At 39.1% G+C, this 72,089-nt stretch overlaps 2 protein-coding genes and 1 pseudogene across 2 annotated transcripts; 2 read left to right on the forward strand and 1 right to left on the reverse strand.

Annotated features, from left to right (window-relative positions):
• The first annotated feature begins 2,986 nt into the window (after positions 1–2,986).
• On the forward strand, positions 2,987–41,826 carry LOC129671946 (zinc finger protein 120-like). The gene is made up of 4 exons (XM_055601122.1): positions 2,987–3,086; positions 39,059–39,185; positions 39,381–39,441; positions 40,553–41,826. The coding sequence occupies exons 1-4, from the start codon at positions 3,084–3,086 to the stop codon at positions 41,328–41,330; spliced, it is 969 nt and encodes a 322-aa protein (XP_055457097.1). The 5' UTR covers positions 2,987–3,083; the 3' UTR covers positions 41,331–41,826.
• LOC129671947 (60S ribosomal protein L28-like) lies at positions 28,724–29,228 on the reverse strand (annotated as a pseudogene).
• Positions 41,827–47,354: 5,528 nt separating the features above from the next.
• On the forward strand, positions 47,355–49,740 carry LOC129671920 (translationally-controlled tumor protein-like). The gene has a single exon (XM_055601089.1). It carries the CDS (start codon positions 49,144–49,146, stop codon positions 49,576–49,578), a length of 435 nt encoding a protein of 144 aa, XP_055457064.1. The 5' UTR covers positions 47,355–49,143; the 3' UTR covers positions 49,579–49,740.
• The last annotated feature ends 22,349 nt before the right edge of the window (positions 49,741–72,089 follow it).

Consider the following 72,089-nt stretch of genomic DNA (forward strand, 5'->3'; position numbering starts at 1 on the left):
ATTCTAGGACAGAGGTACATCCAGCCTTTCAGAAAATTTTTTCTGAGAGAAGTTCTCTTGTGTTGACTCAGGCAGTCTTGATTCCACCCTGTTGCTCCCTAGGGCAATGACATTGTTGTCCTCTTGATTAAACCAACTAAATTCCTAAGGTAAAGGTCTGTGCCACCCCTGCGTTTCGAAATTACTCGTTTGAATCATGTAGTCAACTATTCATTGTAGTAAGGTGTAAAAGATTTGCATGAAGAGCATAGTTTCTGCCTTCAGACCAGAAGAGGGGGAATAGTTTATTGTGTACCTGGCTGGCAGAAACAGGGTAGGCAATCAGCTTCTGCAGTCGCCAGTATGAAAAAGACCCTGATTACTGGAGAGGATGGTGATTTTGTAATTTTGCAACATGTATTAATTAATATCATGTGAATGAAGACAGACCAAATTGTTGTGTGTATAATTTGGGGAGGTTAGCTTTAGCCAATAAATACTAAATTTACAATTGGGACACTTTCTTATGAAGATATATGCAATTCTCATTGACATAATTAAGTCAGCTCACTAAGTTAAGACAATGGCTTTTGATTGTAACTTTGTGTCAGGTTACAGATCTCAGCAGCTGACATTGCATATTAAGGCAAGGTCAAACAGTATCTTATTAATGCCCTATCTTCTTCCAGGGAATGGCTTGCTCTTTTTCAAAGTCAGCATAACTATGTACTTTTATAATTACATTTATCTTTTTTAAAAGTCAGTTATTAGCTTCATTTCTTTAACTTTAATTTTCTTTAAATGCATCACTGCTCTCATCTTTCTTTTTTTCATCATTTAATTTTTTTTTCACAGTTTATTCATTATCCCTATTGCAGCCCTCTCCCTCAACTCCTTCCTATCCTACCCTCCCTCCTTCTTCCCTCTTCTTCCTTACCCCCAGTCCACTGAAAGGGGGAGTTCTCCACTATTGCCATCTGCCCATAGCTTGTTAAGTCTCATCAGGACTGCCTGGATTCTCTTCCTCCGTGGCCTGGAAAGGCTGCATCAAAAGGGGTGAGTGATCAAAGAGCAGTCAACTGAGTTCATGATGGAGGCAGCCCCTGCTCTCTTCACTCAGAGATCCATAAGGAGACTGAGCTGCCAGTTTGCCACATCTGAGCAGGGGTTCTAGGTCCTCTCCATGCATGGTCCTGTTGGTGTATCAGTCTGCAGGACCCCCTGGGCTGCTTTCATCTCTTATCTGTTTCTATTCTTCAATGTTTCCCAGGGATTAAGGATTTCTTTCCATTTTCACAAGTGCTGTTGATCATTTATTTGTCTTTAGAACAATGTCTCCAGAAGCCCAGGCTTGCCTCATGCTGTTTAATTGGGAATTGTTTTGAACACCCAATCCTGCCTCTGCTACACGGTGCCAGGCAGACAGTCCTGCAACACCATCCAGGCTGGGCCTTGATTGGTCAGGGAAAAGGAAAAAAGACCAGTGAATGAGTGCCTTCTAACCTCTCTAGCTTTTATTGGAGACTTATAACTGAAGAGGGACCTGTGTAAGAATTGAGTTCACTGGCCAACATTAAAGCAGGTGTCATCACTGCACTAACGGGAGCAGTAAGAAAGAGGGTGAAAGTATTCTGCTTTGGCTATAGTTGAAGTTAGCAGTGAGTAATGAGGTCACCAATATTAGATGATTCATAATTGCCTGGACTGGCCATTTCTAAGGTCCACAGACCAGGCAAACAAGAATCTGAATAAAGAACTGAATTTATTGTGAAACCAAATCACTGGAGTTACATTAATTCAACTAACTAAAACCCAAATAGTTGGGTCTTGTGTGGGATTTTTCTTTTCATTTGTTGTTGTGTGTGTGTGTGATTTTTCTTAATTATAGGTTTTGAAGTGGAAAAACCCTTCTTTAAACTGGATCTTTCGAGGTGATAAGATCCATCTTTATGCCATAGCTTCTGGTGGCAGCCTACATATATAAAGGGCATTGAAGATGGTAGTTCTTTCTCTTTTCCTGCTTGCCCTACTTTGGCTAGCAAGATCATACCCCCTCCTCCACTTTCCGCCACATCCCCTCTACTGCACCTCACCCGGGCATTAGAGCCTCCTTCATCAGAATTCTGCTATATACGGAAGAGCAGCTGAGAAGCTACATGGACTAAACCTATCTTGTAGTCTTCAACTTTGTATTGATAGATAGCCATTGTATGACTAGTTGGACCACAGCCTTTGGATACAGCCTTCTAATACATCCACTTTCTACATTCATGCTACCAGTTCTGTTCATCTAGAGAACCTTTACTAATAAAGCTGTTCGGTTTGTTTGTTTGTTTGCTTGCTTGCTTTTTCACCTTCCGACTGAGAAAGATGTGCTAGCTAACAACAGTGCTCCACAGTGTTTTTCATCTCTTTCCTGCTTTTCTCTCAGGGCTATCTGGAGTCTCATAAGTACCAGGTGAAAAGTATCTCCAGTTTATCTGACCCCAGCATGAAGTCACAGAACAAAAATCTTACTTTGTTTCCTAAAATCTCTCTTTAATTGTTAATATTCGTGACACCCTTTACACCTGTGGCACAGATTGTTCACTCCGCTGCAAGCTGCTTAATAATCTGTGCAAGCTATCCTCCTTGGTTCCAGGAGTTAGAAGGGAATTGTCTAATAAGTGCTGTGATAGGAGTTGTGGGAAGCTCTGGAGTCGGTGGCTGAGCAGCGGGAGCTGGAGTTGTCTATCTTCCCAGGGGCAGAATGTTGAAACAGAAAAGTCTGCTTTTAGCGGTCAGACACAGAGCTACAGAAATGTAAATCCCTGCTGATACGGAAAAGGTTTGGCTCTGGACTAGAAGGCTGGGCCAGGAACAACTAAGCTGAGTCCCTTCGGCACACCCTACCCCAAAGGGAGGTGCTCATGTCACTCAAGGCTCACTGTCCAATCAGGACCTCCACGCGGCCAGTCCCGTCAGAAGTGGAGGAGGGTTCTTCCGGGTTCGCTGCTGCAGTTTCAGCCCGGTGGCTCAGCAGGCTGGTGAGGTTGCTGTGCTGTGCTCTGAGCTCCGCCTCTGGGTGTTGTGAGGGGAGCTCACATGAGCTCCGAAGTCGCGATATGGTGAGTTTGTGATCATTGCCCCTAAGGGGGAGAAGCAGGCTTTTCAGAGCCAGTTACAGCCTGGAGCCCAGGCCTTAGGAGCTTTCTCTAAAGCCTTGACGTATAAATTAGAAAATACAGAGTTCCTTCTGTAAAACCAGAATATGCTTGGGAGAGCTGGTAATGGTCTGGGGCCCGGGGCCATTGGGGAGGGCTGGCTTCACATTCTGAGAACTCAGCTCTTCCTACCACATGGGGCTGTGGGTTATCAGTCCCAGGCCACTGTGGGCTTGGTCAGTGATGCCCTTAGAATACTCTGGGTTCCTCTTGTGCAGCGTTGTTTTGTTAGACTCCTCCTGAGTTTGTCCCATTGTAGGATAGTTTCTGCTAACTTCTTAGAAGTCTCCCTTGTTCTTTCATTTCTCCCCTGTAAGTAGTGGACAAGCTGCTGTTCTTAAGAAGCCTACCTGGCATAAAACAGAGCTTGTTGTAACCCCTCCCCAGCCCAGCCTTTATATTTCCAAACGTCTACTTTTCCTGTCTTTTTTGTCCTCTGGGACCTTCCACTTAGGACCCTGAAACTGAAGAATGGCCTGCTCTTTCAGGGCATTGGTGTACTTAAGAATTAATTCTGGGAAAATCTTTGCTGTGTAAATGTCCCATCTGCCCAAGTGGCTAAGTTGCAGTCTTCAGTCGGTATTAAATTGTTCAAAATATAACCTGGGGCATGAACATAAAAGAAACCTAAGGATGACAGCATATATGGAATGCAAAATCTTCTTTAGGCTGGTTCTTACTTTAGCATTAACCTGAGCTAGATGCACGCTATTTGTACAGAGATTTTTCTTAATTAATCTTTTAATTGTGTGTGGAGTGATTTATCCCAGGGAAGGCACATTAATTCTAGAACAGCTGCAACTTCAGCCTTTTACAAAAATATTTCTGAGAGAAGCTATGCTGACTTAGGTGGCTTCGGTCCTAGTTTGTTGCTCCCCTGGGGAATGGCCTTACTTTCTTTTTGATCAAACTCTCTAAATTTTAAGTTGAAGGCTGGCTGTACCACAATAGAATTTTAAAATTACCCAATTCTGTCAGGTAATGAATGTCCATTGCAGTAGCAGGAAAAGGATTTGCATGTGGAGCATGGCTTCTGCCCTCAGAGTAGAACAGGAGGAGCAGTTTACTGTGAACAGTGCAGGGTGAAACAGGGTAAGCAATAGCTAGACCACAGACTAACTTGTAAGACAGTCAGCTTGCAGGGTTCACCATTATGAAAAAGGACCTGATTGAGGCAACATGAGTGATTTTGTAATTTCCCAGCATGTATTCATGCATGTGAATGAAAACAGATTTTATTGGTGGATTTACAGTTTCGGGCAGTTAGCTAGAGCCAATGATTATTGAAGTTCCGTTAGGGGAGAGTCCTATGGAGAGATGTGCAATTCTCTTTGACATAGTTAAGTCAGCTCATAAATTTTAGACACAGGCCATTGGCTGTAGCCTTTTGCTTCAGGTTACAGGTCTGAACAGCTGACATTATGCATAGGGCAAGGTCAAACAGTATCTGCTTTTTCAAAGTCAGCATAGTGATACATTTTTTTCTTATTATATTTATCTTTTCAAAAGTCAATTCTTGATTTTACTTTTTAAATTTTATTTTCTGTAATGTATCACCTCTTGAATGTCTTCTTTCTATTCTCCAATGTTTCCTGGTCATTAAGAATTTCATTTCTTTTTCTCAAGTGCTTTGATTCTGTGTTTCTGTTTAGAGCAATATCTCCTTGTAGCTCAGGCTTGTCTTATCCTATGTAATTGAGAATTGCCCAATCGTGCCTCAGCTACCCAGTGCTGGGAAGACAGTCCTGCAACTCTTCCAGGCTAGGCCCTGACTGGTAAGTGAGAAGGAAAAAAGACCAGTGAATGAGTGTCCGTTGGCCTTCCTGACTTTTGGGGGGAAATTACAAATAAAGAGGGACCTGTACAAATTTGAGTTTACTGACCAGCTTTGAAGCTGGTGTAGTCACAACACATGGGAAGGGGAGGAGGGAAGGTAAGAACTTTTCTGATTTGAAAGTATTTGGCATTAGCAGCAAGTAGTCAGGTAATCAATTTTAGATATTGGCCACGTTGCGGAGGGGGGGGGGCGCGTTTCAAAGACCAGGGCAATCAAGAATCTGGATAAGGAACTGAACTTATTTCTACAAACCAAATTTTTATAGTTATACTAATTTAACCAACACAGAAGATCTTGACAAACTGGTGTCGCTATACTTAAAAGGATTGTTATTTTAACTCTGAAAATGTACAAGCTGAGAGAAAAAGGAACGAGTAACACTTGGTGTGCTCTTGGAGAATACTGGGCCCGAAAGCCTGTTTGAGCTTTTTAAAGTAACCTTTGAGATTAGAATAAAATCATTTCAATCTTCTCTTCATTACTTCTACTGTTACGTCTCAAACCCTGGAACAAAGGACAGAAATGCCTGTTTAACAAATCAAAGCAGACCTGGCTGCCAGGTTCTCCCAGCATCCCTTAGTTCCTATCTGTTAGAGGGTATGCCTAGTATACACCACCCTCTAGTCCAAGGATTGGCTAGCCCTTCTCCCAGCTGCTCTTCCACCTGCAATCAACCATTTTGGTTACTTGGTCTTTGTCATCTATCCTTTAGCCTTCTGTCCTATTGATCTGAAGTTTGGCTGCAGAACTTCCCAATGTTAGGTTGGATGGCTGTTTTGTGTGTAATGAAATGTGCACACAAAGGACCCTGTGACTTGGAAGATGAACAGGGGCTCTAGGCTTCTACTAACATACAAATTAACCAGACTAGGGCTCTGTCTGATCCTAGGGTGGAAGGGCAAAGCTGGGAAGGCCTGTGCTGTTTGAGTCATTTGCTCTCTAATCCTCCAGCAGGAGAGCTGCTACTGTCTAGAGACCCAGCTGGCTGCTCAGAGCTAATGAGAGACTCTGGGAAGGCCTGGAACTCACAAGCACCAGCAGGAGATAGCTTGCAGATCCTTTACAGGATTCTCCTCTGAATCAGCAGTAAGGAGGAGTAAGGAAGACCATAAGTCATACCATGATTGAGTGTGGGGTCTACAGACCCCAGACCAGGAAGAACAGGTTGGATAAGCTATCAGAGTCCAATCTGCTGGGATGGACTGTGAGCTGGACTTTTCTGTTGGTACATGTGGTTACATGGGCAGAAGCCCTTGGCCTCTGAGCCTCTCTGAGTGTGGATTCCTTGGGAAGAGGGAGGCTCTGTAGCTCTGGCCATAGTAAGCTGTGGTGCTCATAATATCACTATACAGTACACACACTTAGCATTGCTTTTGGTGTACAGTGGGAAGACAGTTCAGAAAAGTTAAGGTCTGGGGTCTAGAAGCCCTGAATGCTACATTCCACATTCAGTTTTGTGTGATAAAATGATCCTTCAGTAATACTTGATTAGAATCCTTTTAATTTTCTGCTACCACCAGTCACAATGGCGTGATTCAGGGAAATTCAGTGCCAGCATACAAAAGCATTGTCTAGGCTGCAGAGTTCTTTCATGTGTACATGGCATTGTGCAGGTGAATAATGCTCTTCTACATCTTGTGATATAATCCATGTGGCAGGAAGTGGATATGCAATTATCCTTCAATATTGTTTCCTATGTGGACATCAGAGGGGTTCCCTTTGCCTGAGACCACAGTGGGCTTGAGGGGCTACAGAGCCATACCCCACCTTTCTGATCACCTCTATTTCCAGAGAGAGCGCTAGAGCATAGGGGCCTCTCGGTTTGGAAAAGAGATCAGAAGTAGCTGGAGGGTCAGAAATGTAACAGCTTAGGGGTCCCATCGTGTTGTTTTTGTGGGAGTTGTGAAGTCTGTGTTTATTTAGTTTTTAAACACATACAATCAAAGGTAACACTGGTGAAGTTCACTTTTTTTTGTTTTGTTTTCTGGCTGAGTTTCCTTAGGTCTTTTGATGAAAACATGAATATATTTTGGGGCTTATGTTTTTGGCTTTTTCTCTGCATCTCCTATACTTATACAAATATTGTACACATTCTTGATTTTTGTAGTTATGTGATACAGAAGTCATATCGTGCCAAGTACATACTGTTTCTTCATAATCTCATTGAGAATTCTGAGATTTATCACATGGCACATAGCTTTGGAATCAGCTTTCCTATTAGATATTGTAAAAAAAATTCTTTGGATTGTGTTGAATTTATGCTGCAAATTGAACATAACCAACATCTTCCTCTTTTTTTTTTAATAATTTATTTAATTTTATTTTATGTGCATTAGTGTGAAAGTGTCAGATCCCTTGAACTGGAGTTACAGACAGTTGTGAGCTGCCATATGGGTGCTGGGAATTGAACCTAGGTCCTTTGGAAGAGCAAACAGTGCTCTTAATCACTGAGCCATCTCTCCAGCCCCCTTTTTTTTGAATCATCATTTAATGATGTTGTTTACAGTTGTATAAAAGCATGAAAGGTATCATTCTACATAAGCATTTAGTAGACTTTCATAAGCACATGAAACTGAAACTGTTATGAAATAATATACAAAGTCATAGAAAGAGGACATCACTATAGAGTTAGTGACACAGAATACATTTTTATGACCACATAAAAACTCTCTCACTAAGTATGCTTTAGTTAAGAAAACCAAAAGTATGAAAGTAAAACATACTCCAGAATTGACAGTAAATCTGAATGTGACATGGGTTGTGTATTAGCATGCTAAAAGAACTCTGAGAACAGTGGGATTTTTTCACAGATATAAACTAAAATTAGCTAAAACTATGTTGTGTTGTTATAGTTGATGTAAAATTGCACATATTTAGTGTATGAATTCTAATGCATTTGGACATATTACCTACACCCAACAACCCCATTACCACAAACAACACAGTAGACCTTCTTCTCCACACGGCCTCATTCTATCCACGTATATATGTGTCTACACTATACAGAGTTCTCATTAAGTGACAGGATTGCTGTGGATCCCAGCAATCTTCTCAGTATATTTCCCATGCACTTAACATTAGCTTTAGAAGTATTAGAATTCTCATTGTAGTTATATTCACAGTGGCTTAAATTTAAAAATACCCTCAGTACTCATTTGTTTAGGACAAGCTGAGTGCCTCAGGAGGATATTGTGCTAAATGAATGAAGGTAATAGCAATGGTTAAAGGATTATACACTTATAAGGATTCCCACAGTCAGTGCTGTGTTGGTCATCGAACAGCATGTAATTACAGCTTGGGCAATGCTAACACGCTTTTATCTCCTACCTGATTTTAATCTTTAATGAACTCTCATTTGCCAGATGGGTGGGAAAGCTTTAGCCATCTTGTCAAGCTACAGGTAACAATAGAAAATGAAGGGCAAAAAGAACACAGAATCTAGCTGAAACAATCACCTTCAAAGGGTTTTTCTAATGTTCTTTTAGTTGGTATGTGGAGAAGAAAAATTAAATATCAGTATTTTTGTAGCAAGAGTTGTTAAGGAGATGATAAGCAAACATGCTATTATAGCATGCTGTAAAAATGCAGGAAGTCACTTTATTTGTAGAGCTTTTTTCCAGTGAGGCATACTGCATGGAAAACTAATAATGGAGTTAAGAAACATACTGACTTGTTTTGTTTACATTTAAATAGTGACAATAAATTATAGTTTAACAAAAAAGTAATAGTATTAGACAAGTGATGCATTTCTTTGTATTCTTCTGATCAAATAACCTGCCTTAATTTTGCTTTGGAGACTATGTTTAAACCTTTAAAATTTTAATGTATCAATTTGTATTTGTTTAATTTATTATATAATTAATGTAACATTACTGTCTAACATTACATATAATTTCTGTTATTTGAGTAGTTATTCAAACATTAGTTTTCTTAAAGAGAACAAGAGTATTTTTTTGGAACTAAATGAGCAGGTACCTCCATAATTCCATAATCTTAACTAGTGAAAGACAACCCAAGAGAATAGCCCACATTTGTTTCCTGCATGATAACATTTAACAGTGCTGAGAGCAAAACTTCTCTTTTCACAGAACTAGACAGGGCTCAAGAAAGAGCTTCTTACAAACTCCTGTTTGATGCTCACTCTCTAGGCATGCAGAATTAGAACTGTATCTGTGAAAATTATGATTTTTCTGTCATAACTATTTCACTTCTGTTGTTCTTTATTGCTTCCCTTCTTTGCATTTTCTTTTATGAAAAATATGAATTAATGTTTTTACTTGAAAACAGAATCTTCTCCCATACAATATATACTGATGACTGTTTTCCCTCCTCCATTTCTCCCAGTTTCCCCCACCTCTCCTTTCCTCCTCTCTCCCAGATCCACTCCCTCTCCTCTGTTTTCTTTTCAGAAAAGAGCAGGTCTCCAAGAGAGGACAGCCAAACAGGACAAAACAAGATGAAAAAACAAAACAAAACAAAAAACAAGTCGAAATACCTCATATTGAGGCTGGACAATAACAGGGAAAGAGTCTCAAGGGCAGGTGAGAGTCAGAGCTACAACCACTCCCACTGCTAGGAATCCCACAAAAACACCAAGGTAACAGCCATAAGATAAAAGCAAAGGAACAGGTGTAGACCCATGTAGGCTCCATGCCTGTTATGTAAGTTGCTGTTAGGTTCCTGGCCATGCAGGTACTATAAAGCCTGTGTTCTCTCTCATATCCCTGGACTCAAGTTAAACCAAACATTGTTTGGCTACTCAAACAAGTTCGGTGCCACCATACACCTGCACATTTGCAGGATGGATAGATTATAGCTGGCTTGGTGTCCAGGTTTCTCTTTCTGTAGCCTGTAAAGTATGTTTTTACACCGAAGAGAATAGAACAGAGGATTAAAGGCTCCAAGCCTGCATCTGCTAGGCCTGTCTGCATTCAGTGAGCTTTGTGGAAATTGTCCTCAGCAACCGGGCCCTGTTGTCAGCTTTCAAAGAATAAAATTCTGTCCTAGCATCCTCATGGGTTGTTTAGGGATATCTGTGTGACTTCTTTGGCCAACAACTCAATGTAATGTAACCCACTGAAGCCCTGCTTGGCTACAAAGGATGGCTAGTTCAGACTTCTTATCCTCTATTACTATGAGTCCCCACTAGGGTTACCCTAGTGGATCCCAGAAAGTTATTTGTGCATAGGGTTTTTACACTGACCCTCAAATGTGCCCTAATCCCAGCTGTTTCTCCCTTCACTAAAATCTTTTCCTCCATTCCTGCCCCAACTGATTCCTCCTACTCCTGTCCACATTCACCCTAAGGGCACCTTCAGAATCTGTTCTTTTTCCCCTTTCCAAGGAGATCCATGCTTCCTCCTTTACTTTCTCTTTATCTAACCTCTCTGGGTTTCTTGACTGTAGCTTGACTGTCATTTACCTAATAGATAATATCAACTTATAAGTGAACTTCTTACCATATTTGTCATTCTGTGTCTGGGTTACCTCACTTAGGGCGATTTTTCTAGTTCCAACCATTCACCTATTATGTCATTTTTAACAGCTGAGCAATACTTCATTGTGTAAAAATATCACATTTTTTAAAATTCATTCTTCAGTTGAGGGTCATCTAGGTTGCTACCAGTTTCAGACTAGTATAAATAAAATCACTATGAACATAGATAAGCAAGTGTTGTTATGGAAGGATGGAGCACCTTTTGGATATTAGCCCAAGAGTAGTATTGCTGGGTCTTGATGTAGATGGAGTCCCAGTTTTCTGAGGAAATGCAATATTGATTTCCATAATGGTTCAATTAGTTTGTACTTCCATGTGCAATGGAGGAGCATTCCACTTGTTCCACATCCTTGCCAGCATAAGCTGACTTTTGTATTATTATTATTATTATTAATTATTATTAACTTTACATCCTGATCAAAGCCCACACTGTCTCCCTGTTTTCCATATCTCCCCACTCCTACTCTTCAGAGAAGGGGAGCCCCCTGACCCACTCACCCAAGCATATCAAGTCATATCAGGACTGAGCACATATTCTTCCCTAGTGGCCCGCCTAGGTAGCCCTGCTAGGAGAAAGTGATCCAAAAGCAGGCAACAGAGTTCATGTCAGAATTAGCCCCCTTTCTCCTTTCTAGGGAACCCATATAAAGACTGAGCTGCCCGTCGGTTACATCTGTGTAGAGGGTCTAGATCCAGTGCATGCATGGTCCTTGGTTGAAGGCTCAGTCTTCACAGTACCCTGCCCCCTCCTCCCCACAGCCCCTGGTTAGTTGGCTGTGTTGGTCCTATTCCCTCTTAGTCTTTCTATCCTTCCACCACTCTTCCACAAAACTCCCTGTGTTCCACCCAATGTTTGGCTGTTAGTCTCTGCATCTGTTTCTGACAGCTATACTAGGCTCCCACCTGCAAGCATAGCAGAGTATTGTTAATAGTGTGAGGAGTTACCTGTCTCCCATAGGGGGAATTTAAGGTTGGGCCAGGGATTGTTTGAATGTTTCCTCCGCTTTGCTTTATTTTTGTCCCTGCACATTTTGTAGGCATGGTCAGTTTTAGATTGAAGTTTTTGTATGTGGGTTGGTGTTCCCATCCTTCCACTTGGAGTCCTGTCTAGTTAGAGGGTGGCCACTTCAGTCTCCATTACCCCTCCTACTAGGAGTCTCAGCTAGAGTCACCACCATATCTTCTCAGGAGCCTAACATGCCATATCTCCAGATTGTCAAAGAGAACCCCCCTGCCCAAGATTTCTCTTCTCTCTGCAAGCCCTCTGTCCTCCCTCCCCTACTTCTCCATGTCTAATATCAACCCTCACTTCTCTCCTGCTCATTCTCTTATCCTGTTCCCTCTCTTTAACCACTTCTCTGTCTATTCTATTGCTACTTCCGAATGAGATTTAAGCAACTTCCCTTGGGACATCCTTGTTATTTATTTTCTTTGGGTCTGTGAATTGGTTTTTCTGTAGTATATGGCTAAAATTCACTTACAAATGAGTACATACCATGTGTGTCTTTCTGGGTCTGGGTTTCCTTTCTCAGGATGACTTTTTCTAGTTTTATCCATTTGCCTACAAATTGCATTATTTCCTTGTTTTTAATAACTTAGTAATATTCCATTGTGTAAATGTATCACAGGTTTTTTACCCATTCTTCAGGCGAGGGACATCCAGGTTGTTTCCAGTTGCTGGCTGCTATGAATAAAGCTGCTATGAACATAGTTGAGCATATGTCTTTGTATAGTAAAGCATCCTCTGGGTATATGCGCATGGGGAGGTATAGCTGGGTCTTGAGGTAGAACTATTCCCAGTTTCCTGAGAAGGCACCAGATTGATTTTCAGATTGATTGTAAAAGTTTGCACTCACACCAATAATGGAGGAATGTTCCCGTTTCTCAACAGTTTCACCAGCATGTTCTGTCACTTGAGTTTTTGATTATAGCTATTTTGATGGGTGTAAGATGACATCTCAATAATTTTGATTTGCATTTCCCTAATGACTAAGGACATTAGGCATTTTTTTTCTGACATTAAGCATTTTTAAAGTGCTTCTCAGCCGTTAGATACTCCTCTGTTGAGTATTCTCTGTTTTCCTTCGTACCCCCCTTTTTAATTGATCATTTGGTTTGTTGGTGTTTAGTTTCTTGAGTTCTTTATATATTGTAGATATTAGCCCTTTGTCAAATGTAGGGTTGGTGGAGATCCTTTCCCACTCTGTAGGCTGCTGTTTGGTTCTATTGATAGTGTCCTTTGCCTTATAGAAACTGTTCACTTTCATGAGGTGCCATTTATTAATTGTTGATTATAGAGCCTGTGCTGTTGGTGTTCTGTTCAGAAAGTTGTCTCCTGTGCCAATGAAGTCAAGGCTATTCCCCACTTTTTCTTCTAACAGATTTAGTGTGCCTGGTTTTATGTTTTGGTCTTTGATCCACTTGGACTTGAGTTTAGTGAAGGGTGATAGATATGGATCTATTTGTATTTTTGTACATGTAGACATCCAGTTAAAGCAGCACCATTTGTTGAGAATACTTTTCCATTGTATGGTTTTGGCTTCCTTGTCAAAAATCAAGTGTCTTAGGTTTCTAGGTTTATTTATAGATTTTCTTTTTTTCTTTTTTTGATAATTAATTTTTTATTAATTACAATTTATTCATTTTGTATTCCAGCTGTAGCCCCCTCCCTCCACCTCTTGTAATCTCACCGTTTCTCCTTCTTCTCCTCTCATTTTGTACATAAATCCTGTTAGGGAGCCCAAAGGAATGTGCGTAAAATGGTTAATTAAGCAAGATCAACATTTGTTGTCCAATCTTTGAATGTTGAGAAATTTCAGAGTTAATAGAAGTCCTGTTTGGAACAGTTTAAAATGCTGGACCAATTGAAATTAGTAGTTTTCTTCAAAGCTCTCTTGGGAGGAGGCTTTGATGACAAATAGCAACTGAAGCAGTTGAGGCAGGAACAAGCAGAATGCTGGAACATGGAATATGCTGAAACAAATGTGTCAATGTCTAAGCATGCTGGAAAGATGAATTCTGTCAGGTTTGATGCAAAAGGACTGGTGTCCAGTCCTTTTGTTCTGCAAACATATAATTTTTCCCAAGCATTATACAGTCCTAAAATTATAAATGTATAAGATGTGCAGGATGAAACCAACCTGTAAACCAATTTTATATATGCCATTTAAAAGAATGACCTAATAAAATTTGAGGATATAGTAGTCAAGGATTTATTGGCCATCTATTGTTGAAGTTCTGGGTAGAGACATTTTTATGTCTCAGTTTCAGAGTTGCTCACATGTGAAGGGATCAGCACTTTATGTTACCTGTTTTGTTTGGTATTCTTGGTTTCTCTCTCCTTGTGTGTGGACAAGATCTTCAGGTGGGCTTCTGTCATATTTGTTTTTTTATTAATTTTGATGGAACCCATCATTTTTCTTCTGTTTGTACATATATAAAACCTCTTCCCCATCGTAACGTATTCCCTATTCTCTTATTTGGAATCAGCATCTTTATATTCTTCTCTAATTCAGCAGTCCTTTCTAAACTTCATTGTGTCTTTGCAGGTGTGCTACTTATCACATTTAAACATTTTAAAATTGATAAGTCATTATTTAATCTGTTTTGGGGAGATGTTTTATTTCTCTTTTGTTTCATAACTGTAGTTTTTAAAATCACTTTTGATATTTTCATAATTGTTTGACCTGTAGGATTATAACTTAAATCTGTAACAGGTTTCATGTTATAATGTCTAAAATATTGTTGAATTCCAGTACATATACATTCAAAGCACCATCAGCCCCAATTTGTAAGGACATCTCCAAAATATTCACCATCTCTAACAAATGTATAACCTTAGGATCATGCTCTCCAGAATTTAAGGGAAAAGGCTGTTAGAATTCTGAATATGAATCTATGGCATGGTGCATGTATTTTGGTTCTCCAAACTCCATAAAATGGAGCACACCAGCTGTTATATGACCTTGTTCCAAGACAACATTGAACAGGATCTGCATTTCTACTTTAGCATATAAACCTTCATTTAGTAATTGAATCTTAACAATACACCCATAATATTCAATGTGACCATCTTAGCCTGTATCTGAAGACTTTCATTCCAGCATCTCAGTATGCTGCCACTTTGTTATATCTTAAAACCTCTGTGTACTTTTCTCATCTGGAACCACCTCTTTTGGTGTTATTTTGAGTACCAGATTGGATTACCCTGAGAGCTCTCTATTTTGATTCAAATATTTCTCCAACCTCTGTTCTATGGCCTTTAATTTATCATCTGTTTTCTCAGTCTTTTCTTTCTCCAAGAAAGTCTTATCCTGATCTTTCCCAAAGAGGATATACAAAACCGGAATCTTCAGTTAAAAAAATTAGTTCTATGCAAAGAGAAACAAACTCAAATGGTATTCAGAAGCCCTTTGTCATTGTGTCTTCCTCCATTTTCAACATACAAAAATTATCGTTTTTAATCTCAAAATCTTTTCCTAAGGACTTTACTTTCTTAGACCCAGCTTCCCTTCTAGACCTTACTAGTTCAGATGTTTTTTAGGCTTCTCAGTCTGTCTTTGGCTCCTGCTTCCAGGGAGAGGTATTTTTTTCTGCCCCCCTCACTGGATCCTGACCCCTTCTCCCCTCTGGGAAGTTACTGGGTCCACGAATGTTTTCTCCTCATACCAGTAAGAACCCCTTTCAAAGGGATTTTTCTTTATGCCTTGGCTAGCAAACTCTGGCTTTGAGAAGCTTCCTTTTTAAAGAGCCCCCCCCCCTTTTTAACCTATATCAATTTTTGTTTTTCTACAGCCTACTGGAGGCCTTGCTGTGCTGCAGGGGTCTGTCTAATCAGGAAATTGTGAGCTCCGAGTTTATGAAGTGACTTTGCTTTGATTTTAAGGAGCAGAACTAAAAAAACTGCTCTAAGTTTTACTTTCTATGTAAATTCTTGCTAGATTATTGTAAATTCTGCCCCATGTTGGTATGCCATTTGTTGTTGATTATTAATATTTAATATTGATTTGTGTTTTAGTTAAACAGCAGTTACTTCTAAACCAGCTATATACCCAAATCACCACACAGAGTCTAGGATATATTTAGTTAACCTAGAGCACAATTCTGGGCAATAATTACTCCATCCTAAACTTGCAAGCCTGCATAGTTTCCTCCCATTCAGATTTCTTCCACTATACTTTCTTTTTGTCATATCTTAGGTCCAGTTCATCTCTCTTGGTGGTTCCAAGTCCTCTCCTCCAAATCTCTCCTCTTAGATTTCCTCCCACTTGCTTCTTTCTCCTCCCCTCTGGACCAGGATGTCCCACCCTAGTCTCTCCATTGCTCAGTACTGGCTGGATGTTTAATTGACAATATAGAGAACAAATGGTGGCACATTTACACAAACTTGAGACAGCTGATGCTTAGAATAAGCATCACAGTGCAAAGTCCAGATTGAAAAAAAAACAGTGGAGTAGAGAAATCAGCATTTGAATGTATAAGGGTAAAGTGTATACATTCCACAAGAACATTATACCACCAAAAATAATTTCTGTACCTTGGAGCCTGGAATCTTCTTTTTTTGTCCATTCCTGTTATTCTTTGATTTCATCTTTTCATGGCATCCTTGATTTCTTGGATGTTTTGTATTTGGGACTTTTCTGACTTTACTTTTTCTTTGAGAGAAGTATCAATTTCTGCAATTGTGTCTTCAGCACCTCATATTCTCTCTTCCATCTCTTGCATTCTGTTGTTGATGCTTACCTTTGTTGTTCCTAAGTTTTCTCTTAAGTTTTCCAGCTCCAGCGTTTTCTCTGTTTGTGTTTTTCTGATTGATTCTAATTCTGTTTTCATGTCTTACACCATTTTCTTCATCTGTTTGAATGTGGATTTCTGTCTTTCCATGATGGCTTCTATTTTTTTTTTTTTTTTTGTTGTTGTTGTTCATTTCTTCTCTATATGCCACTACTTGTGCCTCTACTTGTACCTATATTTGTTTTGGTGTATTTGCCTGTATTTGTTTGAGGGCTTTGTTTGTTTCCTCTTTATGTGCCTCTAATAAGTGGATAAGCGTAGATTTAAGAATATTTTCCTGTGTTTCTGATAAATTAGCATATCCCTTGAATTTTGGGGGTTGCTGGTGAAGCCATGATATCTTGATTTTTGTTGTATGTGTTCTTATGCCAACCTCTAGCCATCTGCTTATCCTTAACCTTTTCTTTTTGTTCCTGGAGTCTGTACTTTATACGGGGGTCCCTCTGTCTCTGGTGTCTGCAGTAGTCTTCAGGCAGATGAGAGAGGTCCATCGGTTTTTAGAGTAGGTGTTTGACTTTCAGCTGTAGCTAAGGGAGGAAGGTTGCCAGTTAATGTGTGCAAGCACAGGCATGTTTGTAGAGGTGTGCCTGAAGGACAGGGTGCTAGAGCATGTAGATGCCTGGAAGGGTGGAGCTTAAGTGCAGGAGGGGCTGCTAGCACTGTTCACTGGCACAATGTACATGCAGAGGTGCCTTGAATACCTCAGTATCCTACAGGCCTCTTCTACTGTCCTCCTGCTATTCAGATCTCTCTGGGCTCCAGGAATTTTTTACCTGGAATCCACTGGTAGACCCACAGAACAGGGACTTCAATGTTGATATCACTGTCCCAAGGATCCCTATGTTGCCCACAGTGGTGGTGTGGTTGGGAGGGATCCAATGTCTAGCTGCTAGAATAGAGGGACCTTGGATCTGGAGCTCTGCACGCACTCACTTGAAGGTGTACTCACTTGTTTGCAGGCCCAATTGGAAAACACAGGGGTTCCCTCTGTTCTCTACTCTCAGATATGGGCCCGGAGGGGCAAATGAAAGTAGAGGAAATTCATCAGCTCAGTAGTGTCCACTATTTGTCTGCCAGTTGGGAGAGCCTGACTTGGGATAGCCATCTCTGCTGTCTCAGTCACTAAATGTGGAGGCTCATGCTTGGGGCAACATTGCCGCCGAGCAGGGAGGCCTTTGCTTGGGCCAATGGCCACTGCAGGCTGCCTCAGCCAAGCTTGGAGGCCTGTGCTTGGGGCTAGGGGAAGTGCAGGGGGATCGAATATTTGCCACTCTCAGTCCCCAGAGATGTCCACGGGTGACCTGGATCCAAACTGTCCTAGCTCATGGGTTGTTCGCTCTCGCCCAGGAAGCCTCAATGACGATGTTCTGGCTTCAGCTGCCCCTCCACTCACCAATTTTAGAGTTTTGGATACTGTGCCCCTCTGATACAGTGTGCGCTAGTTGCCGCCATCTTCTACTCAATTTGGATTCTCTGAGTTGGAGTTTTCCTTCTAATATCTTCTATAGGGCTGGATTTGTGGACAGATATTTAACTTTGTTTCTCTCATGGAATATCTTGTTTCCTCCATCTATGGTAATTAAACGGTTTGTTGGGAACAGTAGTTGGGGCTGCTATCTGTGATCTTGTAGTGTTTTTGTAAGATATCTGCCCCAGGCCCTTCTGGCTTTTAGAGTTTGGTTGAGAAGTCAGATGTGATTCTGATTTGTCTGCCTTTATATGTGACTTGGCCTTTTTCCTTGCAGCTTTTAATATTCTTTCTTTGTTCTGTACATTTAGTGTATGATTATTATGTGATGGGAATACTTTCTTTTTTGGTCCAATCTATTTAGTGTTCTGTAAGCTTCTTCTGTGTTTATAGGCATATTTCTTTATAGGTTAGGGAGGTTTTCTTCTCTTATTTGTTGAAAATACTTTCTGGGCTTTCGAGCTGGGAGTCTTCTCCTTCTATTTCTATTATTCTTAGGTTTGGTCTTTTTATACTGTCCTAGATTTCTTGGATGTTTTACGTCAGGAACTTTTTAGATATAACATTTTCTATGTCTGATGTATCAATTTCTTCAATCATATCAACTACACCTGAGAATCTGTTTTCCATCTTTTGTATTCTGTTGGTGATGCTTGTGCCTGTAGTGCCTTTTCTCTTCCCTAAATTTTCTATTTCCAAGTTTGCCTCTTTATTGCTTTTATTTATTTTCATTTTCAGGTCTTGAAGTGTTTTATTCATTCCCTTCACCTATTTGACTGTATTTTTCTGTATTTCTTTGAAGAATTTATTTTCCTCTTTCAAGGCCTCTATCTTTGTCATACCATCCCTCAGATTTAAGATCTTTTTTTTTTCTTCAGGTATGTTAGGTATTTAGGGCTTGCTGAAGTAGGATTGATGGGTTGTGGATGTGTCATAATGTCCCGGATTTTGTTGCTTTTGTTCTTATGCTGACCTCTAGCCATCTGGTTCACCCTGGTGTTAAAGTCTGGTAGTGCCTGATGGCCGTAGGTCTCTAAGATTGTAGGTAGAGCTGGTGGTCCTAGATGTTAACAATCTTCTGGTTTTCCCGGGTGGTAGCAGGTTTGAGGAGATACAGGGAGAACACATAGTCTCTGATGGGTACCAGTCTCAAGGATTGCAAGTAGAAATGGGGTCCAGGAGATGAGGCATGCTGGGAGCTGTTGCTTTCTGAGGTTTGTAAGTCTCTGTGGCTCCCTGATGGCTTCTGGTCTCTGGGATTGCAGGTGGATATGGGGCCCAGGAAATGGTGTGCTTCCTGAAGGTGGAGCTGGGAAGATGGAGCTGTGGGGGGTCCTTCCCTTTACAGGTGGGCTCTAGTAGTCTAGGATTCAGGGGAGGGTTCTTACCCTGATAGTTGCCTGTTTCCTGGATTACAGAGAGAGATGGATGGAGCTCAGCAAATGGAGCTTGTCGGGGAGATGGAGAGTGGAGCATGCTGGTGGGGGTGGGGGGTGGGGGGAGTGAGGAATGATGTTGTGTGGATGGCCCAGGGCAGACTGTGTCTTTGCTGTCAGGCTGCGCTCTTCCCTGATGGCTGCCAGTCTCTGGGATTGCAGGTGGGGATTCTGCCCCAAAAGATGTAATGTGCCTGGGAGTTAGAGTGTGGGGCACACTGTGGGGATGGAACTCAGAGGTCCCAGGGCAGACCTTGCCTCTGCAGCTTTGCTCTAGCAGGCCAGGAGTTAGGGGAGGGGTCTCACCTATTGTTTCCCTGTGGTTGCCTAGACTACAGATGGAAACTGGACTCAGGAAATGGAGAATGCCTGCGAGATGGAGAGTAAAGCACGTTGTTGTTCCCTGATGGTTGCCTGTCTCTGGCACTGCAGATGGAGATGGAGCTCAGGAAATGAAGCTTGCCCAGGAGATCTTGCATTATTGATCATAGCCATTTTGATATTCTTTAAAAGCTAGAATCTCAAAGTAGTTTTGATTTGTATTTCCATTATGGCAAAGGATGTTGAACTTTTCTTTAAGGGTCTTTCAGCCATATTGGATTTTTTGTTGTTGCTGAACAATTTCTGTTTGGTTCTGTACCCCATTTTTAAATTGAATTTAATGTTTTCTGAACATCTACTTTCTAGGTATATATTATGTATATTCAACCTCTATCAGTTATGGAGTCGATAAAAGTCTTTTCGCATTCCTTAGGCTGTCTCTTTTTCCAATTGACTGTGTTTCTTGCTTTACAGAGGGATTTCAGTTTCATGAGGTCCCATTTATTAACTGTTAGTGTCTGCACTATTGGCATTTTGTTCAGAAGGTTGTCTTCTGTGCCAGTGCATTCAGGGCTGTTTCCCACTTTCTCTTCTGTCAGTTTCAGTGTGTCTGAAACTGGTTTTATTTTGAGGATTTTAATGCAGTTGGACTTGAGTTTTGTGCAGTCTGATGAATATGGATCTATTTGCATTCTTCTATAGGCAGGGATACAGTTTAACCAGCACCATTTGTTGAAGGTTGTGTCTTTTTTCCATTGTGTTTTTCTGGATACCTTATTAAAAATCAGGTGTGCCTGTATAGTTGGAATTGTCTGAGTCTTCAATTAGATTCCATTTATCAGTTTGTCTGTTTTATGCCAATACCAAGCAGTTCTTTTGTTATTCAGTTTTAGGTATCGTAGGTTTTTTTTTTATTCTATATTGAGCTGGGAATTGTCCTTTCAAAATCTGTAAACTTGTCTTTTTGGAATTTTGATGGGAATTGTGTGTGCTTTTGGTAGGATGGCCATTTTTACCATGTTAATCCTACTGATCCATGAATATGAGAGATCTTTCCTTCTTCTGATATATTCTTCAATTACTTTCTTTAAAGACTTCTAGTTTTAATCATACAAGTCATTCACTTCCTCTTTTCGAGTTACTCTAACATTTTATATTATTTGAGGCTACTGGTAAGGGTGTTGTTTCTAGGATTTCTTTCTCAGTCTGTCATTTTTATATAGCCGATATATAAGAGAGCTACTGATTTTGTTTTAGTTAATCCTGCCACTTTCTTGAAAGTTTTTATCAGGTGTATGTAGGAGTTTGTTAGTAGAATTTTGGCGGTCACTCATATATACTCTTATATATCTGCCATTTAGGATACTTTGACTTCTTTTCTATGTTATATCCCCTTGATCTCCTTCAGTTGTTTTATTGCTCTAGCTAGAACTTGAAGTACTATATTGGCTATGAGTCTCAGTTTCTTTGATATCCTGATGGGTGGAGACTTTCAGTGGAGAGAGTGGACAGCCTTGTCTTGTTCCTGATTGTAGTGGAATTTCTTGGAGTTTTTCTGCATTTAATTTGTTGTTTGGTTTAGAACTGCTGTTAATTTCCTTTATTTATGTTTATATATTTTGTATCTCTAACCTCTCCAAGATTTTTATTGTGATCTTGGATTTTGATGAAGGCATATTTAGTGTCTAATGAGATGATGCTGTGGCTTTCTGTCTATTTATATGGTGGAGTACATTTACTTATTTTAGTATGTTGAACCATCCATGCATCTCTGGGATGAAGCCCGTTTGATCCTTGAGGGTGATCTTTTTGATGTTTTCTTTCTCAGTTTGCAATAATATTGGGTAGTTTGGCATCTGTCTTCATGAAGGAAATTGATCTTTGTTAAGCTTTGGGATTCAGAGTAACTGTTGCTTCCTAAAGTGAATTGGGTAATGTTCCTTCTGTTTCTGTTTTGTGGAATACTTGGAGTAGTATTGGTGTTAAGTCTTCTTTGAAAGCCTGGTTGAATTCTGCACTAAAACCATCCAGCCCTAGGCTTTTTTTTTTTTTTTTTTTTGTCTCAGAACTTGTAATAATTTCTTCTATTTCACAAGGGGTTATAGTTGTATTTAAATTGTCTATATTATCTTGATTTATCATTGGTAAGTGGTACCTATTAAGAAAACTATATGTTTGTGTTTCACACAGGAAAGACATTCTCACAAACACATAAAAATGGGGATAGACTTGTTTACTTTTTTGTGATTAGAGATTTTTTTTGTGATTAGAGATTTTTAAATTGATTTTTTTACTAATTACAGGTTATTCACTTTGTATCCCAGCTGTAGCATCCTCCCACCTCCCCTCCCAATCCCACCTTTCCTCATTTCTTTCCATGCACCTCCCCAAGTCCACTGATAGGGGAGGTCCTCCTTCCCTTCTACCTGACCCTAGCCTATCAGGTCTCACCAGGACTGTCTGCATTATCTTCCTCTGTGGCCTGGTAAAGCTGCTCCCCACTCAGGGGGAGGTGATCAAAGAACCAGCCACTGAGTTCATGTCAGAGACAGTCCATGTTCCTAGTACTAGAGAACCCACATGGAGACTGAGCTGCCATGGGCTACATCTGTGCATGGGTTCTAGGTTATCACCATGCATGGTCCTTGGTTGGAGTCTCAGTCTCAGAAAAGACCCCTGGGCCCAGATTTCTTAATTCTTTTTCTCCCTTTGTGGAGTTCCCCTCCAGGTTTTTCTATTTCTCCCTTCTTTCATAAGATTCCCTGCACTCTACCAAAAATTTGGCTATGAGTCTCAGCAACTGCTTTGATACCCTGCTGGGTAGAGTCTTTCAGAGACCCTCTGTGTTAGGCTCCTGTTCTGTTCCCAGTTTTCTCCCTCTTCTGATGTCTTTCCTATTTGCCTTTCTGAGTAAGGATTGATTAATTTTACTTGAGGTCTTCCTTCTTGATTAGTTTCTTTAGGTGTACAGATTTTAGGATGTTTATCCTATATTATGTGTCTAATATTCACTTAAAAGTGAATATATACCATGTGTGTGTTTCTACTTCTGGGATAATTCACTCAGGATCAGGATTATCTTTTCTAGTTCCCAGGTAGACTTGTTTTCAAAAGTGCTTATGACTTTTAAAATAATTAGAGCAAAACAAGGTATAGTATATGGCTCATACACTTTTAAAAAAATCTGTTATCTTGCATTTAGTTTTTAAAAGTTTGTGTTTCCTTAATTTCATCCAGACTTATATCCAATCATCAATTATATGAAACAAAATAACACCTAAGTGATTCTAACAAATATCTTTTTCTTTATCATAGGAGAATGAAATACTTTTAGTAGTCAAAATCATTTTCTCCAGTTTTAAAACATTGAAATGTTTAATCTCTCCAATTTTGCTGTTGTGTCTTCATTTTCTTTAAATTCTAGAAAGTCTTTACTTTCCTTCTTTCCTCCCTGTCCCAGTGGTCATTGAGTAGAGAATTGTTCTGTTTTCATGAGCATAGTGTTTCCATTGTTTCTGTTGTTGAAGACTTGCTTTAATCTTTGGTGATCAGATAAGATATACCAGTTATTTCATTTTTCTTCTATTGGTCGGGGCTTGCTTTACGACTTTATATGGTCAGTTTTCGAGAACAATCCATGGGGTGTTGAAAGGGATTTTCTTTTGTTTTAGTGTGAAAAGTTTTATAGATATCTGTTAGGTCCATTTGATTCATGACATCTGTTAGTTTCATCATTTCTCTGTTTAGTTTCTGTCTTGATGACCAGTTCATTCATCAGAGTGGGGTTTTGGAGTTTCCTACGTGTGAGTGTGTGTGTGTGTGTGTGTGTGTGTGTGTGTGTGTGTGTGTGTGTGGTTTGTTATGCAATTTATGCTCTGGCAATGTTTTTTGTTTTTAAACAAATGTTGTGCCCTTGTATTTGGTGCATCGATGATCAGTACTGAAATATCCTCTTGGTGGATTTTTCCTTCCACATCTCTTTTGATTAATTTTGGTTGGAAATCTCTTTTATTGGATATTGGAATGGCTACTCCAGCTTGCTTTTTTGAATCACTTGCTTTAAAGACATTTTTCCAGATATTTGTTTTGAGGTTATGTTTTTGTTTTTTTGTGGCTGAGGTGTGTTTCTTGTATGCAGCTAAGTAATGGGTCCTGTTTTCATATCTATTCTGTTAGCCTATGTCCTTTCTTTGTAATTAAATTTTAATTTTTATATTAATTACAGTTTATTCACTTTGTATTCCAGCTATAGCCCCTTCCTTCTCTCCTCCCTCATCTCCTACTATGCTCCTCTCCAAGTCCATGGATAGGGGAGGTCCTCTTCCCCGTCCATCTGACCCTACTTATCCAGTCTCATCCAAACTGGCTGCATTTTCCTCCTCTCTGGCTTTGCAAGGCTGCTCCCCCATCCAGGGGAGGTAGTCAAAGAGCTAGCCACTGAGTTCATGTCAGAGACAGTCCCTGTTCCATTAGTAGGGAACCAACTTGGGTACTGAACTGCCATGGGCTACATCTGAGTAGGGGTTCTAGGCTGTTATCCATGAATGGTCCTTGGTTGGAGTATTAGTCTCAGAAAAGACCCCTATGCTCAGATTTTTTGGTTCTCTTACTATGCTTGTGGAGCTCTTGTCCTCTCCAGCTCTTACTATCTCCCCTTTCTTTCCTAGATTCCCTGCACTCTGCCCAAAGTTTGTTTAGGAGTCTTGTAATCTGCTTTTATACAATGCTTGGTAGAGTCTTTCAGAGGCCCTCCATGGTAGGCTTCTGCCCTGTTTCCTGTTTTTCTTCTTCTCCAGTGTTCATCCCATTTGCCTTTCTGAGTGAGGATTGAACATTTTACCCAGTGTCCTTCCAGCTCACCTTCTTTAGTTTTTTGTAAGTTTTCCTATATTATATGCCTAATATCCAATCCACTTAGAAGTGAGTACATACTGTGTGTCTTTCTATTTCTGGGATACTTCACTCAGGGTGATCTTTTATAGTTCCCACCACTTGCTGGAAATTTCATGATTTCCTTGTTTGTAATTGCTAAGTAGTATTCCATTGTGTAAATGTACCACAGTTTCTGTATCCATTCTTCTGTTGAGGGACATCTGGGTTGTTTCCAGATTCTGGCTATTATGAATAAAGCTGCTGTTAACATGGTTGAGCAAATGTCCTTGAGCATATTTTGGATATATGCCTAGGAGTGGTATAGGTGGATCTTGAGGAAGTGCTATTCCTAATTATCTGAGAAAGCGCCAGATTGATTTCCAAAGTGGTTGTACAAGTTTACATTCTCACCAGCAATGGAGGATGGTTCCCCTTTCTCCACATCCTCTTCAGCATGTATTGTCCCTTGAGTTTTTTATCTTAGCCATTCTGATGGGTGTAAGGTGAAATATCACCTTAGTTTTGATTTGCATTTCCTTGATGACTAAGGACACTGATCATTTCTTTAACTGTTTCTCTGCCATTCTATATTTCTCTACAGAGAATTCTCTGTTTAGCTCTGAACCCCATTTTTAAATTGGATTGACTGATTTGTTGCTTTTTAACTTCTTGTGTTCTTTATATATTCTGGATATTAGCCCTCTGTCAGATGTAGGGTTGGTGAAGATTCTTTCCCAGTCTGTAGGCTGTCATTTTTTTCTGATGACAGTGTTATTTGCTTCACAGAAGCTTTTCAGTTTCATGAGGTCCCATTTATTGATTGTTGCTCTTAGAGCCTGTGCTGTTGGTGTTCTGTTCAGGAAGTTGTCTCCTGTGCCAATGAGTTCTAGGCTCTTCCCCACTTTTTCTTCTAACAGGTTTAGTGTGTCTGTTTTTATGTTGAGGTCTTTGATCTACTTGGACTTTCGTTTTGTGCAGGGTGATAAATATGGATCTATTTGTACTTTTCTACATGTAGACATCCAGTTAGACCAGCACCATCTATTGAAGATGCTATCTTTTTTCCATTGTATGGTTTTGGCATCTTTCTCAAAAATCAGGTGTCCATAACTGTATGTGTTTATTTCTGGGTCTTCTCTTCAATTCCAATGATTCACTATTCTGTTTCTGTGCCAGTACCATGTGGTTTTTATTACTATTGCTCTGTAGTACAGCTTAAGATCAGAGATGGTAGTAGCTCCAGATGATCGGTTGTTGTACAAGTTCATTTTGGCAATTCTGGGTCTTTTGTTTTTCCATATGAAGTTGAGAATTTATCTTTCGAGTTCTGTAAAGAATTATGTTGGTATTTTGATGGTAGATTGCTTTTGGTAAGATGGTCATTTTTACTATGTTAATCCTGCCAAGCCATGAGCATGGGAGATCTTTCCATCTTCTGATATCTTCTTCAATTTCTTTCTTCAGAGACTTGAAGTTTTTCTCAAACAGGTCTTTCACTTGCTTGGTTAGAGTCACATGAAAGTACTTTATGTTATTAGTGGCTATTGTGAAGGATGTTGTTTCCCTTATTTCTTTCTTGGCCCTTTTGTCTTTGGTATACAGGAGGGCTTCTGATTTTTTTTTTTGAGTTAATTTTTGTAGCTAGCCACTTTGCTGAAGGTGTTTATCAGCTGTAGGCGTTCTTTGGATGAATTTTTGGGGTCACACATGTAGACTATCATATCATCTGCAAATAGTGATACTTTGACTTCTTCCTTTCCAATTTGTAGCTCCTTGATCTCTTTTAGTTGTCTTATTGACTCAGCTAAGAGTTCAAGTACTATGTTCAAGACATATGGAGAGAAGGGCAGCCTTGCCTTGTCTCTGATTTCAGTGAGATTGATTTAAGTTTCTCTCCATTTATATTTGATGTTAGCTATAGGCTTGCTGTATGTTGTCTTTACTATGTTTAGATATGTGCCTTGTATACCTGATCTCTGTAAGACTTTAAACATGAATGGGTGTTGGATTTTGTCAAATGCTGTTTCGGCATCTAAGGAGATGATCATGTGGTTTTTCTCCTTCACTTTGTTTATGTGGTGGATTACATTGATGGATTTCTATATATTGAAACACCTCTGCATGCCTGGGATGAAGCCTACCTGGTCATGGTGGATGATATCTTTGATGTGTTCTTGGATTCGGTTTGCCAATATTTTATTGAGTATTTTTGCATCAGTGTTCATCATAGAGATAAGTCTGAACTTTTCTTTTTTTGGCTAGGTCTTTTTGTGGTTTAGGTATCAAGGTGACTGTGGCTTCATATACTGAGTTTGGTAGTGTTTCTTCTGTTTCTATCTTGTGCAATAGTTTGAAGAGAATTGGAGTTAGCTCTTCTCTGAAGGTCTGGTAGTATTCTGTACTGAAACCATCTTTGGCTTTTTTTTGGATGGGAGACTTTTGATGACGGTCTGTATTTCCTTGGGGCATATAGGACTATTCAATCTTTTTACCTGATTTTGACTTAATTTTGGTAAATGGATTCTGTCAAGAAAATTGTTTCCTTTAGATTTTCAAATTTTCTGGCATATAGGCTTTTATAGTACAACCTACCGATTGTTTGGATTTCCTCAGTGTCTGTTGTTATGTTCCCCTTGCATTTCTGATTTTGCTGATTTGGATAGTGTCTCTCTGCCTTTTAGTTAGTTTGGCTAAGGGTTTATCTACCTTGATGATTTTCTCAAAGAACCAGCTCTTGGTTTCATTGATTCTTTGAATTGTTTTATTTATTTCTAATTTATTGATTTATGATGACTTCTATTTTTTATTTTGGTTATTTCCAGCCTTCTACTCCTCTTGGGTATGAATGCTTTCTTTCTTTCTTTCTTTCTTTCTTTCTTTCTTTCTTTCTTTCTTTCTTTCTTTTAGGACTTTCAGGTGGGTCATTAAGTTGCTTGTATGAGATGTTTCAAATTTCTTCTTGAAAGCACTTAGTGCTATGAATTTTCCTCTTAGCACTGCTTTCTTTGTGTTCTATAAGTTTATGTAAGTTGTGCCTTTATTTTCATTGAATTCTAGGAAGTCTTTAATTTCTTTATTTTTTTCTTCCCTATCCCAGCCATCATTGAGTAGGGAATTGTTCAGTTTCCATGTGTGTGTAGGCTTTTTGCTATTTATGTTGTTGTTGAGGTCCAACTTTAGTCCATGGTGGTCAGATAGAATGCAAGGGATTATTTCAATCTTCTTGTATCTGCTGAGGCTTGCTTTTTTTTACCAACTATATGGTCTATTTTGCCAAGGGTCCACAAGGTGCTGAGAAGAAGGTATAGTCTTTTGAATTTGGGTGAAAAGTTCTGTAGACATCTATTAGGTCCATTTGATTTAGGACCTCTGTAAGTGCCATCATTTCCCTCTTTAGCTTCGATCTAGATGATCTGTCCCTTGGTGAGAGTAGGGACAGATAAGGTGTCCTACTATTAAGGTGTTGGGACCCATGTGCGATTTAAGCTTTAATAACAAACATTTCATTTACAAATGTAGGCATTCTTGTATTTGGGTCATAGATGTTTAGAATTGTAATGTCCTTTTGGTGGATTTTTCCTCTGATGAGAATGAAGTGCCACTCCTCATCATTTTTTATTAATTTTGGTTAAAAGTCTATTTTATTAGATATTAGGATACTTACCCCAGCTTGGTTTCTGGGTCCATTTACTTGAAAAACATTTTTCCAGCCCTTTACTCTGAAGTAGTGTTTATCTTTGTCTCAGAGATGTGTTTCTTGGATGCAGCAGAATGTTGGACTCTGTTTCTGTAACCATTCTGTTAGTCTGTGTCTTTTTATTGGAGAGTTGAATCCATGGATGTTGATAGATAATTAGTGACCAACGAATATTAGTTCCTTTTATTGTGGAGTTGGTGGTGTTACTGTGATTCATTGCTTGTTTTCTTTTAATCTTTGTTGTGAAAGTTATCTATATCCTATGTTTTTTTTGGGTGTAGTTGTTTTCGTTGGATTGGAGATTTCCTTCTCTTCTGTAGGGCTGGGTTGCTGTGTACATATTGTTTAAATTTAGTTTTGTCATGGAATATTTTGCTTTCTCCATTTATGTTGATTGAAAGCTTTGCTGGGTAGAGTAGTCTGTGTTGGCATCTTTGGTCCCTTAAGGTCTGTATGACATCTGCCCCTTCTGGCTTTCGTATTTTCTGATGAGAAGTCTGCTGTGATTCTGATAGGTCTACCTTTATATGTTACTTGGCATTTTTCCCTTGCTGCCTTTAATATTTTTCCTTTTTCCTGTAGGTTTAGTGTTTTTTTCTTTTTTTTTTTTTTTTTTTTTTTTTTTTTTTGGTTGAAAAAGTCAGTGGACTCTTTATTGTTTTGGGGGTGTGCTCAGGAGCTCTTGGTGGGGCGGGTCCGTTTCCTCTTCACCATCACAGGCTTCTGGCTTCGCAGGATAGCACTGGCCCTGCGGATGGCAGCCATTCTCAGATCAGGGCGGTACTTGTTCTTTCGGATCATGTGCCTGATGCTACTGAGAGTAGCCCGAGCATTCTTGTTGATGGTGGTTCTCACATAAGAAGTGGCGGGTTTTCGCTGACCGGATCTGCGTTTCATGACCACCACCATTGCCATTTGCCATTGGCCGCGGGCTCCACTCCCACAGTCTTGCGATGAATCAACCCATTGTAGCGGAAGGAGTTGCTGGCCTTCAGATTATTGGGCTCGGTGCTGTATGTCTGCTTGTTCCGCTTGATCAGGAAACTGGAGCAGTTCTGAACGACCATCCATTGCAAATGGGCGGACATGTCGATGGCTCCTCACTCTATGGCGGCCGGAGACGGAAAAAAAGCAGGTTTAGTGTTTTGACTGATGTGACATGAAGAGTTTCTTTTCCATTCTAATCTATTTGGTGTTCTGTACGCTTCTTATATGTTTATGGACATCTCTTTCTTTAAGTTGGGAAAATTTTCTTAAAAATATTTTCTGGACCTTGGAGCCTGGAATCTTCATTTTTATCTATTGCTATTATTCTTAAATTTCGTGTTTTCATGACGTCTTTTCATGGAGTCCTTGATTTCTTAGATGTTTTGTGTTTGGGACTTTTCTGATTTTACTTTTTCTTTGAGAGAAGTATCAATTTCAGCAAGTGTATCTTCAGCACCTGAGATTCTTTCTTCCATCTCTTGTATTTTATTGGTGATGCATATCTTTGTGGTTTCTGATATTTTTTCTAAGTTCTCCAGCTCCAGGGTTTTCTCTGTATTTTCTTTATTGATTCTAATTCTGTTTTCATGCCTTGCACTATTTCCTTCATCTGTTTGAATGTGGAGTCTTGTCTTCCTATGATGGCTTTTATTTTTTGTTTGTTTCCTCTCTATATGCCACTAATTGTGCCTCTACTTGTGCAGCTGTATTTGTCTGTGTTTCTTTGAGACCTTTTTTCATTTCCTCCCTATTTGCCTCCACTTCTGTTGCTATTTCTATGAGAGCTTTGTTTGTTTCCTCTTTATTTGCCTCCACTTGTGTGGCTATTTCTCTGTGAGATTTGTTCATTTCCTCTTTATCTGCCCCTAATAACTGGATAAGCATAGCTTTAATGTCATTTTTCAGTGTTTCCAATTAATTAAAATATCCATTAATTTTGGGGTTTGCTGGTAGAACCATGATTTCCTAATTTTTGTTGGGTGTGTTCTTATGCTGACCTCTGACCATCTGCTCATCTATAACCTTCACTGTTTGTTCCTGGAGTCTGTACTTCAGACTGGGTCCGTCTTTCTCTGATGTCTGGAGTATTCTTCAGGAAGATGAGACAGGTCCAGTGGTTTGAGAGTATGGGTTGGTGTTTCAGCTGTACATAAGGGAAGAAACGTTGTTGGCACAAAATCGCAATTGCGGGGGAGCAAGTGTGTGTGTATAAGTGTGTCTTAAGGATATAATGCTAGAGAGTGTAGATACGTGAAATGGGGTGGGGAGCAGGCACAAGGGGGTTGCAAATGGTAGCATTGTTAGCAGGCATAATTTGTGGGCACAATGCACCTGCACTGATTCCCTGAATACCTCAGTGGTCCACAGTCCTGTCACTGTTGTTCTGGTATTCAGATCTGTCTTGGTTCCAGGAGTTGATTGCCTGGACTTCACTGGTAGACCCACAGAGCAGGGCCTTCAATGTTGATAATGCTGTCCCAAGAATTCCTATGTTACTTCAGAACTTGGGGCCAGGTATTACGGTCCACTGGGAGTCCAGCCACCATAGCAGAACTAGGAGGCCGCTGGCTCAGATGCCTTCTGGAAGGCCCTGGGGAGCCTTGGGCCTGGTTGGGCTGGAGGAGCTGCCAGCGTTGCGCTCTGTGCTAGTAGCTATGGGTACTGTGGGCCGGGACTCTGTACTTTGTGGCTGATGCTGTGGGCTGTCTCTGCAGCCTCCACCTCCGCCTCCACCAAGGAGGGAGAAGGAGGCCTGTCCTGTGGAAATGCTGGGCGATTGAGTATTCTCTGTCTCAAATCTCAAGCAGGGAGTTCTGTGTTTGGAGCAGCCAGCACTATGCTCTGTGCTAGGAGCTGTGTGCAATGCGGGCCTCCTCCACCGCCTCGCTGCCTCCGCTGCTGTCTACAGTGCCTCTGCCACTGCCTCCGCCCATTAAAGGGGAAGCACCTGGGAATTGAGTCCCCAGGAGAAGTCCGTGGAGAAGTCCTGGGTAGCCCTATTGGTCTCAGTTCAGGGTTTGTCTCCTTTCTCCCTTGAAGCCTCAGTGTCATTGTTTTGGGTTCAGCTGCCCCTCCACTCACCAATTTTGGAGTTTCAGATCCTTTGCTCCTCAGATATGGTGTGAGGTTTTTGCCGCCATCTTGGATCCCCAGTAATTGCCTACGTTCTTTTATTGAGGAATTGAGTCCATTGATGTTGAGAGATATTAATAACCAATGATTGTTAATTCCTGATATTTTGATGTTTGTTGGTGATTCTCCCTCCATCCCTCTGTGAGTGTGTTTGTGTATGTGTGTGTGTCTGTGTGTGTTTGTCTCTGTGAATCCCTTGATTTTGTTACAATGGAGTTCTTTATTTCCTTTGTTTTCTTGGATGTAGTTACTCTCCTTGGGTTGGAGGTTTTTTTTTTTTTGTTTTTTGTTTTTTTTGTTTTTTTCTAGTATCTTCTGTAGGGCTGGACTTGTGCATATTGTTTAAATTTGGTTTTGTCATGGAATATCTTGTTTTCTCTAACTATGCTAATTGAATGTCCTATGGGGTATAGTAGTCTGGGTTGAAATCTGTAGTCTATTAAGGTCTGCAAGACATCTGCTCAGGCCCTACTGGCTTTAAGAGTCTGTGTTGAAGTCAGATGTGATTCTGATAAAGTTTGCCTTTGCATGTTACTTTTTCCCTAGCAGATTTTAATATTTTCTTTGTTCTGTATATTTAGTATCGATTATTATGTGGTTGGAGGATTTTCTTTTCTGGTCTAATGTATTTGGTGTTCTGCAAGCCTTTGGGAAATTTCTTTTATTTTGTTGAAAATATTTTCTGGGCCTTGGAGTGGGGAATTGTCTTTTTCTTTTATTCTTGTTATTCTATCTTTTCATAGTGTCCTTGATTTCTTGGATGTTTTCTGTCAGGAATTTTTTAGATTTAACATTTTCTTTGACAGATGTATCGATTTCAGTTGTTTCTTCTATGCCAAAGTTTCCTTCTTCCATCTTGTATTCTGTTGGTGATGCTTACCTGTGTAGATCTTGTTTTCTTAAAGTTGCACATCTCCAGGATTTCCTCAGTTTATATTTCCTTTATTTGTATTTTCAGGTCTTGAACCATTTTATTCATTTTCTTAATATGTTTGTTTGTATTTTCCTGTATTTTTAAGGTGATTTATTCATTTCCTCTTTAAAGGCCTCTGTCTAATTGTAATTTCCTGTATTTCTTTAAAGATATCATGTTTATCTTGTTTTCTCTTTAAAGGCCTGTATCTTCATAAAAATAGATTTAAAATTTTCTTTTTCTTTTTTTTCTTACTTTGTTTCCTTTTTTTTTTTAGTTATGTTAGGGTATCCAGGGCTTCTTGCAGTGGGTTAACTGGGTTCTGGTGTTGCCATATTGCTCTGGCTTTTCTTGTTGTGTTCATCTACTAGCCTTTAGCGACCTGGTTGTCTCTGACATTGGCTGGTTGTTCCTGATGCCTGCTAGATTTCTCCAGGGTATGGGAAGAGCCCTGGGCAGGAGGCTGGATGTTCCTGTACCAGGCTTCCTTGAGTTGATATATATGGTTGTGGACTGGTGGCCGGATCTCACAGAATAGCTGCGGCTCTCCTAAGGTGCCCATGTCCCAGTTGGACCCATAGGCAAGAAATTGGAATGGGTGTGTCTTACCAGTATGATCCTGATAACCAACAGGTCTCCTCAGAAACCCAGGAGTCCTCCTCATGCCAGGGGATCTCCTGGAGTCAGCAGCCTTGCCACTAGCTTAGTCACTCTGTAGTCACTGAGCTTCAGCTACCGATACACCATGTGCACTGGACCAGCCTCATTTAGGAGTGAAATCACGTATCCTCCTGAGGTCTTCCAGAACTCCTCAGTAAAAAGTGCAGATCCTAGGATTGGAGGCTGGGACCATTTCCCAGGATCCTGGAAGGTGTGTTGCCAGAGGCTGGAAACTTGCATCCTTGAACCCAGGGGCTTTCTTAGGGACAGTGGCCAGATGCTGGAACCACTCATTCCTGGTACCTGTGGGCTGCCCTCTCACCTGTAAAACACAGACACTGGGCAGTCCACAACATGGCTTCTTGCTCGCTTCCTCGCTCCATAGTCACTACAGTCCTGCTATTCAAAAACCTCTCGTGCTGGGTGCAGTAATCTTGGGTATCTGGTTTTGGTTTTTAAAATTTTTTCTCACATATTATAGTCTCTCTTCTAATTAGGTTAAGTTGTCAACAGTCCTGAGGGAGCCTCAACTGAGAGTGTGCCCTCATCAGAATGGTTATTTGCTTGATCTGTGAGAGATTCTGTTGATTGATGATATGGGAGGGCTCTTTCACTGAGGGTGGCAGTATCTATCCCTAAGAAAGTGGGCCTAGGCTGGATAAGAGAGCTATCTGAGCATGAGATAGTGACCAAGCAAAAGAGCAAACCAGGAAACACTGTTTGCCCATGGATTTTGCATTTATTTTCTAGCTTGAATTTTTATCTTAAGCTCCCAAAATGACAGAATGTGATCTGACAGAACCAGCCAGATAAACCTATTCATTACTTAAGACACTTTTGGTTTGAGGATTTAATCACAGGAGCAGAGAAGTTAATTACAACAGCAACAACAAGAAAATAGTATATAGTAAGTGACTTTTCTGCAGGGGAAAACCTGGGAATGTTATCTTTTGGAGGAATGTGGAAGATATCAGGACTTTAGATGGCAAAAAGCATAGAAAGCTGTACACAATTTAATCTGCTGTTATAGTAGGACCTGGAAGATTAGATTGTTAAGAGTAATACAGACAGAAGAAGTCCTGGTCACAAGATTTCAATGGACAATAGAATCCATGAAATGTTACACTAGAGGTCATTTGTATGATATTTTGGCCCAAAATATCTGGCATTCTGCCCATGCCCTGAGACATTAGGTAAGGCAGAATTAAAAAATAATGGGCATAAATGTAATAAAGGCTGTGTCAGCAAGTCAACAACCAACAGCCAATATCAAATTAAATGGAGAGAAACTCAAAGCAATTCCACTAAAATCAGGGACAAGACAAGCCTGCCCACTCACACCATATCTCTTCAATATATTACTTGATATTCTAGCTAGAGCAATAAGCCAACTAAAGGAGATCTGGGGGATACAAATTGGAAAGGAAGAAGTTGAAGTTTTTCTCTTCACAGATGATATTATAGAATATATAAGTAACTCCCAAAGTTCAACTAGAAAACTCCTACAGCTGATAAACACCTTCAGCAAAGTGGCTGTATACAAATTAAATACAAAAAGTCAGTAGCTTTCCTCTATACAAATGATAAGTGGCTGAGAAAGAAATTAGGGAAACAACACCCTTCACAATAACCACAAATGATATAAACTATCTTGGTGTAACTCTAACCAAGCAAGTGAAAGACCTTTATGACAAGAGCTTCAAGTATCTGAAAGAAGAAACTAAAAATGGTAGAAGATGGAAAGATTCCCATGCTCATGGATCAGTAGGATTAACATCTTTCGAAAACAATCTATAGGTACAATGCAATTCCCATCAAAATACCAACACAATTCTTTACAGACCTTGAAAGAACAATTCTCACCTTTAAATGGAAAAATAAAAAACCCATATTAGCTAAAACAACCTTATACGATAAAAGATCTTCTGTAGGTATCTGCATTCCTGACTTCGAGCTATAAGACAGAGCAACTAAACACTACATGATACTGGCATGAAAACAGACTGGTTGATCAATAGAATTGAATAGAAGACCCAGAAATCCACACACCTGTGGATACTTGATTTTTGACAAAGAAGCCAGAAACCATACAATGGAAAAAAGAAAGCATTTTCAACAAATGGTGCTGGTCTAATTGGATGTCTACATGTAGAAATGCAAATGGATTCATATTTATCACCCTGTATAAAACTCAAGTCCAAGTGGATCAAAGACCTCAACATAAAACTATAAGCACTAAATCTATTAGAAGAAAAAATGAGAACCAGACTTGAACTCATTAGCACAGGAGATAACTTCCTAAACAAAACACCAACAGGTGAGGCTCTAAGATCAACAATTAATAAATGGAACCTTATGAAACTGAAAAAATTCTATAAGGCAAAGGACACTGTTAAGAGAAGAAAATGGCAGCCAACTGATTGGCAAATGATCTTTGGTAACCCTACATCTGATAAAGTTCTAATCCCCAAAATATATAAAGATCTCAAGTAATTAAATAACAACAAACCAAATAAACCAATTAAAAATGAGGTACAGAGCTAACAGAATTTTCAGTAGAGGAATCTCTAATGGCAGAAAAGCACTTCATTAGACTCTCAGCATCATTAGTCTTCAGGGAAAAGAAATTCAAGTCAAAACAACTTCAAGATTCCATCTTACATCTGTCAGAATGTGTAATATCAAAAATTCAAGTGACAGCACATGCTGGCAAGGATGTGGAAAAAAAGGAACCTTCCTCCATTGCTGGTGGGAGTGCAAAATTGTACAACCACTATGGAAATCAATCTAGCCCTTTCTCAAAAAATTGGAAATAGTACTACCTCAAGTCCCAGCTATACCTTTTCTGGGTATAAAAGACCCCAGAAGATGCTCCTCCATACCACAAAGACATTTGCTCAACTATGCTCATAGCAGCTTTATTAATAATAGCAAGAAACAGGAAACAACCCATATTTCCCTCACCTGCAGAATGGATAAAGAAACTGTGGTTCATTAACAGAATGGAATTCTACTATTAAAAACTAGAAAATTGTGAAATTTGCAGGCAAATGTACAGAACTAGAAAGGATCATCCTGGGTGAGGGAACCCAGACCCAGAAAGACACACATTATGTACTCACTTATAAGCAGATATTAGGTATATATTACATGATAATCATAGTACAATTCAGAGCTCCAAAGAAGCTAAGTAAAAAAAGAGGGCCCAAGGGAGGCCCTCTTTGAATTTCACTCAGGTGGGGAAATTGACAGTAGAAGGAGAAAGGGAACTGGATAGGAGAGTGTATGGGGAGGGAAGGAAGTGGAGGGGGATCAGATGTGGGGAGAGTTCAGAGGGTAGGTTAGAGGTCTTGGAGAGAAAAGGGAATCCAAGGGTGGGGGTATCACTGAGACAAGCTAAAGACGTATGACAGGGTAGGTTATAGGGAGGATATGGGGGTGTCTCTAGCTGAGCTTCTTAACAGCAGAGTATACAGAGGCTTAGGCCATCTTCTAGCCAGGCTGAAATTATGGTAATGGGAGGGGAACATCAATCTACCTACAAAACCTTCAGCCAAAAATTTACCCTGCCTACAAGATGTGCAGAGATAAAGACAGAGACTTTCAGAATGTCCTTCCAGTGTCTGGCCCAGTTTGAGAACCACTGTGCCATGAGAGAGAGCCAGCCCTCGACACCATTAACAATACTCTGTTAGTGTTTACGGACATATGCAAATATTTTCATCTGTCCATTTGTAACTGTTTAAGCATATATTCTCTTTTAGTAAGATCTTATTAATGTAACACTTTAAACTGGGAACCTCTGGTTCTTGGAAGATGAATACAGAACTGGAGTGGAAGTATACTTCATTTTAGGAATTTTATTAAAAACCTCTTAGTTCTTTTTTTTAAAAAGATTTATTTATTATTTATACAGCATACAGACTACATGTGTTCCTACATGCCAGAAGAAGGTGCCATATCAGACTATATATGGTTGTGAGCCACCATGTGGTTGCTGGGAATTGAACTCAGGACCTTTGGAGGAACAGCCAGTGTTCTTAATCTCTGAGCCATCTTTCCAGCCCACCTCTTAGTTCTTACTATATATATATTTTTTTGGTTTATTTTTGAAGTGGTGACAGGGTCTTAATGTGTACCTCTGGATGCTCTAGCACTCATTCCATAAAACAAGCTGGCATCTACCTCAATGAGATATTTCTGCCTGTCTCTAAGTGCAGGGGTTAAAGGCATGAGCCAATAGACTAGCTTGTGCATTGACTTTTGTAGTTAGTAAACTGTTATTACAATCTCTCTGATGTATGTGCAGTACTATTGATAAGTACTGTTTGCTTGTCTTTTTGTCTTTATGTTTGTTAATTATTTAAGAGTACAGATTCTGGCTATTACGAATAAAGCTGCTGTGAACATGGTTGAGCAAATGTCCTTGATATTTGGTATAGCTGGAGTGGTATAGCTGGATCTATTACTAATTGTCTGAGAAAGCACCGGATTGATTTCCAAAGTGGTTGGACAAGTTTACATTCCCAACAGTGGAGTAGGGTTCCTCTTTCTCCACATCCTCTCCAGCATGTATTGTCACTTGAGTTTTTGATCTTAGCCATTCTGATGGGTATAAGGTCAAATCTCAGGGTAGTTTTGATTTCCATCTCTCTGATGACTCAGGACATTGAGCATTTCTTTAACTGTTTCTCTGCCATTCTATATTTCTCTACAGAGAATTCTCGGTTTAGTTCTGTACCCCATTTTTTAATTGGATTACTTGATTTGTTGCTTTTTAACTTCTTGAGTTCTTTATATATTCTGGGTATTAACCCTCTGTCAGATATAGGGTTGGTGAAGATTCTTTCCCAGTCTGTAGGCTGTCTTTTTGTTCTGAGGACAGTGTCTTTGGCTTTACAGAACCTTTTCAGTTTCATGGGGTCCCATTTACTGATTGTTGCTCTTAGAGCCTGTGCTGATAGTGTTCTGTTCAGGAAGTTGTCTCCTATGCCAATAAGTTCAAGACTCTTCCCCACTTTTCTTTCTAACTGATTTAATGTGTGTTTTTTTATTTTGAGGTCTTTGATCCACTTGGACTTTAGTTTTGTGCAGGGTTATAAGTATGGATCTATTTGTATTTTTCTACATGTAGACATCCAGGAAACAACCCAAATGTCCCTCAACTGAGGAATGGATACAAAAAATGTGGTACATTTACACAATGGAATACTGCTCAGCAATTAAAAGCAAGGAAATCATGAAATTTGCAGATAAATGGTGGGGTCTAGAATGATCATCCTGAGTAAGGTATTCCAGAAGCAGAAAGACACATACGGTATATACTCACTTATAAGTGGATTCTAGACCTAAAAGATAGGATAAACATACTAAAATCTGTACACCTAAAGAAGCTAAGCAAGAAGGAGGACCCTGGGTAAAATTATCAATCCTCACTCAGAAAGACAAATGGGATGGTCATTGGAAGAAGGAGAAAACAGGAAACAGGACAGGAGCCTAACACAGAGGGCCTGAAAGACTCTACCCAGCAGTTTATCAAAGCAGATGCTGAGACTCCTAACCAAACTTTGGGCAGAGTGCAGGGAATCCTATGAAAGAAAGGGGAGATAGTGGGATCTGGAGAGGACAGCAGCTCGACAAGACGAGCAACAGAACCAAAAAAATCTGTGCCCAGTGGTCTTTTCTGAGACAGATACTCCAATCAAGGACCATATATGGGCATAATCTAGAACCCTTGCTCAGATGTAGCCCATGGCACTTCAGTCTCCAAGTGGGTTCCCCAGTAAGGGGAACAGGAACAGTCTCTGACATGAACTCTGTGGCTAGCTCTTTGATCACCTCCCCCTGAGGGTGAAGCAGCCTTGCCAGGCCACAGAGGAGGACAGTGCAGTCAGTCCAGATGAGACCTGATAAGCTAGTGTCAGATGGAAGGGGAGAAGGTCCATCCATATCAGTGGACTTGGAGAGGGTCATGGGAAGAGATGAGGGAGGGTGGGATTGGGAATGAATGAGGGGGCTACAGCTGGGATATAAAATGAATAAACTATAATTGATATAAAAATTAAAATTTAATAAAAAAAGGGCAGAAATGACTGAGGTGAACCTCATTACTAAGTTTTCTTCTGAAATGACTTGTTAATTATGGTTGAATCTCTGTGTGGGGGGTAACACCAGGATCATATGAATATATTGTCAATAAAGTTTCAAGTCCAATGTTGTCCTTGTCATTCATTTTGTTTTACACATGTTTGTGATAATTTAGGATGGCGTGACCTATGATGATGTGCATGTGAACTTCACTCAGGAAGAGTGGGCTTTGCTGGATCCTTCCCAGAAGAATCTCTACAAAGATGTGATGCTGGAGACCTACAGAAACCTCACTGCTATAGGTAAGACTGTGAATTTTCTTTAACCTTTTGAAATTAAGGGGTAACTTTATTTGTTATCGATGCTTTTCTGTAAAACTGTAGAAGGAGGAAAATGAAGTGAATTAATTTGGCATGGTTTTAAGGTTCACTGAAGATAGTAACTTAAATTTTGCATAATTTCCAGTAACTTTTTACTTTTCTGGTGCTGTATTTTAGGCTATAATTGGGAAGACCACAATATTGAAGAACACTGTCAAAGTTCTAGAAGACATCCAAGGTAATTTTGTGTGCAAACTGATACAAATAAGACTCTGAAGAATTTTTAAGGAACAACAACAGTGTAAACAAGCACATCTTTAAGTGTATTGATGATTATTAAATTCTCATAAAGCCATGTATCTCATTGTCAGGTATATGATTTATATTTGCAATGTATTACTTTAAGAAAGAAGATATGGAAGCAATGTGTTAACAGATATTACCATTTGAACCATAGCCCCATTAAAGTTACGCTGTAGAACTGCCAATCCCTGCAAACCTATACTACACAGATATTGGAAAAGGTGTACATACACACTGAATAGGTGCTAAGTATATGTCAGAAACCTTCTAATAAGTACATAGTCCATAGTAAAGCTGGTGTTACTCATATATTTGTAGTGATGTTGCTAAGTTTAGTGAAAGAGGCAGTTAATCAGAGGTAAGAAGGTTGTGGAGAAATCATAATCCCTATATCACATATCTATGAGGAACAAAAAGTCAAAATCTGTGAATTTTTGTGAATTTTCTGTGAATGCAGTATGGAAATCTTTTGTTATTCTTCCTTTCATATATATTATATCACAATAAGTAACAAGCCATGTATGAATGAGGGATATTGAAAGAAACAATTAAAAGATATGTAGTAGTCCACAGTTTCAGCAGGCTTTTGAATGTGATGTAAGTTTACAATTAATTGATTTTCCAACTTTATTGGGAATACATCAATAAGGTCACACTGGAGTAGGAATATGCAAATTATTTTTTTTCCTGGTTCACTTTGGAAATGTAGTATGACCCACACTAGAGGAAAACCTGTATATACAATCAATGTGGTAAAGCTCTGAGGGCTTTCAGTTCTCTTCAAATATATGAAACCCCTCATACAGGAAAAGGATACTGTAAGTGTGAGCCATGTAATCAATGCTCTTACCCTATCAGGTATCTTCAAAGATGAAAACCAACCCATAATGAAGGGGAATGCCATGAATGTAAACAACATGATAAAACTTAAGATCTGATTGCTCTTTACAATTAGACCAAATTGTAAAATTAATTCATACAGATAAAAAGATTCATCAGTATAATAAATGTGGTAAAGCTTTCACATGTGCCAATTATCTTCACAGGCATGAAAGACGTCATACTGAAAAGAAGGCCTCTGCATATACTCAACATGGTAGAGCCTTTGCATATCACATTCATTCTCAAAGGCATGAAACAATTCATACTGAAGAGAAACTATTTGAGGATACTCAATATGGTGAAGCATTTATACATCAAAGTGATCTCCAAATACATAAAAGGACACATACTGGACAGAAATCCCATAAATGTAATCAATGTGGTAAAGCCTTTGCATGTCACGGTCATCTTCAAAGGCATGAAAGAATTCATACTGGAGAGAAACCTTACAAATGTAATCAATGTGATAAAGCCTTTGCATGTCAGAGTTATCTCCTAATTCATAAAAGAACACATACTGGAGAGAAACCCTATAAATGTAATCAGTGTGGTAAAGCCTTTGCATGTCAGAGTGCTGTTCAAAGGCATGAAAGAATTCATACTGGAGAGAAACCTTATGAATGTAATCAATGTACAAAAGCTTTTTCATGTCACAGCAATCTTCAAAAGCATAAAAGAATTCATAGTGGAGAGAAACCCTACAAATGTAATCAATGTGGTAAAGCCTTTGCACGTCACAGTTATCTCCTAATTCATAAAAGAACACATACTGGAGAGAAACCCTATGAATGTAACCAATGTCAGAAAGCCTTTGCATGTAACAGTGATCTCCTAATACATAAAAGAACACATACTGGAGAGAAACCCTATAAATGCAACCAATGTGGTAAAGCCTTTGCATATCACTGTAGTATCCGAATACATAAAAGAACACATACCTGAGAAACTCTATGAATGTAACCAATGTGAGAAAGCCTTTGTATGTGACAGTGATCTCCTAATACATAAAAGAATACATACTGGAGTGAAACCCTATGAATGCAAACAATGTGGTAAAGCCTTTGCATATCACAGTAGTCTCTGATTACATAAAAGAACACATACTAGAGAGAAACCTTATAAAGCCTTTGTTTCTAGCTTTGAGTGAAAAAGCCAGAAAAGCCTTTGCTAAGTTTGGATTTATCAGTAGAGCCTGAGAAATTGTCTTGAGATTATTTGAGCCTTGAAGAAATGTCTTTCTGGAGAATTGGCACTTGATGCTACATGGGAGCTTGTAGCTGTACTGACCTTGGTCCTAAGATGCTCCTGGCAAACATGGAGTTCTTACTTTTGGGTTGACTGCTCTCACGGGCAGCAAGGAAAAGATAACTTTGGTAGTTGGAACTTTTCTAGTCCCAGTTAATCTTGAATATGTTTGAATAAAGTAACTGGAGATGTTTGGGTGTCTGTCATTTGCAAGAAGACTGAACCCTAATGTAACTTTGGATAATGAAAGCTTAGCATTTTGGTGAGCTTATCTCTCTACTGCAGCACCTATGAACAACATAAAACAATAATAAAGCCTTTTCACAGCACAGTAGGCTTCGAATACATAAAGGAACACATAGTGGAGAGAAACTATAAATATGATCAGTGTGATAAAGCCTTTGCTTATCACAGTCATCTTCAAAGGCACAAAAGAATTCATACTGTGAAGAAAGCCTATAATGGTACTAAATATGGTGAAGCCTGTGGAAGTCACAGTAGTATCCAAACACATAAAAGAACTCAAACTAGAAAGAAACCTTATGAATATAATCAAAGTTGTAAAACCTTTGCATATCATGGTTATCTTTGAATACATAAAACAAAACAAAACAAAGCCAACTCATACTGGAGAGAAACCTTATAAACATAATGTGATAAAACTTTTTCACAACATAGTCTCTAAATGCATAACAGAAGACATACTGAGTTCAAGGTTGGCAAGTAAAGTCAGTAGCCCACAGCTAGAAGGCAATGGAGCCCAAAATCTTCTTGACTGAGCCTCAATGTCATCTACTTTGCCCAGACTCCCTGGGCTCAGCCATAGTTGCTGGGCTTCTGCTCTTCTTATGCCCCTGGCATGAGGACCTTGGACTTCTCAGTGTTCTGTCAGCAGAGCCATGGAAATGAAGGCACCATCCATGTCTTAGGATCTCTGCTCCCTATGGCTACGTCATAGCCAGTGAACTGGTTTGAAAAAAAATAGGCCTTTAGATCAGCAATGCTCTAGTCTTTTCCCAGGAAGAAGGAAAAAATGGCCAGAGTAGAGGAAGAGCTAGTAGTCAATAGCTTATGTCCTTCTGTTTATCTTTTTTTTTTTCCAAGAAAGGGTTTTTCTGGAATCTCAAAGATAGAATCAGTTAAATACTTCTTTCTTTTTTTAAGTTAATTGATACATGGTCACCACTGTTTCTGAGATTTCAGAGACACATCCAACACACCATAGAAAAAAATAATGCAACATATGTTTTGAACTGGTACCAAAAGCTGTATGTTTTCTGTAGGGTCTGGGGAACGTTCCTAATAAATACTTTTCAATTAGTACCCACTGCTACATACAGATGACAAAACATTTTCTACTCTCACATCTCACTGGGAGTGACAATGTTTGTTTCTTGTAGAACTAATCAAATGAATCTCCACTGTGACACAGGACATGTCTTATTTAATACAATGATGCATTTTGCTTTGTCCCAGAAGAACAATACAGTGGTGGACCAAGAATTGTAATATGTAATACACTGTATATAAGAGTCTATCATTTGCGATTTTGTGGAAGGCTGGAAACTGCTTCATGAAGAGAGAAGCCTGGACAGCTTGCAACCACCTTCATTAAGAATAGTTTAACCGGTCAGATGAAAGGGGAGGAGGTCCTCCCCAATCAGTGGACTTGGAAAGGGGCAGGGAGGAGATGAGGGAGCGAGGATGGGATTGTAAGGGAATGAGGGAACGGGATACAGCTGGGATAGAGAGTTAATAAAATTTAACTAATAATAAAAAAATTAAATAAAAAAAAAACAGTTTAGCCATTGTTTCTTTGAAATGCACTCACTAGATCCACAAGTCAAGCCATTCTATGAACCCCATGTTAAAAAAGAGATAAAGGGCAATTACCCCAAATAGTAGGCCTTCAGCCAGAGAGTAGTTAATACAAACTTTAGATGCAGTAGACTGCGACTCTGAGGATCCGAAATTCAGTGTGAAATGCACCTAGGTGTCCCAGAGGGATATTTGAAGCAGAACGGCCAGTTTGTATAGCAATACACCTGACTACATAGAAGCACTGAAGGCTGATAGAGTTCTAGACGCAAGATGCTGAAGTAAAAAGGAAGTTTCTAAGCAGCACATGGTGATGCATGCCTTTAATCTTAGCACATAGTGATGGAGAAGCTGGTATATCTTTGTGAGTTTGGAGACAGCCTGGTTTATAAATTGAGTCCAGGACAGCCATGGCACACAAGGAACCCTGTCTGGAAAAAAACAAACAAATGGTACCCAGAAGCACTGTGTCATTGTGTCTTCCTCCATTTTCAATATAGAAAATTATCTTTTTAAATCTCAAAACTTTTCCCTAAGGACTTTACTTTCTTAGACCCAGCTTCTCTTCTAGACCTTACCAGTTTAGATTCTTGAGGCTTCCCTGTCTGTCTCTGGCTCCTGCTTCAGGGAAACATTTTTTTCTTCCTCCTTCACTGGATCCTGACCCCTTCCTCGCTCTGAGAAGTTATTGGGTCCACAAATGTTTGCTCCTTATACTGGTAAAAACCCTTTCTCAAAGGAATTTTGCTTTCTGCCTTTGCTAGCAAACTCTGGCTTTGAGAAAGCGACTTTCTTTTTAACCTAAAAATACTCCCTCTCGGGATTTGTATATATCAATTTTTGTTTTGTGGGCCTTGCTGTTCTTCAGGGTGTCTGTCTAATCAGGAATCTGTGAGCTCCTAGTTTAGGAACTGTGGTTGCTTTGTTTTTAAGGAACAGAACTAAAACTACTGCTCTATAGTTATACTTTCTAGGTAAGTTCTTGCTAGATTACTGTAAATTCTGCCACACTTTGGTATGCCATTTGTTGTTGATTATTAATATTTAATATTGATTTATGTTTTAGTTAAACAGCAGTTATTTCTAAACCAGCTGTATATCCAAATCACCACACAGAGTCTAGGATGTATTTAGTTAACCTAGAGCACAATTCTGGGCAATAATTACTACATCATAAACCTCCAAGCCTGCATAGTTTCCTCCCGTTCAGATTTCCCCATTATACTTGGTTTTAGTCATATCTTAGGTCCAGTTCATCTCTCCTCATGGTTCGAAACCTGCTGATATCCACTCTCCTATCCTCCCACATGCTTCCTTCTCCTCCCATCTGAACCAGGATGTCCCACCCTAGTCTCTCCATTGCTCAGTCCTGGCTGGATGTTTAATTGACAATACAGAGAATGAATGGTGGCATGTTTATACAAACTTGAGACAGGTGATGCTTAAAACAAACATCACAATGCAATGTCCAGATTGAAAAAAAAAAATAGTGGAGTAGAGAAATCAGCATTTAAATGAACAAGGGTAACTTGTGTATATTCCACATGAAAATTATACCAACAAACAGTAACTGGTCACCCAACTGTATTTCCTCTCGTTTTTTATTTATTTACTCTAAGGCTCTGAAAAGTCACCTTTAGGCTAAAACATCTGTGAAAAACAGCCTGTATGAGGAAACACTGGGTAATGTTACAGGGGCAACATGAGTATCCTCAACTACAGCATATTTGCTTTTGCAAACACTGTAATGTATGAAATAAAATATTAATAGCCATTACCTTGGTTTCTCTGACAACAGACCTGAGTCACAACTCTGTGTGGCATGATTTCCACTCATGTGCCTCACGTTATGAGGCCCTGGAAGCCTCAGAGCAGCCAAGCCCAGGCAGACTGTGTTTCTAGACCAGAATGTCAGGCCATAAGCTGATTATTTTGGCAACTTAAATCATTGCTCCAAATTTACCGCCTACTCTGCATTGAAAACTAATTCCTAAAAATATATTGGGAGAAATGGTGAAAATATTTTAAATGCACAAAGGAAAAGGTTAGAGTAAGTTTAATATCTCCACTTAACAGCAGCTAAGTTTGTGATCCCTCAGCTGAAGTCTAACATTTGAAAGCACCCAAAGAGCCAAATATTTGTGTAAATACATGTATTTCCAATGCCTCAAATATAGATGCTGCAACTAGATTTTTAAACTTTGTGTGGCTAACAAGCTTAGCTTTTTGGGCACTTCCAGCAGCACTGGCTTTCCTTGCCTGCCTCTGTTGGCCTCTGTATTCTCAGAAAGCTTTGAACTCTCGATGGCCTCAAAGCCATTGGACTATTTTGTATGTGGATAATTTTGTAGCTGAGATAAATGAAAGAATCAGAGTTAAGTGCCCAGTGCAGAGCTTGGGAGCATAGTGTCTTCTTTTCCCCACACTTTACTTTCTCTTAGGTTGGTAACTGCCTTCAAATCAGTGTTCAGCATTAATCCCTCAGGTCCCCTGTAAGGTAGTGTGAAGAGGTCATTCCATACTTACTGGCCAGAGGCCTAGAGGGGAGCATGATAACTTCACCCAACAGAATGCAGTTCTGGGGTAGCTGGAGACTAGCCCAAATCTCTGTGCCACAGCTCAGTATTGGAGCCCCAGGCTAAACAGCTTCTTTCAGTGGTCAGCCACACTACGGTTTGTCTTCTAAATACATGTAATAAAATTCAGGGTGGGTATAGAGGCAGTAGTGGACTATAACCCACCCACAGGCAAATGATGTCAAAGACTCCAGAAGGGAACACTGAGCTTCTCTGTTCTTCTGAAATTCCTGCTTTGTCAAGCAACTTGAGAAGGAAACCAACTTTCCATTAAGAAATCTCTACTTTGACAGTCATATGAGACAGCCCGGTGTTGTACACTTCTCCTTGCAGGAAAAAAATACAATTATTTTCACAAATTAAAATGGAAGACACTCAAAGTTCAAAGACTCAGAGCTGAAAAGGAACTTGGGGATCCAAATCTGAGGCTCAGAACAGACTGAGGCAAATCCTTCCTATAGATTTCCCAGGTGCCAACCTTTTCTCTAGAAAATTAACTACTTGTCTCTTGGATGGTGGCTCAGGAAACAGTGCCCAGTTCCTAGTCTGCAGAGGGAGGGGTGGCATCTACAGAATGGCTACTTTGCTTGTGAGGTAGTTCAGGTCATGCTGGAGTGGTGTGACCATGTGTGTATTTGTGTGTATGTTTCCATACATGTGTAAATAAGTACTTGTGTGTGCATGTATACAATGTTGTGTCTACATGTGTGTATGTGTACATGTTTGTGTGTACATGTGCTTGTCTGTGTATATGTACATGTATAAGCTATGAAAAACTAGGCGTGCCTTGTTTCTTCCACAGAAAACAACCTGAATATTTGAATAGCTTTTTCTTGCTGGAGTCTGAGGCTGAACAACAAACAGTATCTCTATCTGTGCCAGGGCCAATCACAAGATCTGACAGTTATTTTTCTCTTCTTTCAAAGGACCCAGAGGGACACCCATGAAACAAACATCAGAGAGGAGTGCTGTCTGTAAAACACAAACACACACACACACACACACACACACACACACACACAAATACACATGGTCACATAGTCACATACCTTATTTTGGGTAGATAATGGTTCTGTGATGTCACATATAAAGCTGCCTGTATTTTTCTTAGGAGATTTTCCAATGGCAAGAAGGGTAACCCTTCAATTAATAAAGTCAACAGTGATGTCCTTTCAATTTCTAAAGGCCCTCTTTTCCCATCTATTCTCTTTATATCATCAATAGCTTTGTGAGAGCTGTAGTCAATTTCTCCTTTAGATTAAAAAAAAATGAGATTTAGAAAGTAGAAAGGACTAGACTTGGTTACAGTATGCTATCAGCTGATGGATGGCCATTTCTTTCTTCTAATACCACAGGCAGTACACAGAAGGAGCCCATCTCTGCCTTAGTTCACAAGCTGATTGTATTCTGGAATGTGTATTCTGGGTCAAAGTCAGAGTGGTACAATTAGGGAAAGGGGTAGACAGTGATAATGAACCATTCGTTCTTTCTAGAAATATTTACTGGTAGCACCCCGTCAGGCCTACATCAGGGACACAGGCTACAGAACAAAGAGAAGGGACATGGATTCTGGTCTGGAAATTACAGTCAAGGAGAAGAGATGCTCAATAGAAAAGTTCCTTATTTATTAAGTGACCCACCTTCTTATCTTAGTTCCTAGATTCTTACAGTGCAAACTCCAGGGTGCCTTTGGCTTTAACTCCCATTAGCATTCTCTTCTGCTCCCTTCTGACCTCAGCTGCACCTGTACCACTTCCCTCTCCCTGCCAACATGACAAGGGTGATGGATGGATCCTCTCTGTGTCTGACTGTTGTAGTCTAAGTGTTGGCAGGATGGTTGGTATTATCTGATTTCTGATAGATCCATTGTTTATAGCTTTCTGTCATGGTTCTTACTAGAAATCCTTTGTGTGTGTGTGTACATGTGTTTCTAGAATATGTTTTATGCATGGTTTAATACAGTTAGACCATAAATGTGATGTGAGAAACTTTCTGAGAAGGGCTCAATGACATGCAAAGGGAAAGGACGTGTGAATTGTCTGTCCTTTCAAATCTAACTACAGGAATGACAGAATAGGAATTTTCACTGTTTTGATTAAATCTAAACTTTTACTTTTCCTCTTCTGTATGCAGTTTCTAGTTTCATGTCCCACATGCAGGCCACTCCAACTGCCCTCCTGGAGATATTGAGAGGTGCGATAGTCATTTAGGCAATTCCCACACAACTGAATTTATAGTGTTTTGAAATCACTTCTCTTACATTATATATACACACAGCACAAAGAAACCCAAAGTTTTAACTTACTAAAAAAAATCATCATTGCCCCCCATTTGTACAGAGATGACTACAATGAGAAATAAAAGGAGAAATGAAAATGGTACAAAAGTATGCATAGCAGCAGAGAGAATTTTCATGATTTGCTTTATTCTGCAGTAACATAAGCTACCACCTGTTATCATGTCCATCCAGAATATAACTGTTGTGCTTTTGTGCAATAGACAAAGATGCTTTTTTATCAATTCTTAGAAGTCTGGAGGACACACCATTCATGCTGTCAACTCCCCCAGATCCTTTCAACAAATAATCCCAACAGGGACAAATGTCAACATATTAATTTATTAAATTAAAAACAAAAGCAGCATTTGGGCAAGGCACTTCCCTTCATTTTCTATCAGCACTCCAATTCTTGCTGAGTTTATAGCAACCCAGAGATCATGGAATACTACAGGCATGTATTATGGTGACCAAATTGGGATAGTATCTCCCTGCAGTCACACTAGCCAGGAAGTTGACAGACATGCTGATCCTAACTTCCAACTTTGTCCAAAGTTCTAGAAACTCTACAACATCCAAGTTCTTAGTAACAGAGCTCACATGAATAAGAAAATAAACCAGAGATATAAAAAATTTAGATTCCCTTTTCCGCCCATTCCCCCCACCCCCGAGCACCGCTCCGGCTGCACCACGCTCGCTCCGCGCTGTCAGTCTCGTGCCACCATCCCCAGCCGCCACCATGATCATCTACCGGGACCTCATCAGCCATGACGAGCTTTTCTCCAATATCTAAAAGATCCGGGAGATCGCGGATGGGCTGTGCCTGGAGGTGGAGGGCAAGATGGTCAGGAGGACAGAGGGTAACATCGATGACTCGCTCATTGGTGGAAATGCTTCCGCTGAAGGCCCGGAGGGTGAAGGTACCGAAAGCACAGTAGTCACCGGTGTTGATATTGTCATGAACCATCACTTACAAGAAACCAGCTTCACAAAAGAGACCTACAAAAAGTACATCAAAGATTACATGAAATCACTCAAAGGCAAACTTGAAGAACAGAAACTAAAAAGAGTAAAGCCTTTTATGGCTGGGGCTGCAGAGCAAATTAAGCACATCCTTGCCAACTTCAATAACCAGTTTTTTATTGGTGAAAACATGAATCTAGATGGTTTGGTTGCTCTCCTGGGCTACCGTGAAGATGGTGTGACTCTACTTATGATTTTCTTTAAGGATGGCTCAGAGATGGAAAATGTTAACAAATTGGACCTGTCACCGTAACTGGCTGCTGCTTATCATCCATTCAACACCAGGACTTAAGACAAATGGGATTGATGTCATCTTGAGCTTTTATTTTTTGACCATGATTTATTTAGAGTGGAAGCATTGTTTTTGTAAGAAAAAACATGTCATGTGGGTTGTCTAAAAATAAAGTGCATTTAAATTAAAAAAAAATTAAATTCCTTGAAAGGACACTAGAGCTTAACCCAGTTTAATCCCAACCACATCAAACTGGTTTGTGGGTGTGTATGTATGTGTGTATGTATGCATGTATGTATGTTTGGGGCAGGCTAAGAAAACATTTTACCTCTGGGCTACATCCCCTAAATATAAAACATAATTTGGCGTTCGGGGGTAGTATTTCATGCACTCTAGGCTGGCCTCAAACTCATTATGTAGCTGAGGCTAACCTTTAATTTTTGATCTTCCTCCCTCTATCTCTTGAGTGCTAGAAGATGTATGCCACCATGACAGGCCAAATATAATTCTTAAAGTTATGAAATACACAAAAAATTTTACCTTCAAAAAAGCACAGCTTCCATACAATCTGCCTGTGCTGTGTTGGTTTGGTTTGCTTTTTTTTAAACGATTACAAGGTCCAGTGAGATGACTCACTGGGTAAAGGAACTCACTCAGCAATTTTGGCTCTGGAACACATAAAGGTAGAAGGACAACCAACTCCACAGACCTGTCCGCTGACCTCCACACATACTTGCTTCCCCAGTAATAATAGTTACACTATTTTTTAATTAAAAAGAAAACTGTTTCAAATGATGTCCAGGACCCTAGAAGACACATATCACAATTACTGAAGAACTAGTGGGTCTGATAGGGGCTCACTCTAGGTATATAACCTCAAGAAAGGGTCTTAACCTCTTGGGGTCTGTTTCCTTCTCTGAAATGAAAATTACAAGCACTTGGCAGGAAGCCGGGAATGTCTCAAGACTCAGTACCACACAAGACTCTCCCATACCATGGGTCCATGTGTACCTTGCTAAGACTTCTGTCAGTCATATGCCTATTTCACCTTCTTTCTGTTAGAGAAACTAATTTAGCTGGGATTGTGGACATTGAACTGGAGGTACAGCAAAGAGAAGTGTTTTGAACAAAGAGAAGGCAAACAGGTCTAGATATTTTTAAAGTTTATCTGCTTGGGTTGCAACGTATCTTGATCTTAGCCAATTGCCATAAATGGGTAGTAGAAGTACACATGGGTCTGCACATCCTTCAGATGCTGTTCTCCCCATGGCTTTCTGTGGGCAAGCGTTGTTTGTGTGTGAAAATCTCATTTCTTACCTGTCTTTTAGACACAGAACCTTCTTGTGTCTTTAGTCCTGGATGAAGGCATTTTGGGAGAGGATAACCAGCCACTGTGCTTTACCTTGTTACCACCTGTATCAGAAGAAAATAAGATGTAGACATCTTAGATAAAACCCCTGCAGAGCAGCAAGGCCTCCAGCAGGCTGCATAAAAACAAAAATTGATACATACAAACCCTAGAAAGGCAGTTTCTTTAGGTAGAAAAAGAAAGCACATGAACTCAGTGGCGGGCTTTTTGATTACCTCACCCTGAGGGAGGAGCAGCCTGACCAGGCCACAGAGGAAGACTATGAAAGACAGTACTGATGAGATCAGATGAAAGGAGAGAAGGTCCTCCTCTATCAGTGGACTGGGGAAGGGGCATAGGAGGAGATGAGAGAGGGAGGGAAGGTGGGATTGAGAGGAAATGAGGGTGAGCTACAGCTGGGATACAAAGTGAATAAACTGTAAAAAATAAAAAATTATATTAAAAAAAGATGAAAAAGAAATTAGCCAAAATAAAGCACATAGAGAAGAGCCTTAAAAACTAACAAATAAAAACAAAAAAAAAAAAAAAAGGAAACTTCTCAAAGCCAGTCTTTGCTAGCTATGGCAGAAAGCAAAATTCCTTTGAGAAGGGGTTCTTGCCAGTCTGAGGAGTAAACATTTGTGGACCCAATAACTTCACAGAGTGAGGAAAGGGTCAGGATCCAGTGAGGGAGGCAGAAAAAAATATTTTTCCCTGGAAGCAGGAGCCAGAGACAGAGAAGCCTCAAGAATCTGAACTGGTAAGGTCTAGAAAAAAAGCTGGTAGGCTGTTTAAACTGCTTTCTCAGGACAAAAGCTAACATAAAGGAAAAAGGCCAGTTTAATAGGTCCAAACTAAGTGCTTTTCCAAGTCAGACAAGCAATCAACCGATTGGGGGAGGAGTAGGGATCTGGTAAAATAATTCTAAGTTACAGGTCAGAGGCAAAACCATGTCTGTTTTTTTATGAGTGAATAAACAGGAGCGTTGTGAAAGTCAGCACAGCACAGCACAAAAGAACACATACTGGGAACATAACTTATGAGCAGGTAAATTGTTTAATAATCACACTTTTAGGCTATATACAAATTTTAAGTAAACAAAGTGGACAGGATGGGAGAGACAATTAAAAAAGCTTCTTGGAACTTGGCTGATAATCTCTTCTATGGTTTAAAGACAGAAATAAAGGAACATTGTAAAATATGACTATGGTTACATTCATAGTCTTCAATGTAAGTTTAATCATTAGATTAGCCTTTTATGTCTTTTCAAAGGTAAAGGCTTTAGAAAAGATATTGGAACAACACAAAGGGTAAGTAGAACAATGTAAAGAAGAAAATGAAGGTTGGAAACAGGCCATAAAACAAGACATTCAAGAGATTATTGAACAAAACAAACAATAGAGAGATAGGTGTGAAATATGGGTACAGACCTTAAGAGAACAGCTTAGAATTCCAAGTAAAGAAAATACCCAGAAGCCCCTCCCTCCTCCCCTCCCGATCCCACCCTCCCTCCCCTTTCTGCATGCATGCCACTCCCCAAGTCCACTGATAGGGGAGGTTCTCCTGGGGGGATACAAAATGAATAAAGTGTAATTAATAAAAAATTAAAAAAAAACTGAAAAAAAAAAAAGAAAATACCCAGGCAGAGGCAAAAGAAAAAAATAAAGAAAGCCAACCAAAGGTGGTTAGAAAAATAAACGTTAGCTTATCCAGTCAGTATACAACAGACCAGCAGATGATAATCATCCACAGAATTATCATGAAGCTGAAGTGTTAGATCTGAGGAAATTTATGGAAAGTGTCACTAATTTTGGAATGCATTCACCATTTGTAAAACAAATGCCAACTTCCTGGGCAAGCAGAAGTAGAGTAATCCTAAAAGACTGGGAGGATATGGCAAAGGCAATATTAGAACCTGGGCCATATTTACAATGGCTTTCATGGTAGAGAGAAGAGGTTGGAGAGATATTACACAAAAATAGAACTTGAGGTGTTGGTGTTTCTAAGGAAAAGCTGCTTGGTGATGGCCAATATGCTGACACAGTGATACAACCTGTATATAATGAAGAAAACTTAGGATTATGTTGCCTAGCAGCCTTAAATGCCTGGTACAAATCTGAGGAATCAGGAAAAAGGCTTGAGCCATTCTCTCACGTCATACAAGGTCCAAGTGAAACATTTACTAACTTTTTACAAATATTGACCTCAGCTGTGGATAAAAGTATATCAGATCCACTAGCTTGAAAGGCACTAATAGAATCTTTAGCTTTTGAAAATGCTAATACTGAGTGCAAAGAGGCAATAAGGCCATCAAGAGCAAAATCTTCACCAATAGATGAATGGATTAGAAATATGGTTGACATCAGACCTCACTCACCCGGCATGACCTTGATAGGAGAAACTACCCCTAAAGACCTTGGGAAATGTCTTACTTGTGATGGGCAATGTTGCTACAGAGGGAGTTACAAGGAAAACCAAAATAATTTAAAAAGAAGCCTGTGCTTCCTAGAATATGCAGATGATGTGGCAAGGGTCAACGTTGGCTTAGTGAATGTAGAACAGTCACAGATAAATGGGGTAATCCTTTTTCAAAAAATGCCACAGGGAGCCTCTTATGGGCCACAATACAGGACAGAGATACTCTTCCACAAAAAAATTAAACAGCACTGCTCTGGGAATAAACATTAAAAAATTAGACAGTGAGACCAGAACATGTTCTATAGATAAATAAAAAACAAAACAAAACAAAACAAAAAAACAGGAAGGGAACAAAAAACAAATATATCAACAAACCTCTATAAATGATCAAAAGCCAAAGTTAAAGATAATTTTAAATTATATTGAAATTGAAGGCATGGTGGATACTGGGGCTAATGTCACACTTATTACTCCTAAGTCCTGGCCCCCAGATTGGCCACTTCAAGAGGTGGATATCCAATTACAAAGAGTTGGAACTTTATCTAAAGTAAAACAAAGTGTCAGATGGCTTAAATGTACAGGACCAGAAGGTCAAATAGGAAAATTAAGGCCATATGTGACTGAGATAACCATAAACTTATGGGGAAGAGATCTGTTACAAGAATGGAAAATCCAGACTAACATCCCCCCAATTTCAAAGGCAAGCCAAAAAACAGGTAATACTTCTGATAAAGATGTTAAAATTATTTAAAAAATGCCATCAAAAACAGTTATAGACTGTCCAGGCTGTCCATAAACCAAAACAGCAAAGGCCCTCTTTTCAACTTTGTGTTGGGAAGCCACTGCTAATAAAACCCCTACAGCCTTACCACTAATGTGGTTGGCTGACCAACATATTTGGATTGAACAATTGTAAAGAAAATTACTGGCACTAGAACAGCTACTTTTAGAACAGCTAGAGGCTCAACTTATAGAGGAGACCAAAGCCCTTGGAATTCTCCTGTATTTGTCATCAAAAAGTAATCTCGCAAATGAAGGATGTTAACAGATCTCAGAGCAATTAACAAAATTATTCAGTCAATGGGATCGTTATGATCCAGAATCCCACTGCCTTCCTTGTTACCTAAGGAATGCCTTTTAATAGTGATTGATTTAAAGGATTGGCTTTTCACAATTCCTTTACCTGAAAATGATAGGAAAAATTTGCTTTCTCAGTACCTACTTTGAATAGAAGCTGTCCAATAAAGAGATATCACTGGAGGGTCTTACCACAGGGATGTTAAAGCGTTCAAAAATCAGAATTATATACAATTCTCTTGATGATATCAGATTTTCAAGAATCTCTTAATATAACCACTGACTCTTAAAATGCAGAAAGAGTTGTTCTGCATTTAGAAACTGCTGATCTAATTCAGGATAATTTGGACTTAACTTCACTGTTTCTTCAATTACAATAAGTAATCAGAACTAGAAATAATCCATTGTATATAACACATATCAGAACTCATAGGGGTCTACCAGGCCCTTTAGCACAAGGCAATGACAAAGTTGATCAACATGCTTAACAGAGAGGGGTATCAGGACCCCAAGAGATAGATTACACAATGCTTTATTGACCTTAAATTTCTTAAATGTTAATTAATACAAAATATGTTAGAGGCCTCAGAACTTCATAAAAAACACCATTTTAACATCAAAGATTTAAAAAGAGAGTTTTCTATTTCTTTGGCAACAAGCCAAAGAAATTGTGAGAAAATGTCCCTCTTGTTCTTTAAATAATCAGACTCCACTCCATGCAGGAAGTAACCGTAAAGGTAACCAAAGAAATGGAATTTGGCAAATGGACGTGTTTTATTTTAAGGATTTTGGTAAACTGAAATATGTGTATAATATAGACACATATTCAGGGTTTCAATTGGCAACAGCTTTAATTTCTGAAAAGGCTGATTCAGTTATTATGCATTTATTAGAAGTGATGGCAGTTATGGGTGTACCTAAACAAATTAAGACTGATAATGCTACAGTGTATGTCTCTAATAAAATGGAACATTTTCTTTTACTTATTATAAGATAAATATGTCACAGGTATACTGTACAATCCTACTGGTCAAACAGTCATTGAAAGATCCAATAGTACTTTAAGAGACATGCTTAACAAATAGAGAGGGGTATCAAGGGCCCCAAGAGATAGATTACATGCTTTATTGACCTAAAATTTCTTAAATGTTAATGAACAACAAACAATGGCTTCAGAGAGACACTGATTGTAGAAAAAACTGCGTAATTATTTCAGCCTACATATTTCAAAGATTCCCTAACTTCACAGTGGAGAGCAGGGAATGTGTTATGTTGGGGAAAAGGTTTTGTGTATGTTCATACAGGAGAAGAGAAATTATGGGTTCCTTCAAAACTAATAAAAATCAGATAATGATCACCTGAGGAACACCATCTGAAGATCTTGGCTGCCAGAGCCTGCCAGTAGAGTTGAACAGTTCTTGAGGGGGGGAGTGAGGATTGAAAAAAAATAACCCAACACATTATACATGGGCTATGTTTGAGAGGGCAGCCAGTAGAACTGACACACACTGTTTTTTTCCAATAGTCACTTTTCCAGAGCAAAGCACCTTGATACAATGAAGGGATTCATGCAGAAGTCAAACTTGTTTACCTCGACCACCTGTCTGTGTGATGGTCATACAAACAGGAGGAAATGAACTTGGCAAAAACATCCTGTCTATCCTTGTCTCCAGGTGAAGGCCAAGATGAAAAAAATGTTTTTGACAAATAAGCAGCTTTCCAAGTTTGAATCTTGTGTAGCATTTCCAAACAACAAAGCATGACAAGCTTCTAAATATAGGTCTGCTGAAAACCAGAATCCAAACAAAGTCCCATAGTAAGTCCTCTTTTTCATTCTTGAAAGTTGCCCTGATTACCAGACCAAAGAAGTCCAGTCACATTGTATGTAAACAGTTTCTCTTGAGAGCAGAATGAAACAAAGGTGGGTCAGGAGCCTAAGCCCAATAGAGCTCTCCATTTACCATCAGGACAGTATTCACCATGGTCATCAGCATAAACATCCTCCTTCTGGGGAACATCTCCTGCAAATACCTTTCTGGGATCCACCTGGCTCTTTCTTGGTCCTGTGGAAAACACAAACATGCCCTCTTCCCCATATTAATACAGGGTCGGGGCTCTATCATATTCCAGTAATCAGATCTTTCCATTTTACTTGAGCATAATTATCTTTGATATTAGGATGCCACAATTGATCAGCCACATAATGGCCTTTTATATTCACATTCAAAAAAATTTAAAATAAAGAGAGCATAATTAAGATAATTCTGTGGTGTATGAGGATGTAACTCACTCTTTCTTGTTTTTTGCATTTGTCTCTTAAGAGATACATGGGCAGGCTCCACAATTCCTTGACCTTGAGGATTATATTGAATACCTGTTTTATGACTTATATTCATTTGTGCACAAAAACGCTGAAAAGTTTGACTAATATATTCAGTACTCTTATCAGTTTTTATGATGGAAGGAATACCAATTGTAGCAAAACATTTTAAGCAATTACTTATAAGGTATTTAGTGGTTTCTCTTGCTAAGAGAGTTGTCATAAATCCTGAAAAAGTATCAATTGTTACATGAACATATTTTACTTTTCCAGATTCTGGGATATGAGTTATGTCCATTTGTCACAAATGATTGGCAGTCAATCCTCTAGGATTGATACCATATTGAGGTACATTAAAATGTTCAGGACAAGAAGAATTTAATCTGACAATTTGTCTTGCAGTTTCTCTGGTAATATTAAATTGCTTTATTAAGCTCTGACTATTTGATGATTAAGGCATAAGATTGTTGAGTCAATTCATGTTGATTTAATCCAACCAAGTATGTGGTTTGATCTGTTAAATCATTCCCTAAAGTTAGAGGTCCAGGAAGTCCTGAATGAGCTCTAACATGCCCTATATAACAAGGCTGCACGTGACTCTGGATACTTTGTTATATCTAATTAGATCTTGTATTTGTTTATTAGCTATATCAACATGTTACAGTCTCTAGGACTTTCAAAGCTTTAGCAGTATAATGGCTATTAGTGTACAAGTTGAAAGAGGTAGAAGCCATATTTTTAAAGACTGCAGTTATCGCTTGTAATTCTATAGATTGAGCTGAGGCTGGTAAATGTTTACAAAACAAAAGTTTGTCCCTGCAGTCCATTTCCATTTGAAGATTCATCTGTGAATACTGTTGGAACTTAAGGTAATGGCTCTTGTTTAATTATTTTAGAAAATACAAAAGCATGCTCATTGACAAATTGAAGTAAATTATATTTTGGATAATGAGCAAAAGCTATGGCCCAACAATAAAACAAGTCTACTTGTTGTTGGTAAAAGGAACTCCAATTAAGGAGGGCTCTCTACCAAAATTCTTATGAGATTCTATGTGAGCCATTTGAATTAAACTAGCCACTGCTTCATGATATGGTGTTAAAACTCACAATGGAGACACAGGGAAGTGCAACCATAATAATGGTTCCTCTTGCCACAACACAGCAGTTGTTGTATGAACAATAACCAGAATATATACACCCCATTCTTTTGAATAATCTATTATGTTGACCATATTGTTTTTCAATAGCTAATTCTATCTTTTGCAAAGCATCATGAGCTTTGGTAAATCCTCTTTTTGACAAAGGATCAGCCTCTCCTTTTAAAATGTCATAAAGTGATTTCAGCTCTCCTGTAGTTAACTTCCACCGGGGTCTGAGCCAATTAATATCACCTAACAACTTCTGAAAATCATTTAAAGTTTTTAGGTTGTCTTTCCTTAATTGAATTTTCTGAGGCATAATAGTCTGAGGGTATAATTTATGTGCCAAATACAAATAAGGTGGCTCTGTCTGTCCCTTTTCTGGTGCAATTACTAAACCTTGATCTTTGAAACTTGTTGTAAGGGTGCACAAGGACGTAATAAAATCCCTTCATTCTTATGAGCCAATAAAATATCATCCATATATGCTTTTTTTAGTTTTAAAAATAGCTTGAGCCACAAATTTTTGATATAAGGTTGGACTATTTGCCATATATTGAGAAGCCACTGATACTTCTTCATAGGTTCTTTAAAATTTTTCTGATGGCATGCTAAAAGCAAATCTTTTACAGTATAATCTTAAACATATCTCTAGGTATAGCAGAAGGGGTATGTAATCCAGGTTGCAAGGCTCCCATTAACTCCTTGGTCTCATTTACTTTTCTGAGATCTTGTAAAAGTCTCCATTTTCCTGATTTCTTTTTTATAACAAAATAGGGGAGTTCCAAGATGAGTTTGATGGAGCAATATGGCCACTATCAAGCTGTTCCTGTACTAACTGCTTGGTGGCTTTAATTTTCTCAAGGGAAAGAGGCCACTGATTCACCTACACAAAAATATCTGCTTTCTATGTTATTGGATCTGAATGGGGTACAGGTTGTTCAGTGACATCTCCTAAAAATAACCCAACCCTTTTAAAACATTTCTTGGGGTAGGCATTAATGGCTGAGCTCTACCGTGTCCAGATTTTCCTAATCCTGAATTTGGTAAATATCCTTGATTAAGTATCTGATTGGTAAGTACATTATTAGGACTGTAAAGAAACACTACCATGTTACTCGTCACATCTTTATCCCACAGATTAATAGGAAGGTCAGGAACAATATATGGTTTAAAGGTTCCCTCATGTCCTTCCTCATCCTTCCAAGTCAATTCACACTACTTTGTTTAGGACATTGGCTTTGTCCTATACCTTGTAATTGTGTAATAGAGGATTGTTTAGGCCAATGTATAGGCCACTGATCAGCAGTTAAGACAGAAACATCAGCTCTTGTATCCAATAACTCTGTAAATTTTCTTCCATTAAGTTGTAACACTAATTCAGGTTCATTGGGGCTGATAGTTTGTAGCCAGTAAGTATCAGAGGATCCAAAACCTGCATCTCCTCTCCTCCTTACTTGCATTTTCTGTCTGAACTTGAGGAAGCAGTATTAATTGGGCTAATCTTTGACCATGTTTTATTACAGAAATTCCATTTGGAGAGTGTGCTATATTTTTTTTATTTCCCCTTCATAATCTACATCAATCACCCCAGGAGCTCCTAAAATTCCCTGCACAGTTGTACTACTTCTTCCTAGCAATAATCCTGTCCCCCCTAGGTAATGGACCATAAGCCCCTATAGGTAGGGCCTGCATCCCCATTTCAGGAGTTAATACTGTGTAGGAACAGAGGTCCAGTCCTGTGCTACCTCTGGTACCTTTAAAGAGGTCCTGAATGATTTCCTTGCTGAGGGATGACATTCTGTAGCACCCCATAACATTGTTGTGGGGCCTGTGACTGGCCCCTTTTCCAGTTTCCCTCCATTAAAGGGTCTCCTGCAGCATATCTTTTAGACTTACATTCATTAACCCAATGTTTTCCTCTTTCATATCTTGGGCATAAATCAGGTTCTTTTTGACTCCCTTCTTTCTTACCATTATTAGGACAATTTTTCTTTGATATTCCATTTGCCTACAATCAAAACAACTTCCAGATACTCCATTCTTTGGGCCTTTCTGTTGCTGAAATAATACTTCTTTAATAGTCTTCCCTCATAAAGTGGCAGCTATAGCCATTCCTGGAGTTTAAGACAGCCCCGTGTCAGAACGTAACCTAATATAGTCAGAAATATTTCCTTTCTTCCTAAAGGGTCTCAAAGCTGCTTGGCAGGCACTGTTAGCATTTTCATAGGACAATTGTTTTACTAATAATAATACAGAATCTGTATCTCTTACAAGTCTGCTTGCTGCTTTCATTAATCTTACTACAAAATATTGAAATGACTCATCAGGGGACAGATTTTACACAATTCCTCCACCTGTCTACCTGTTTGTAGAAGTTTATTCCAGGCCGTTTGGGCAGCAGCATTTACTTGAGCATAAAAGGCCACATCAAAATCCAATTGTCCTGTTTCCCTGTAGATTCCTTCTCCAGCAAGCATGTCATAAGTTATAGGAACTATTTGAGCTCAATTGAATTCAGTTGTAACTTGACAGTGCTCTGCAAATTCTGACTTCCATAATAAATGATTTCCTTCTGATAAACATGCTCTTGCTAATTGCTTCCAGTCATCTGGCAGAGTGCCTCAGTAGACAAGGACTCTAACAGAGCTTGAGTAAAAGGTACTGTAGGACCACACTGTGCACATGCAATTTTCAATTCTTTTAGTTGTTTAAAAGATATAGGAGCATGGACTCTAACCATATTACCCTGTCCACCAGGTTGCTCTAGAATGGGAAAACCATAAAACTCAGTTACATCTTCTCCTTTCTGCCTAGCTTGTTGTAAAGAAGCATGTAAATGGGATATAGTTGCATGCACAACGGACAAAAAAAAAAAAAAAGGTCCCCTATCTTTTGAGCTACAGAAACTGTAGTGATCCTAGGAGGAGTGTCTGAGCCTGTAATCAATGAGGGAGTCAGAGTGCGGAATTGAGCCTCATTTTCCCTAGTAGTTAATTCTCCAATTTTTCTGTTTATTTCCTCCAAGCCCAATTCCAACTTTATTTCTTTTTGCCAAGGGTTAAATTTTTTAACACTCATAGCCTGACTCAGAGGGTATCTCTCAGAATAATACTTAGCTGCTTTTTTCTCCAACTCTGCAACCTCATCAGGATCTAAGTCATCCTCAAATTTTCTTCTAACAAGAAATTATTATCATTAAGAGGGACATACAACTCTACTGGAGAAGCCAATGGTTTAACCTCATTTTGTCTCGAAGCCTCCTATCTTTCTTTCTTCTTTCTCTCTAACCCTGAAAGTTTCACTTTCTCAGTCCTGTGCTGTATATACAGACTATTTCTAATTAAATTGCATACAAAAAAAACCAGAAACAAAACATGAGGCTACTGCCTTGTCCCATTTTTACTCTTGAATTTTACTCACTGCTCCCTTTTTTCTTTACTTTATGATCCAAGCTTGCCAACACTTGCAGTATCCTTCACTGCTTCCCCATATCTCAAGTCTCTGTTCAGGTGCTAAACTGCCAGAGCCCACTGGCAGAGTCAAATAGTTCTTGAGTGGGTAGTGAGGAGTGAATGAAAAATTAATAAAACAACACACTACGCATGGGATCTGTTTGAGAGGGCAGCCAGTAGAACTGTCTCACACCGATTTATTCCAATAAACCCTTTTTATAGACCAAAGCACCTTGATACAATGAATGGGGTTCATGCTGAAGTCAAACTTATTTACCTCAACCACCTGTCTGTGTGATGCTCACACAAACAGGAGGAAATGAACTTGGCAAAAGCAATCCTGCCTATCTTTGTCTCTAGGTAAAGGCTGGGGTGAAAACATGTTTTTCACTGAGAGCTCAATAACTAAGCAGAATGACAAATAAGCAGCTCTCTACACCCAGTCTCTGGTGTTTGGAGGTTCACTGTTTTGTCTGGGAATATGAGTAGCTCACAGGTGTATGGCTCTGGACTGGCAACTAACTGCCTGTGAGGAACCCCAGGAACTCTTCCATGGTTTAGCTGGGTGATCTGAGATCATACCCAATTGCTTCTGACATCGTGGGGTTTCCTCTCACCTGGGGAACACAATTGCTGGTGTTTTGGGCACACAGTTCTGTCTGTTGGTCACTGTGCAACCACTGCTTCCCTGCTGATCAAACACAGTGTGCTTTTGGCACCACCATCTTTGATCCTCCTCCCTAAAATACTTTTGAATTATAAAAGTTATTTGTATGAAAATGGCCATCATTCCAGAAGCACTCTACATATTCAATACAGTCCCAACAAAACTTCAGGATTCTTTACCACAGGCATATAAATGCAAAAATCAAACATTTTCAATGGATGCACAAAGGACCAAGATGGCCAAAAATATTTTGAACCAAAAGAATACTGTGGGTGGTATCATGCTACCTGATTTCAAATTATAGTACAGAGACATAGTAATAAATACATGAAACAATCAATGGAAATGAATGGAAAAGCCATGTATAAATACACAAGCTACACCAACCCAATTTTTTACAAAGGTGCCAAGTATGTATAATATTATATTAATAATATATTAACTATAATATATACAAATAGGAGTGTATATATAGGTAGAGATAAATGCTATAGATATAGATATAAATGATATATATAGATATAGATATAGATATAGATATAGATATAGATATAGATATAGATATAGATATAGATATAGATATAGATATAGATATAGATTAGAAAGCACAGCAACCTCAACAAATGATGATGGAAACCCTTTACTGAGTTTCCTGGTAGACAATGGATAGACACTTATACTACATGCTGAACAAAACTCAGCTCCAAATGGATCAATGATCTCAGCCTAAGGCCTCATGAATGGAAATATCCAGAGAAAAGTGGGGTGTATACTTCAATCTAGCAGCAAAAGGAAGGTCTTTCTGATAGGATTATATAGCACAGAAACTACAACCAACTATTTACTAACAGGACTTCATTAAATGACAGTTTTCATGCAACAAAGGAAAGTGTTAGTTGAGTGAAGAGGCAGCCCATGCAGTGGAAGGAAATACTTGCTGGCTTTACATCCAACAGAGGATTAGAGTCTTGAATATGCACAGAACTGAAAAATAATAAACAAGAAAACAAATCAATTAGAAAGATGGGCTTTAGAACTGGACAGAACATTCTCAAAACATAAATAAAATGGATAATAAACATTTTAGAAAGTTTTCAAAATTCTTAGCTGCTGGGGAAATGCAGATTAAAATTATAGAAATATTCATCTCATGTCAGTATGATTAAGAATAGACATGGCAACAAGTTGTGATGTGGATTTGGGGAAGGCAATTCTCACACACTGTTGCTGGTATAGTCACAACTCCAGTGTGTTCATACCTGGCTCCTCTACATTTGGACAAACTTCCAAATCAGTTAGCTAGTAACAACAATTTTATTATAAAAATAATTTTATGGTTGGGAGTCACTACAACATGAGGAAATGTTTTAAAGGGTTGCAGCATTAAGAAACTTAAGAACAACTGATTTAGAAAATAACCCAGGATAAGATTTAGAAAAATATTTCCTCTGAACACAGTGCAGATACAGTGACCTGAATGGACCAGGCACAGCTAGTGGAGAAATATGAAAGTGCCAGCAAATGTAGAAATCCAGACATTGGCAAATGAAGACCTAAAAATGAGTAGCTCTCCGCCTTTCATTTTATAAATAAATGAACTTGGATAAAGCCAAATTTTTCTATAATTTGTTCACTCTAGTTTGTGGCTAGTTTATACACAGGGCATCTTAAAAGAGATGCACCAGGAAAAATATGACCTTTACAGCGATATTTGTTGTCCTTGGTGTATGTACATTGCCTTACACTAAACATGAAATGAGAGAGGCATTGATTGGGTTATAGGACATCATCATTGCACTAATATGGAAAGTCTTGCCAGTAAATGGATCAATAAAAGACAAAATATCAGGCTTGAAGACAAAGGAGAAGATGTATACCATCAGTGAAAAGCAATGATAAAAACAAAACCAAAAAGGTACAGGTGCTGGATGCACACATTTTTAATTCCAGCTCTCGAGAGGCAGAGGCAGGTGGAACTCCATGAGTTCAACACCAGCCTGATCTATAGAGGGACTTGCAGGACAGCCAAAACCTATGCAGAGAAAAACTGTCTTAAGTTTTTAAAAAAAATCCCTCAAACAAACAAATATAACACCTTATAAAAGAAAAAAAATAGGTAGGAATATGAGGAATAAGTAGAACTTGGGGAGATTTTGAAAAGAAAACAATTGTGAATCATATACATAAAAGAGAAGAAGAATCCTAGGTGAATGGCATGGTGAAGGATAATGAAAACGTTTACCAGGATATGGGCTAGAAGAATTATTTCTGCCTAACAAGCTATGACGACTAATCTTGGTTGTCAACTGAACATACATGAGAAAGAGCCACACTTGAGAAATTGTTTCCATCAGATTGGTTCATGGACGTGTATTTGGGACAATTTCTTGGCTGCTCATTGATGTAAAGGTGTCCAGCCCAATGGGGGTGATGCCATCTCTATACAGGTGGGCCTGGGATATATAAGAATGGTGGCTGGACATGAGCCTGGGATCAAATGAGTGTTTGGCTCTTGGACATGACATCTACTTCAAACTGTGCCTCTTTGGGTTTGATGTCATGGCACCCTTCAATGATGAACTGGAAACTGTGAAGTAAACCCTTTAATCTTCCAATTTTTCTTCATCATGCTTCCTAGCATAGTGATAGAAGCCAAGGCACAACTGAAATTGGTATTACGAAAATGGACCTTTTCTGATAGACTTGACTATGTTGTTTTAGAGGGGATTATAGCAACATTTGGAAGCTTGGGATATACAAGCAGTTAAGAGTTCATAGCTTAATGTGTCATTCAGTATATTCTATAAATTATGGGGAAGTACAGATGTAAGAAAGGTTGTTGTTCATCTTTGTGTGTGAAGCAATGAATGAAGAAATGATGGAGGAGTGTGAATATTATGTCTAGGAAGAAATATGTATTGCTCTTATATAAGGCTGGGCATTTTGATTCCTCAAGTTTAAGGAACATAATATAAAAATTCTTTTTTAATTTAGAGACCATTGTGTGGCTAGGAATAATGTAGTACATGAGATAGAAGTTCCTACCAGGCAGCTCTGAAAAGAAGTAGGTGTCAAAAGTAAGCTCCAGGCAGGTCGCTAGGCAGCACAGATAGCCTAGCCCAGAATATATCTATGATATGTTAATGAACTAAGACCAGGGGGGTACTGGTGTGCTAGTGAACCAGCCCCAAGCTTTGAGTTCTGATAGTTCAAAGCTAGTGCCCTATTAAGTAGAAAAATATTGGAACTTTGGGAATGGTCTATAGAGAGCATCATCATGCTCTGAGACATGCTTATTCTAATCTTTGTGTTAATACCCATCTTCATGAGGACTTCAGACTTTGCGGATGACCTCAGTGACTATTAAACATTCAGTGATGTAGATGGGCCCAAAACATATCAATGATATGCTAATGAAATAAGACCAGGGTGGTACTGGTGTGCTAGTAAACCAACCCTAAGCTGTGAATTCTGATAGTTCAAAGCTAGTGCCCCAAATAGCAAAAATATTGGAACTTTGAGAATTTTTTTTTAATTTTCATTTTAACCCCTTAACATGATGTTGCCTCTCTCTCTCTCTCTCTCTCTCTCTCTCTCTCTCTCTCTCACACACACACACACACACACACACACGCACACACACATGACCTTTACTATGCTGAGGTATGTTTTCTTCATTCCCAGTCTCTTTAGGATTTTTATTAAGGTGCCCTCACCTGATGGCACTGTGTGTTGCCTGCCCAGTAATAAACTTCTCTATCCCAGTCTTTAGAGACACTTCCACTAGTGTGCTTAGACCTGTAACATGTGACACATAACTCCCCTGTGATGGCTAAGGAAACTCATTATGGTAGCAGTCAGCCCTTATGTGCTGTTGACCTTTGCCTGGAATGCTTGTGAGATCCTAGTGGCCTGCAAGTGATGGGAGAACAGAATAATGATGTTCCTGCTGTGAGGAATAGCAGCATGCTCTTTGCTGTAAAAATATAGTAAACTTATTGTTGGGAACTGGGATGAAGTGGTCTTATATTACTGTATAATGGGAAAGAGAAACAAATGAGGGGAGTAAAATAATTTTCTTGACCAGATGTGGATCCCATAGATAATTGTATTGTACAACTTTGGCATCTGCCTCTATAAACACTTGCTTTAGCCCCACTAGGCATTGTATGCTGTTTGGCTCAAAGGCTGCTGCCCCTCTGTTAGCAGTGGGAATTAATTCATTTAATCTATAGTAGAACTGAATCTAAGTCTTTGGTCTTTCCAAATGGATTCAAACAACCCAACCTTATGAAGGGAAGTTGTTTGTTCCCAAAGTCCTTTTCTGGAGTTATTCATGTGATTGCTGACTAAATCCATTTCTATGATTTATTTCATTTATTTTGAGATGTGATGGTCCATCTCAGTATCATTAGGATAAAAACAGCATGATCATGGTAAGTGATCTTTTTGATGTGCTCTTGAAGTACTACTTTATTGGCAATTTTAACATCTATGTTCATCAGTGTGATTTGTCACTCATTTTACTTATCTGATTTTGATGCCAGTGTGATGCTGTCCTTGAAGGAAAAGATCAGAAGCCCTTCTTCCTTTTCTGTTATACAGAATAATTTTTTAAGTTGGTTTTAGTTGTTCTTTAATTGGTACAAATCTGCAATGACTCCATCTGTCCCTGGATTGATTTTATTTGGGAGAATTGCACTGCATCCGTGTCACTGCATGTTATAGGTCTGTTTAAATAGTTTGCCTCATTGTAATTTAAGCTTCATATATCATATACACATAGAAATACAACCATTTCTCAGAATTTCTTTTTAGGTAGAATGATGGTTTTTAGGATGATTACGTGGGTTTCACAGGTACCTGCTGTCTTCCTTTCATCTCCAATAAATTTGAGTTTTCTGTCTCTTATGATTAGACTAAGGTTATGCCAGTCTTGGTTATCTTCTTTGGTTTGCTTCTTTTCAAAGATTGCACTTTTCACTTATTTTTTTTTTTTGTTTTTCTTATTTCTATTTCATTGATTTACGTCCTGAATTCAATCATTTCTGTCTACTGTTTGGGGCTTTATTGTTGTTTTTATAAAACCTTGAAAAGTTGTAATGTATCTTTCTAAGTTCTTTTTGGTTTTGGAGTTTCTGTTGGACACTCAGTTGTTGATTTGTTAGGCTTCCTTTGTATGTGAAGCCTACATACAAAGGCTTTGTTCTCCACTGCAGTCTTCACCTTGCTTTCTTTTGTACTACTATGTAGTACTATGTTTTGACCATAGTACTACATGGGGAGTTTGTTATCATGTCTGTTTGGTGTCACAGATGTCTATTATATCTAGGTAGGCAAATGTCCACAGTTTTGTTAGTTTTTCTTCTATGATTTTACTGAAAGTATTTTCTATGCCTTTGTCATGTATGTTTTTCTCCTGTGGCCCTAATTCATAGATTTATCCATTTTCTCTTCTTGCATTTTGAAATATTTTCTTTTCTGTTGACAAATCCAGTATCTTCAAGCTCTGAAACATGATATATATATATTTTTTTTATCAGCAAGTCTTTGCATTGAGCTGATTATTTGATGTATTGAATTGTTCATTTCTACTTCTGTTTCAGTTTAGCTTTTCTTTGGATTTTTTATCATTTTATTGAATTCTATCATATCTTGACCTGACTTTCTTTAGCTGATTTTTTTTTAATGTTCTCTAAGAATTCATTCAGAAGTTTACTTCTGTCCTATTTAAGTGCATTCAAGAGTTCATGTTCTCTTTAAATTCATTTTTTGTTGTTTTTTTAAATATTATTTATTTGTATGCTTCTGTATGATGCATCTGTGCTTGCACATTTGTATGTGTGTGTGTCTGGTGTATGCGTGGTCATATGGAGGTCACATGATTTTTCCCACTGAGCCATTTCGTTGGGTTTTCTTTAAATGCTTTGAACATATTTATACATGTTCTTTTGGATTATTTGTCTCAATGGTTTTATTAATGGCCATTACTAGAAATTGGTAAAGGTGGAGGAGATAGATTTGCTTGCTTCTTTTTATTCCATGTGATCTGCACTGGGCCCTGCACACTGGAATTATTCTGAGGTTGTGTCTTTCTGGTACACACGAATGACAGGACCAATGATTGATGTTTTCTTATCATTGCTATCTTCATGTGGCTACATGATGTTTGGAGTTTAGTCATGAGAATGATCAGTGTTCATGAGTAGAATCTCTGAAGTGATCCTCAGTTTCCAAAGTGAGTGCAGCCTCTAGTCTCTAGAAAGGGGATGGGACCACAGTTTTGTCTTCCTTCTGATCTGAGTAGACCTAATTGTTCATCTGGGCTGTGTGTGTGTAGACACGGCAAGGGTCCTGAGGCTGCGTATTGTGAGGCTGTGATGTAACTTGGAATCAGAGCCTATATAGATCCCAGCATGAACCTGGAGATGTACAAGTGGGTAGAGTCATGGGTCATAGTTTTTTGATCTTGCATTGAACCATCTGGAGATGATCTTGTTCAAGATATATAATTACTTATATATCTTGTATATAATTAATTTCTTATATAATATATATAATTTATATATAATTATTTATTATAATTATAGAAGATATAATTAATTTCTTAATTCTGCCTCTTACCTATTAAGAAAGACATTAAGAAAAATTAATTCATTTTATAGTTAGTATTAACAACTTCATAGGAGCAGTCTCACTTTGCCTTTAGTGTCTGGAGTAAGAATACAAGGAATAGTACTATAAGAAGTCTTACCTGGATTGCTCTCCTGTAAATTTTGCACTGATTCTATTCATACTCAAAAAGTATTGTCTTCCTAACATGTTAAATAGGGGGCAATATGTACAATAATCTTACTATTGACATAAATCTATTGAACGCATTTAATTCTTGGGTATTTAACAACATCCCTCAATCATTAAAGAAAAAACATAGCTCAAAAATGTGTTGAATGCATCATTAGTCAACAGCCTGAGGGCAGCTAACCTTGGCCATACAGGTGAACAATGAAATATAGCTGAGGGACAGTTTGATGTCCAGCTGGCCACCTTCAAGAACCTTCTCCAGACCAGGCAGCCTTCCAGACCCTTTCCTTTGCCCACCTGTCATCTGAACCCTTCTGCAAGTCTTGCTTCTTTTGCAGGAGCACTGACATGTTTCTGGGACAGTTGAACTAGTCCTCACAGGTAAGATCGTTGCTAAAGCTGATACAGTATTATGAGGTGTACAAACTCATGTTGTTTAGAGTTCACTCTCCTGGGGTAAAGAGATTAATTATAATGGGTATTGCCAGATTCATGCAGGTTGTTGTTGGTGCTAACATTAGATACTGTTTCCATAGATTTTGCATTTTATCTGACAGTGTTGGAGTAATTGCCACTATGCTTATTTCTAGATTGATTTATATAAGCAATAACTGTACTGACTATGACAGTTTAGCTGTCTGATGCAATGATAGTTTAATGAATTAGGAGACATATTAGCATGGGAATATAGACACCAATATATTCATGGTATGGGCTGACAGCTTATTTAGCTGACCCAGCTAACAGAACATGTCATAATATGTAGCACAAAAGTTTTTGTGTTTATTTTTAATTTAAATTTATGACTTTTTAATTTATTCATTTTACATTCAGGTTGTAGTCCCCTCCCTCATCTCATCCACGTGGTACCTTCTCTCCCTGTTTCTCCCCTGTCCCCCTCCTTTAGGCCTCAGAAAGGGAGAGCCATTCTACTCTACCAACTGACCCCAGCCTATCAAGTCTCATCAGGACTGGATGCATCCTTTTCCTCTCTGTCCTGGCAAGACCGCCCCACCAGGGGAAGTGATTCAGGAGTAGGCAACAAAATCCATGTTAGAGACAACCCCTGCTCTGCTTAATAGGAGACCCACACAGAGACTGAGCTGCCTTCGTCTATATCTGAACAGGGGGCCTAGGTCCTCTCAATGCATGGTCCTTGGTTGGTGCATCACTCCCTGCAGGCCCTCTGGGCCCAGATAAGCTGGCACTGTTGGTCTCCTTGTTGAGCTCTTGTCCTCCCAGGTCCTCCTATCTCTCCACTCTTCCATAATACTCTCTGTGCTCTGCCCAAAGTTTGGATGTGAGTCTCAGCATCTGTTTCCATCCCCTGGTGGATGGAGTCTTTCAGAGGACATCTATGGTAGGCTCCCATCTTTAACCACTTCCAGTGTCTCTTCTATTTGCTCTTCTGAATGAGAATTAAGCATCTTTTTTAAGGTGCTCCTTGTTACTTAGCTTCTTTAGGAGTGTGATTGTAGCATGGTTATCCTGTTTTATATGGATAATATCCATGTGTGAGTATATACCCTTACTTGTTTTTCTGAGTTTGGGTTACCTCACTCAGGATGATCTTTTCCAGATCCATCAACTTGCCTGCCAATTCCATGTTGTCCTTGTTTTTAATAGCTGAATAGTATTCATTCCATTGTGTAAATGTACCAAAATTTTCTTTATTCATTCTTCCATTGAGGAACATCTGGGTTTCCAGTTTCTGGCTATCAAGAATAAAGCTCCCATGAGCACAGTTGAGCAAGTGTCCTTGTATGGTAGAACATCTTTTGGGTATATACTGAAGAATGGTATAGCTGGGTTTTGAGGAAGGGCTGTTCCCAATTTTCTAAGAAAGTGTCAGATTATTTTCCAAAGTTGTATAAAGTTTGTACTCCCACCAGATATGGAGGAGTGTTTTCCTTTCTCCACAACCACTCCAGCATGCACTGTCACTTGAGTTTTTTTTTTTTATTTTAGCCATTCTAATAGGTATAAGATGGAATCAAAGAGTCACCTTGATTTGCATTTACTAATGACTAATGCATTTACTGATGACTGACATTGAGCATGTCTTTAAATGCTTCTTAAACATTCGATATTCCTCTGTTGAGAATTCTCTGCTTTGCACTGTACCCCATTTTTAAATTGGATTATTCAGTTTGTTAGTGTTTGTTTCTTGAGTTCTTTATATATTTTGGATATTATAATTCTGTCAGATATAGGATTGGTAAAGATCTTTTCCTAGTCCGTAGGTTGTTGTTTTGTTTTACTGACTGTGTCCTTTCCTTTACAAAATCTTTTAAGATTAATGAGGTGCCATTTATTAATTGTTGTTCTTAGAGTTTAGGCTTTTAGTCTTCTGTTTAGGAAGTTGTCTCCTGAGCCAATGAGTTCAAAATTCTTCCCCATTTTTTTCTAATAGATTTAGTGTGTCTAGTTTTATGTTAGGGACTTTGATCCACTTGGACTTTAGTTTCTTTTTTTTTTCAGGGAGATAAATATGGATCTATTTGCATTTTTCTACATATAGACACCCAGTTAGATCAGCATCATTTATTGAAGATACTATCTTCTTTCCATTTTATAGGTTTATTTGAATCATACATCCACATTGCAGTTATCATCAGAGGAAGTCAGAACAGGAACTCAAACAGGGCAATACCTGGAGGCAGCCTCCAGTGCAGAGGCGTGGTAGGGGTGCTGCTTACTGGATCACTCTTCATTACTTGCTCAGCCTGTGTTTTTTTTAATTTGAATTTTTATATTAATTACAGTTTATTCACTTTGTATACCAGCTGTAGCCCCCTCTCTCATTCCCTCCCAATCCTACCCTCTCTCCCTCATCTCCTCTCATGGCCCTCTCCAACTCCACTGATAGGGGAGCTCCTCCTCCCTCTCTATCTGATGCTAGCCTATCAGGACTCAGCAGGCTCACTGCTTTGTCTTCCTCTGTGGCCTGATATCCCCTCAGGAGAAGGTGATCAAAGAGCCAGCCACCGAGTTCATGTCAGAGACAGTTCCTGTTTCCCTTACTAGGGTACCCACTTGGATATTGTGCTGCCATGGGCTACATCCGAGCAGGGATTCTAGGTCATCTCCATACATGGTCCTTGGTTGGAGTATCAGTCTCATAAAAGACCCCTGAGTCCAGATTTTTTTGGTTCTGTTGCTCTCCTCATAGAGCTCCTGTCTCCTGCAGATCATTCTGTCTCCCCCTTCATTCATAAGTCACCTTGCACTCTGCCCAAAGTTTGGTTATGAGCCTCATTCTCTTCTTTGTTACATTGCTGGGTAGAGTCTCTCAGAGGCTATC

The sequence above is a fragment of the Psammomys obesus genome, unplaced genomic scaffold (assembly GCF_907164565.1).
Source record: "Psammomys obesus unplaced genomic scaffold, mPsaObe1.curated_primary_1811, whole genome shotgun sequence".
NCBI classification, from domain to species: Eukaryota; Metazoa; Chordata; class Mammalia; order Rodentia; family Muridae; genus Psammomys; species Psammomys obesus.

Excerpts from the sequence above, each read along its gene's own strand:
- LOC129671946 (XM_055601122.1), top strand. Across the intron at positions 39,186-39,380 it reads CAGAAACCTCACTGCTATAG|GCTATAATTGGGAAGACCAC; the intron begins GTAAGACTGTGA and ends GCTGTATTTTAG. Across the intron at positions 39,442-40,552 it reads AGTTCTAGAAGACATCCAAG|GCATGAAAGACGTCATACTG; the intron begins GTAATTTTGTGT and ends TTATCTTCACAG.
- LOC129671920 (XM_055601089.1), top strand. The coding sequence starts at position 49,144 with ATGGTCAGGAGGACAGAGGGTAACATCGATGACTCGCTCATTGGTGGA.